At 46.3% G+C, this 72,089-nt stretch overlaps 8 non-coding genes across 8 annotated transcripts; all 8 read left to right on the top strand.

Annotated features, from left to right (window-relative positions):
- The first annotated feature begins 2,413 nt into the window (after positions 1–2,413).
- trnat-ugu (transfer RNA threonine (anticodon UGU)) lies at positions 2,414–2,486 on the top strand. Its single transcript has one exon. It is a non-coding gene; the product is annotated as a tRNA-Thr (tRNA).
- Positions 2,487–10,674: 8,188 nt separating this feature from the next.
- On the top strand, positions 10,675–10,748 carry trnat-ugu (transfer RNA threonine (anticodon UGU)). The gene has a single exon. It is a non-coding gene; the product is annotated as a tRNA-Thr (tRNA).
- Positions 10,749–15,670: 4,922 nt separating this feature from the next.
- trnai-uau (transfer RNA isoleucine (anticodon UAU)) lies at positions 15,671–15,743 on the top strand. Its single transcript has one exon. It is a non-coding gene; the product is annotated as a tRNA-Ile (tRNA).
- Positions 15,744–19,268: 3,525 nt separating this feature from the next.
- On the top strand, positions 19,269–19,341 carry trnat-ugu (transfer RNA threonine (anticodon UGU)). Its single transcript has one exon. It is a non-coding gene; the product is annotated as a tRNA-Thr (tRNA).
- A 16,473-nt stretch (positions 19,342–35,814) lies between these two features.
- Positions 35,815–35,887, top strand: trnat-ugu (transfer RNA threonine (anticodon UGU)). Its single transcript has one exon. It is a non-coding gene; the product is annotated as a tRNA-Thr (tRNA).
- A 3,140-nt stretch (positions 35,888–39,027) lies between these two features.
- On the top strand, positions 39,028–39,100 carry trnat-ugu (transfer RNA threonine (anticodon UGU)). Its single transcript has one exon. It is a non-coding gene; the product is annotated as a tRNA-Thr (tRNA).
- A 25,677-nt stretch (positions 39,101–64,777) lies between these two features.
- trnat-ugu (transfer RNA threonine (anticodon UGU)) lies at positions 64,778–64,850 on the top strand. The gene has a single exon. It is a non-coding gene; the product is annotated as a tRNA-Thr (tRNA).
- A 3,060-nt stretch (positions 64,851–67,910) lies between these two features.
- On the top strand, positions 67,911–67,983 carry trnat-ugu (transfer RNA threonine (anticodon UGU)). The gene has a single exon. It is a non-coding gene; the product is annotated as a tRNA-Thr (tRNA).
- The last annotated feature ends 4,106 nt before the right edge of the window (positions 67,984–72,089 follow it).

The following is a 72,089-nucleotide window of genomic DNA, read 5'->3' on the forward strand; positions in this document are numbered from 1 at the left end:
CTGGAACACTTCTTGCACGTCGGTTAGGATCTTTGACAGTCGCCCAGGTGTGACGTCGTCATCCTTTTTGGCAGCCACAGTCAGTGCTTGTATGGAATGCCAATCCAGCTGTATTTTCTGGATCCATTCACGTCCCAGTAATGGTGGTCCTCCATCTTGCAATACATACAGGTCTAGTTTTGGTGTTTCCTTACCGTTATATATAACGGTCACCCTTATTTTTCCTTTGGGGTAGACTTTTTGCCCTGTGTACGTCTTCAAAATAATTTTTGTGTCTCTCAAGGGTATGTGTGAGAATAGCCGCTCGTAGTCCCTTCGGTTTATGACTGTTAGGGCTGATCCTGTGTCCAATTCCATTTTTACCTGGACACCTGCTATCTTGAGAGTGACCCAAATGGTTCGGTGATCCTCCGTTTTGATCACATTATGTAGTTTCAGACAACTCAGCTCACTGCTTTCAGAGTCTGAACTATTCTCCGTCAACTTATGTACCTTCTTGTACTTATCTTTTGGAGATTTCTTATTGCTGGTTTTCTTTCCCGACCTGCAGACTCATGCTATGTGTCCTACTTTTCCACACTGTCTGCACACTTTGTCTTTGAACCAGTAATCGTTGTGGTCGTGTGTTGTTCTGCCGCAGCGATAGCACTTCTCTGTTCTGTATGACATTTCGTTTGTACCATATTCTTGCGGTCTGCGCTATATCTCTGCAGCGCCCCATGCGGCTGCTTCGTGTTATACTGCCATGCTGAAAGCCATGTCCAGCGTAAGATCCTTTTCTGATAGAAGCCGTTGCTGGATTCCTTCACTTTGAAGCCCACACACAATCTTGTCCCTTAAAGTATCTGCTAGTCCCGTTCCAAACTGGCAGTGTTTCAATAGCTTACGCAGTTCCGTTAAATACTCAGCATTACTTTCATCTTTATGCTGGTTCCTTTTGTGAAACTTAAATCTTTCTGCTATCAGCAGCGATGTGGGGTTTAAGTGGTCCTGTAGGATTGCCACTATGCTTTCAAAATCGTTTTCCACCGGCTTCTCTGGGGTTACTAGGTTTCGCAGTAACCCATACGTTTTTGCACCCATGGAATTCAACAATACCAGTGCTTTCCTGGCATCTGGCACTTCATTCGCCTTGCAGTACACTTCTATGCGTTCTACATCTGTCGCCCAATCTTCAACTTCATTGTCGAACGCTGTGACATTGCCACTCTTCGGCATCCCTGGGTGTGGTTAGACTGGCTAAAAATGGCATCTCCCGCGCTCTCCCTTCTTCTCCGCTGCAGCTCAAATGGCGTCTCCTGCGCTTTTCTTTCTTCCCCCGCAGACGCTGCTCAGCCCTTGAACACCGGCCGCGCTCTGCACGTTTTCCTGCGCGCCTCTCTCGTTGACGCCGCTCGGTCTTCAACCCCGGCTGCGCCCTGTGCGCTTTACCCTCTCTCTTACCCCGTCGACACTGCTCGGCCTTCCCCTGTGCCATCGGTCGGCTCCAGCCGCCGCCGTCCGGGAAGGGTCTGCGCCGTACCTGCTGCCAGCCCATCTCGCTGGAGTCTCCGCCGGATGGTCGATGCCCGTGCCCCTGGAATCGGCCTTCTTCTGCAGAGTTGCAGGTAGGTTCAAATCAACTCATCGCCAATGTTAAATCCGTGAATCTTGATGTATGGTGTCCTTCAACAAATAGACAGAGACTGCAGAGGAACAATCAACAGGTGTTACCTGGATGAGGGTCACTCCAAAAACTAACAGTACAGATCCCTACTCAGGGTTTATATACAGGTGTGGTCACTGCCGGTACTACAGTATACAGGAGCTGTAAAAAGTAGTTCTCCCCTTAAAGGTACATACACTACAACAGGGAGTGGTTGAAGCGAATAGTAGAGATGTGTTTAAGGGGAGGCTGGACAAGGAGATGAGGGAGAAGGGAATCGAGGGTTACGCTGATAGATTTAGATGAGGAAAGACGGGAGGAGGCTCGAGTGGAGCATAAACGCCGGCATGGACTGGTTGGGCCGAATGGCCTCTTTCTGTGCCGTATATCCGATGGAATCCTGTGTAAATGCATCTCAGCTACTCGTCTCAAACCAGGCCCTGTGGGCGCGAGTTCCACATTCTCAGCACTCTCTGGGTCAAGAAGTTTCTCCTGAATTCCTTAGTTTAGCAGCAACTTTGAAAAGGGGGAATGGGAGATACACTTGAAGTAGAAACATTCACAGGGCTACGGGGAAAGAGCAGGGGGGAGTGGGACTAATTGGACAGAATCGTTCAAAGAGCCGGCACAGGCACGGTGGGCCGAATGGCCTCCTTGTGTGCTGTATCATTCTGTGAATGTTCAGGGATGAATCATTGTGAATGTTTGTTTGGGCCCCACCTCCTTGTTAACAATAGTAAGATTAAAATAGGTCATTACAACACAGGTGGCTCCATAGCTCAGGGGTTAGAGCACTGGTCTTGTAAACCAGGGGTCGTGAGTTCAAATCTCACTGGGGCCTATTCAATTTTGGCTTCTCTTTCTAAATTCACCGTCAATTAGCGACACTGTCGACACCACCAACCAGAACGGTTCATTCCACACTTTAAACACATCCCACAGCAGTTTCACTTTCCAGCCCCAGTTTGTGACCAAGCAGATTCAATCATGGCTTTCAAAAGGGAATTGGATAAGCACCTGAAGGATCAATATTGTCAGGGCTACGGGGAAAGGGCGGGGGAGTGGGACTAGCTGAAGTGCTCTTGCAGAGAGCCGGCACGGGCTCGACGGGCCGAATGGCCTCCTTCTGTGCTGTAACCATTCTTCGATTCCATGATATCAAATCTCAGACCCACCAATATATCCTGATATTTCACATTTCCTGCCTAGATTGATTCCTGGGATGAGAGGGCTGTCCTATGAGGAGAGATAGTGTAGAATGGGCCGATACTCTCTGGAGTTTAGAAGAATGAGAGGTGATCTCATTGAAACATACAAGATTCTGAGGGGGATTGACAGGGTCGATGCTGAGAGGTTGTTTCCCCCTGGCTGGAGAGTCTAGAACCAGGGGTCACAGTCTCAGGATAAGGGGTCGGCCATTTAAGACTGAGATGAGGAGGAATTTCTTCACTCAGAGGGTTGTGAATCTTTGGAATTCTCTGCCCCAGAGGGCTGTGGATGCTGAGTCTTTGAGAATATTCAAGGCTGAGATCGATAGAATTTTGGACTCATGGGGAATTAAGGGATATGGAGATCGGGCGGGAAAGTGGAGTTGAGGTCGATGATCAGCCATGATCTTATTGAATGGCGGAGCAGGCTCGAGGGGCCGCGTGGCCGACTCCTGCTCCTCTTTCTTATGTTCTTAAAGAAATTATTATTATTACTAAAAAAACAGGACTAGCAAAATTAATGTGACTAAAAGTCGACAAATCCCAAGGACCGGATGACCTACACCTTAGGGTTTTGAAAGAGGTGGCCATTGGAATAGTGGACGCACTGGTTGTCATCTTCCAAAATTCTATAGATTCTGGAATGGTTCCTGCAGATTGGAGGATAGCAAATGTAACCCCGCTATTTAAGAAAGGAGGGAGAGAGAAAACGGGGAACTACAGACCTGTTAGCCTCACATCAGCAGTTGGGAAAATGCTGGAATCTATTACAAAAGATGCAATAACTAGGCACTTAGAAACTACCAGTAAGATTGGGCAGAGTCCATATGGATTTATGAAAGGGAAATCCTGTTTGACAAACCTGTTGGAGCTCTTTGAGAATGCAACTAATGGAGTAGTCAAAGGGGAACCGGTAGATGTGGTGCATCTGGATTTTCAGAAGGCCTTCGATAAGGTCCTACACAAGAGGTTAGTGAACAAAATTAGGGCACATGGAATTGGGGGTAATATACAAGCATGGATTGAGAATTGGTTAACAGACAGAAAACAAAGAGTAGGGATAAACGAGTCTTTTTCAGGATGGCAGGCTGTGACTCGTTGGGTACCGCAAGGGTCGGCGCTTGGGCCCCACTTATTCACAATCTATATCAATGATTTGGATGAGGGGACTAAATGTAGCATTTCAAAATTTGCTGATGACACAAAGCTAGGTGGCAGTGTCAGTTGCGAAGAGGATGTGAAGAGGCTTCAAGGGGATCTCGACAGGATCAGTGAGTGGGCGAGAACATGGCAGATGGATTATAATGCGGATAAATGTGAAGGGAGGGGGGAGGAGCGGGAGAGGGAGGGGTGAGAGAGGGAGGGAGTGGGGGAGGGGTGAGAGAGGGAGGGAGTGGGGGAGGGATGGGAGAGGGAGGGATGGGGGGTAGGGGTGGGGGAGGGGTGGGAGGGGGAGGGAAGGGGAGGGAGAGAGAGGGAGGGTCGAGAGAGGGAGGGGGCGGGGTGAGAGAGGGAGAGGGCGAGATGGGAGGGGCGGAAGAGGGAGGGAGGGGGGAGAGGGTGGGAAGGGCGAAATGGGGAGGGGCGGGTGTATTGATTTCTTTGTGGGTTCAATGATGAGACATTTATGAAAGAGAATGTCTTTTAATCTAAAGCTTGTTCAACTCCTTTAACAGCATTTACAGGAGACATCATGCTAGTGATCCATCTGAAACGAAACCAAAACTAAACTGCTTGTCTCTGTCACATGCCCTCTGCTGGTCAGGCATAAGTAATCAATTCATGCAAATATGCTGGTAAGGCATCATAATCAAACAGGCAAATACCATCACTATTTGCTGATATCATTACATCTCCCTTTCTTAAAACAAAAGTATTTTACTTTTAACTAACAACATGTTTTCTTTGTATTAATCTGCATTTTAACTGTAACACTTGATGAACTTACATTATCATTATCATGATCAAGGTTTTTTAACCTTGCTTTGTGTGTTCACATGAAATATGTAAATACACTAGAACTTGAAGAAAGAATAAGATAACATTACTTCCTTCTATAACAATAGTCCTTAAATTTGCTCAGTGAGTCTCTCAGGAGGCTTCACGCGTCTTGAGGATTCTCTGATTGATTGTCCTTGAATCTGAGTTGTTGCCTCAGATGATTGGTTCTCAGCTGTGTGATCAGGTTGTTCAACAGTATCAGTCTTTTGACTTGCTGTGGCTGGTCCCATGAGAAGATCTCGATGATTTCTTCTCAGAACAGCACCCTCATCTGTCTGAATGGTGTATGATCTTGGTTGAACTTCACTCAGGACAGTTCCCTTCTGAGTCCATGTATTTGTTTTGTCTTTGAACCTTACTTGGTCACCAGTGTGGAGTTCAGGTAGGTTTTGTGTTCCCCTGTCATAGTAGTACTTTTGCTTATCTTTCTGTTGCTCTTTGAACTTCCTCACTTTCTCCCCCTCTTTTGTTTTCAGGAGGTTCTCCGGGATGGGTAGGTTTGACCTTAGCCGACGTCCCATAAGGAGTTGGGCTGGTGACATACCACACTCGAGCGGCGTTGTGCGGTATACAAGCATGCTCTGGTAGAAGTCAGTTCCACTGTCTTTTGCCTTATACATCAGTCTTTTCACTGTCTGGACCGATTTTTCCACTAGTCCATTGGACTGTGGATAGTGAGGACTTGACGTTGTGTGGACAAAGTCCCACTCTTTGGCAAAGTGTCGGAAACTTGCATTGTAAAACTGGGGTCCGTTGTCTGTGAAGACCTCGCTTGCCACGCCATGTCTGGAGAATATGGCTTTCATACATCTTATCACAGCATCTGCAGTGGTGGTGTACAGTCTACAAACCTCTGGATACAGGGAGTAATAGTCTGTGACTACAAGATAGTCCTTCCCTTGACATACGAATAGGTCAGCGCCTACCTTCTGGTAAGGTCTGTCTGGTGCTGGGTGTGGCTTTAGTGGTTCTACCGGATTGCTTGCTCGATATTTCAGGCATATTGTGCAGTTTGACACCTCATTTATCACATCTTGGTTGATTCGTGGCCAGTACATCACCTCTCGTGCTCTTTTCTTACACTTTTCGATTCCCAGATGTCCTCCATGGATCCTTTTTAGCATCTCTTTTCTCAGACTCTTTGGGATAACGATTTTACTTCCTTTGTAGATGATGTCTTCGACCACTGATAGTTCCGCCCTGCAGTTCCAGTACTCTGCCATGTCTGGTGAGCAGTCTTGCTTCATGTTGGGCCATCCATCCAAGATGCTTTTCCTCAGTTGTCTCATTGTTTCATCTTTGTTTGTCTCAGTCTTTATGAGCTCCATTTTTGCATCTGCTATGGGCAGTGCACTTGTGATCATGTCCACGTAGGCATTCACTTTTTCATCCATTTTGGTGTTTGCGGGCTCACTTGGGTCAACAGCTCTGGACAACGTGTCTGCTGTATACATCAGCTTACCCGGTGTGTACGCAACATTCAGTGTATAGCGTTGCAGCCTGATCATCATTCTTTGTATTCTAAGCGGACAGCTATTTAGTGGCTTTTGGAACAATGCAATCAAGGACTTATGGTCAGTCTCTACACTGATTGCTTGTCCTGCCACAAACTGGTGAAATCGTTCACAGGCGTATGTGATGCTGAGCAGCTCCTTTTCTATTTGAGCATATCGCGTCTCCGCGTCTGTCATTGAGCGCGATGCATATGCAATAGGTTGCCAGTAGTCATATTTTTGCAGAAGAACGGCACCGAGCCCACTCTGTGATGCATCTGATGATATCTTGATGGGTCTCGCTGGGTCATAAAACCTCAGAACTGGTTCCTCTGTGAGCAGTTTCTTTAGATCGCTCCATGACTTCTCATGCTCATGATTCCATTCCCATTCTATGTTCTTTTCAGTTAGTCTTCTCAGTGGCGCCATCTTTTCTGAGTGGTTGGATATGAATTTACCCATGTAGTTGATCATTCCATTAAACCTCTGCACGTCCTTTTTGCATTGTGGCTTTGGCATATTCTCAATGGCGGACACCTTTCTGGGATCTGGTCTGATGCCCTCACTGCTAAGGATATCTCCCACGAATGTTAGTTCTGTCACCCCGAGCTGGCATTTCTCTCTATTCAGCTTCAGGTTTGTTTTCCTTGTTGTTTCCAGCACTTTTTTCAGTCTCTCGTCATGCTCAGTTCTCGTGGTTCCCCATGCTATGATGTCATCCATTGATGTATCAACTCCCTCCAGGTGCGCATAGATCATATGGATAGTTTTGTGATACACTTCAGGAGCTGAGGCAATGCCAAATGGTAACCTTAGGAATCTGTATCTGCCAAATGGACTGTTGAACGTGCACAGTCTTGAACTTGCTTCGTCCAATTTCATCTGCCAAAATCCTGATGATGCATCTAACTTGCTGAAATACTTTGCATTTGCAAACTGTGCCATGATTTCCTCACGTGTAGGAAGCTTGAAGTGCTCTCTCTTTATTGCTCTGTTTAGATCTCTTGGATCCAGGCAAATTCTGAGCTTTCCATTCTTTTTGTCCACTACGACGAGGGAACTCACCCACTCAGTTGGCTCATCTATCTTCTGAATCACGTTCAGGTTTTCCACCCTGTCCAACTCTGCCTTCAGTTGCTTTTGAAGAGCAAACGGGACTTTTCTGCATGGATGTATGACCGTTGGCATACTTTTATCTACTCTGATCATGTGTTCTCCTGGCAGGCAGCCTAGACCCTTAAATAGGTCGTTGTACTCTTTCATGAGTTCATCATAGACTGTCTCTCCTTCGCTTTCCGCAACGAGGACTCTCTTTACCAGGTTCAGTCTCTCACAGGCTTTTAAACCTAGTATGGCTTGCACATCCTTTGGCACCATGATTAATGCTAGCGTGTGCTCTCTGTCCTTGTGTGTCACTTTGACAATGCATCTTCCTTTCACTGGTATATCAGTACCTGAGTATCCTGTCACTTTCACTTTTATTCCATGTATCTTTGGTCTGGGTCTAATTTTCTTAAAATCAGTCTCTGATATCACATTAACTTGTGCTCCAGTATCCAATTAATATGGAATGTGTATGTCATTCACTTTTAGTGTTAACATCCAGTCTCTTTTTTCTTCTTTGTTTTCAGACACAACATCTACATAGAACTCCTCTATCTCGTTTTCATCTACTGCATGGACCTTGCTTTGTTGCACTTGGTTCTTGCAGCAACGGGCATAATGGTTGTTTTTGTTGCAACTATTGCATGTTTTACCATATGCTGGACACTTTTTTGGTGGATGCTGTGTATCGCATCGACTACATGACTTTCGATTGTCTCTTTCGTTTTTGTTCGCTGGCCTCGCCTCTTTTTTTACATTGGCGCTGTTTTTGTTAAACGGTTTGTGTCCGTTCATTCTCACTGCATCCACGTTGCAGCTATTGTCACTGAACAGCTCCTTTGCCTGCAACTTCACAGTCTCTGTAGCCCGACACAGTGCTATGGCTTTTCCCAGGTCTAGATCTTGCTCTCTTAGCAGTCTTTCCCTTAGACCATTATCCGGAATACCACACACCAGTCTGTCTTTTATCAGCGAGTCTGTCAGTCCCCCAAATTCACATGTTTTGCTTCGGTTTCTCAGTTCAGTCACATACTGATCAATAGTCTCACCCGTTTTCTGTACACATGTGAAAAATCTGTGCCTCTCAAACGTCACGTTACGTTTAGGTATGCAGTAGGCCTCAAACTGTTCCATTATTTTATCTAGCTTCATTTTGTCTCCATCAGCAGCCAATGTGAAGTTATTATACACCTCCAGCGCTTCATCACCCACGACATGTAAGAACACTGACGATTTCTTTTTATCACTTTTCTCGTCAGCTCCGATTGCCGCTAAATACAACCCCACACATTGTTTGAACCTCCTCCAATTTTCAGCCACATTACCTGTCAACTGATGCTTCGCCGGTGGGTGTAAACCTTCCATTTTTCACTTCGTTAGCTATTCTCCAATGGCAAGTAACGATGTTCTCTTTTGGCTTGCTAATATGTGGAGAGCTGATTTCACTTCAGATTTTTCCTCTTCATCTCTTTCAATCACTTCTGACACCACGTATTGATTTCTTTGTGGGTTCAATGACGAGACATTTATGAAAGAGAATGTCTTTTAATCTAAAGCTTGTTCAACTCTTTTAACAGCATTTACAGGATACATTATGCTAGTGATCCATCTAAAACGAAACCAAAACTAAACTGCTTGTCTCTGTCATATGCCCTCTGCTGGTCAGGCATAAGTAATCAATACATACAAATATGCTGGTAAGGCATCATAATCAAACAGGCAAATACCATCACTATTTGCTGATATCATTACAGTGGGAGATGGAGGGAGGGGGTGAGAGTGGGTGGGGGGTGGGAGGGGGAGTGGCGGGGAGGGGAGAGGCGGGAGAGTGAGGGGAGGGGGAAAGGCGGGAGAGGGAGGGCAACGGAAAGGGGTGGGAGAGAGAGGGAAGGGGAGGAGGGGGAGGGAGGGGGAGGGAAGGGAAATTTCTAAATTTGCAGATGACACCAAATTGCGGCGAGAGATAGTCAATAATGAGGAGGACTGCAACAAGTTACAGGAGGACATTAATTAACTTGCAGAATGGGCATATAATTGACAAATGAAGTTCAACACAGATAAATGTGAGGTGTTACATTTTGGTAGGAAGAATAGGGAGATCACTTATCACTTGGAGGGTGTGAGTCTAGGTGAGGTAGCGGAACAAAGGGATCTCGGAGCACAAATACACAAATCACTAAATGTTGCGACACAGGTTAGCAAGGCCACAAAAAAAGAAAACCAAGCACTAGGGTTTATTTCTAGAGGGATAGAATTGAAAAGTAGGGAAGTTATCGAAACATCGAACCTTGGTTAGACCACACTTGGAGCACTGCGTACAGTTCTGGTCGCCATATTATAAAAAGGGTATAGAGACACTGGAGAGGGTGCAGAGAAGATTTACAAGGATGATACCAGAAATGCGAGGGTGTACATATCAGGAAAGGATGAACAGGCTGGGTCTCTTTTCTCTTGAAATAAGAAGGCTGAGGGGTGACCTAATAGAGGTCTTTAAAATGATGAAAGGTTTTGATAGAGTGGATACAGAGAGAGTGTTTCCACTTGTGGGGAAGAGCATAACTAGAGGCCATCAATATAAGATAGTCACCAAGAAATCCAATAGGGAATTCAGGAGAAGCTTCTTTACCCAGAGAGTGGTGAGAATGTGGAACTCGCTGCCACAGGGAGTGTTTGAAGCGAATAGTATCGATGTATTTAAGGGGAGGCTGGACAAGGAGATGAGGGAGAAGGGAATCGAGGGTTACGCTGATAGATTTAGATGAGGAAAGACGGGAGGAGGTTCGAGTGGAGCATAAACGCCGTCGTGGACTGGTTGGGCCAAATGGCCTCTTTCTGTGCCGTATATCCGATGGAATCCTGTGTAAATGCATCTCAGCTACTCGTCTCAAACCAGGCCCTGTGGGAGCGAGTTCCACATTCTCACCACTCTCTGGGTCAAGAAGTTTCTCCTGAATTCCTGAGTTTAGCAGCAACTTTGAAAAGGGGGAATGGGAGATACACTTGAAGTGGAAACATTCGCAGGGCTACGGGGAAAGAGCAGGGGGAGTGGGACTAATTGGACAGAATCTTTCAAAGAGCTGGCACAGGCACGGTGGGCCGAATGGCCTCCTTGTGTGCTGTATCATTCTGTGATTGTTCAGGGATGAATCATTGTGAATGGTTGTTTGGGCCCCACCTCCTTGTTAACAATAGTAAGATTAAAATAGGTAATTAAAGTACAGGTGGCTCCATAGCTCAGGGGTTAGAGCACTGGTCTTGTAAACTCAGGGGTCGTGAGTTCAAATCTCACTGGGGCCCACTCAATTTTGACTTCTGTTTCTAAACTCACCATCAAGCAGCAACACCACCAACCAGACCGGTTCACTCTGCACTTTAAACACAGCCCACAGCAGTTTCACTTACCAGCCCCAGTTTGTGACCAAGCAGATTCAATCGCGGCTTTCAAAAGAAAATTGGATAAGCACCTGAAGGATCAATATTGTCAGGGCTACGGGGAAAGGGCGGGGGAGTGGGACTAGCTGAAGTGCTCTTGCAGAGAGCCGGCACAGGCTCGACGGGCCGAATGGCCTCCTTCTGTGCTGTAACCATTCTTCGATTCCATGATATCAAATCTCAGACCCACCAATATATCCTGATATTTCACATTTCCTGCCTAGATTGATTCCTGGGATGAGAAGGGCTGTCCTACGAGGAGAGATTGAGTAGAATGGGCCGATACTCTCTGGAGTTTAGAAGAATGAGAGGTGATCTCATTGAAACATACAAGATTCTGAGGGGGGGATTGACAGGGTAGATGCTGAGAGGTTGTTTCCCCCTGGCTGGAGAGTCTAGAACCAGGGGTCACAGTCTCAGGATAAGGGGTCGGCCATTTAAGACCGAGATGAGGAGGAATTTCTTCACTCAGAGGGTTGTGAATCTTTGGAATTCTCTGCCCCAGAGGGCTGTGGATGCTGAGTCTTTGAGAATATTCAAGGCTGAGATCGATAGAATTTTGGACTCATGGGGAATTAAGGGATATGGAGATCGGGCGGGAAAGTGGAGTTGAGGTCGCTGATCAGTTTAGCCTAACATCTGTGGTAGGTAAAATATTGGAGTCCATTATTAAGGAGACAGTAACAGGACATTTGGATAATCATAATTTAATAGGACAAAGTCAGCATGGTTTTATGAAGGGGAAGTCATGTTTGACAAATTTGCTGGAGTTCTTTGAGGAAGTAACATACAGGGTGGATAAAGGGGAACCAGTGGACGTAGTATATTTAGACTTCCAAAAGGCATTTGACAAGATGCCACACAAAAGATTATTGCTTAAGATAAAAAATCACGGGATTGGGGGTAATATTCTGGCATGGATAGAGGATTGGCTATCTAACAGAAGGCAGAGAGTTGGGATAAATGGTTCATTCTCAGACTGGCAATCAGTAACTAGTGGTGTTCCGCAGGGGTCAGTGCTGGGTCCCCAACTCTTTACAATCTATATTAACGATTTGGAAGAGGGGACCGAGTGTAACATATCAAAGTTTGCAGATGATACTAAGATGGGAGGGAAAGTAGTGAGTGAGGAGGACATAAAAAACCTGCAAGGGGACATAGACAGGCTAAGTAAGTGGGCAGAGATTTGGCAGATGGAATACAATACTGGAAAGTGTGAGGTTATGCACTTTGGCAGGAAAAATCGTAGAGCAAGTTATTATCTTAATGGCAAGAAACTGGAAAGTACTGAAGTACAAAGGGATCTGGGGGTCCTGGTGCACGAAACTCAAAAGGTTAGTATGCAGGTGCAGCAAGTGATTAAGAAGGCCAATGGAATGTTGGCTTTCATTGCTAGGGGGATAGAATATAAAAATAGGGAGGTATTGCTTCAGTTGTACAAGGTATTGGTGAGACCGCACCTGGAATACTGCATACAGTTTTGGTGTCCATACTTAAGAAAAGACATACTTGCTCTCGAGTCAGTACAAAGAAGGTTCACTCGGTTAATCCCGGGGATGAGGGGATGGACATATCAGGAGAGGTTGAGTAGATTGGGACTCTACTCATTGGAATTCAGAAGAATGAGAGGCGATCTTATTGAAACATATAATATTGTGAAGGGGTTGGATCGGGTGGATGCGGGGAGGATGTTCCCGATGATGGGTGAAACTAGAACTAGAGGGCATAGTCTTAGAATAAGGGGCTGCTCTTTCAAAACTGAGATGAGGAGGAACTACTTCACTCAGAGGGTGGTAGGTCCATGGAATATGCTGCCCCAAAAAGCTGTAGAAGCTACATCATTACATAAATTTAAAACAGAAATAGACAGTTTCCTAGTAGAAAAGGGAATTAAGGGTTACGGGGAGCGGGCAGGAACTTGGACATGAGTCTAGGTTCGGATCGGTCATGGCCCTGTGGGTAACGGAGCGGGCCCAGGGGCCGTGTAGCCTGATCCTGCTCCTATTTCGTGTGTCTAATTCTGTTAGATTCAGGAGATGGTTCTGTGATAGTGGATTGGCGGTTAGGATCAGATCAGCCATGATCTTATTGAATGGCGGAGCAGGCTCGAGGGGCCGATTGGCCTACTCCTGCTCCTATTTCTTATATTCTTAAAGAAATTATTATTATTGCTAATAAAACAGTACCAGCAAAATTAATGGGGCTAAAAGTCGACAAATCCCAAGGGCCGGATGACCTACATCCTAGGGTTTTGAAAGAGGTGGCCATTGGAATAGTGGGTGCATTGGTTGTCATCCTCCAAAATTCTTTAGGTTCTGGAATGGATCCTGCAGATTGGAGGACAGCAAATGTAACCCCGCTATTTAAGAAAGGGGGGAGATAGAAAATGGGGAACTACAGACCTGTTAGCCTCACATCAGTAGTTGGGAAAATGCTGGAATCTATTATAAAGGATGCAATAACTGGGCACTTAGAAACTAATAGTAAGATTGGGCAGAGTCCACATGGATTTATGAAAGGGAAATCCTGTTTAACAAACCTATTGGAGTTCTTTGAGGATGTAACTAGTGGAGTAGACAAAGGGGAACCGGTAGATGTGGTGTATCTGTATTTTCAGAAGGCCTTCGATAAGGCCCCACACAAGAGGTTGGTGAACAAAATTAGGGCACATGGAATTGGGGGTAATATACTAGCATGGATTGAGAATTGTTTAACAGACAGAAAACAAAGAGTAGGGATAAACGAGTCTTTTTCAGGATGGCAGGCTGTGACTTGTGAGGTACCACAAGGATCGGTGCTTGGGCCCCAGCTATTCACAATCTATATCAATGATTTGTATGAGGGGACTAAATGTAACATTTCCAAATTTGATGATGACACAAAGCTAGGTGGCAGTGTCAGTTGTGAAGAGGATGTGAAGAGGCTTCAAGGGGATCTCGTGAGTGGGCGAGAACATGGCAGATGAAATATAATGTGGATAAATATGAAGGGAAGGGGGATGGGCGGGAGAGGGAGGGGCGGGAGGGGGAGGGGTGGGAGAGGGGTGGTAGAGGGAGGGGTAATATCTGTTTATACACTGTATGGATAGATCTGTATTTATGTGTTCAACCATGAATGTTTTTCGATGCTTTGGCAAAATAAGATGTACCTTATCATGCCAATAAAGCGATTTGAATTGAATTGAATTGAGAGAGGGAGGGAGTGGGGGAGGGATGGGAGAGGGAGAGGCGGGAGGGGGAGGGGTGGGAGAGGGGTGGTAGAGGGAGGGGAGGGGTGGCGGGGGAGGGAAGGGGAGGGAGAGAGAGGGAGGGGGCGGGGTGAGAGAGGGAAAGGGCGAGATGGGGAAGGGCGGGAGAGGGAGGGAGTGAGAGTGGGTGGGGGTTGGGAAGGGGAGTGGCGGGAGAGTGAGGGGAGGGGGGAGAGGCGGGTGAGGGAGGGCAAGGGAGAGGGGAGGGAGAGAGAGGGAGGGGAGGAGGGGGAGGGGCGGGAAATTTCTAAATTTGCGGATGACACCAAATTGCGGAGAGAGATCGTCAATACTGAGGAGGACTGCAACAAGTTACAGGAGGACATTAATTAACTTGCAGAATGGGCATACAATTGACAAATGAAGTTCAACACCGATAAATGTGAGGTATTACATTTCGGTAGGAAGAATAGGGAGGTCACTTATCACTTGGAGGGTGCGAGTCTGGGTGGGGTAGAGGAACAAAGGGATCTCGGAGTACAAATACACAAATCACTAAAAGTTGTGACGCAGGTTAGCAAGGCCACAAAAAAGCAAACCAAGCACTAGGGTTTATTTCTAGAGGGATAGAATTGAAAAGCAGGGAAGTTATCGAAACATCGAACCTTGATTAGACCACACTTGGAGTACAGCGTACAGTTCTGGTCACCATATTATAAAAAGGATATAGAGGCACTGGAGAGGGTGCAGAGAAGATTTACAAGGATGATACCAGAAATGCGAGGGTGTACATATCAGGAAAGGATGAACAGGCTGGGTCTCTTTTCTCTTGAAATAAGAAGGCTGAGGGGTGACCTAATAGAGGTCTTTAAAATGATGAAAGGTTTTGATAGAGTGGATACAGAGAGAGTGTTTCCACTTGTGGGGAAGAGCATAACTAGAGGCCATCAATATAAGATCGTCACCAAGAAATCCAATAGGGAATTCAGGAGAAACTTCTTTACCCAGAGAGTGGTGAGAATGTGGAACTCGCTACCACAGGGAGTGGTTGAAGCGAATAGTATCGATACATTTAAGGGGAGGCTGGACAAGGAGATGAGGGAGAAGGGAATCGAGGGTTACGCTGATAGATTTAGATGAGGAAAGACGGGAGGAGGCTCGAGTGGAGCATAAACGCCGGCATGGAATGGTTGGGCCGAATGGCCTCTTTCTGTGCCGTATATCCGATGGAATCCTGTGTAAATGCATCTCAGCTACTCGTCTCAAACCAGGCCCTGTGGGAGCGAGTTCCACATTCTCACCACTCTCTGGGTCAAGAAGTTTCTCCTGAATTCCTTAGTTTGGCAGCAACTTTGAAAAAGGGGAATGGGAGATACGCTTGAAGTGGAAACATTCGCAGGGCTACGGGGAAAGAGCAGGGGGGAGTGGGACTAATTGGACAGAATCTTTCAAAGAGCCGGCACAGGCACGGTGGGCAATGGCCTCCTTGTGTGCTGTCTCATTCTGTGAATGTTCAGGGATGAACCATTGTGAATGTTTGTTTGGGCCCCACCTCCTTGTTAACAATAGTAAGAATAAAATAGGTAATTAAAGCACAGGTGGCTCCATAGCTCAGGGGTTAGAGCACTGGTCTTATAAACCAGGGGTTGTGAGTTCAAATCTGGCTGGAGCCTATTCAATTTTGACTTCTGTTTCTAAATTCACCGTCAATTAGCGACGCTGTCGACACCACCAACCAAAACGGTTCACTCCGCACTTTAAATACATCCCTCAGCAGTTTCACTTACCAGCCCCAGTTTGTGACCAAGCAGATTCAATCATGGCTTTCAAAAGGGAATTGGATAAGCACCTGAAGGATCAATATTGTCAGGGCTACGGGGAAAGGGCGGGGGAGTGGGACTAGCTGAAGTGCTCTGGCAGAGAGCTGGCACGGGCTCGACGGGCCGAATGGCCTCCTTCTGTGCTGTAACCATTCTTCGATTCCATGATATCAAATCTCAGACCCACCAATATATCCTGATATTTCACATTTCCTGCCTAGATTGATTCCTGGGATGAGAGGGCTGTCCTATGATGAGAGATTGTGTAGAATGGGCCGATACTCTCTGGAGTTTAGAAGAATGAGAGGTGATCTCATTGAAACATAAGATTCTGAGGGGGATTGACAGGGTAGATGCTGAGAGCTGTTTCCCCCTGGCTGGAGAGTCTAGAACCAGGGGTCACAGTCTCAGGATAAGGGGTCGGCCATTTAAGACCGAGATGAGGAGGAATTTCTTCACTCAGAGGGTTGTGAATCTTTGGAATTCTCTGCCCCAGAGGGCTGTGGATGCTGAGTCTTTGAGAATATTCAAGGCTGAGATCGATAGATTTTTTGGACTCATGGGGAATTAAGGGATATGGAGATCAGGCGGGAAAGTGGAGTTGAGGTCGATGATCAGACCATGATCTTATTGAATGGCGGAGCAGGCTCGAGGGGCCGAGTGGCCGACTCCTGCTCCTATTTCTTATGTTCTTAAAGAAATTATTATTATTACTGAAAAAAACAGTACTAGCAAAATTAATGGGACCTAAAAGTCGACAAATCCCAAGGACCGGATGACCTACATCCTAGGGTTTTGAAAGAGGTGGCCATTGGAATAGTGGACGCACTGGTTGTCATCTTCCAAAATTCTATAGATTCTGGAACGGTTCCTGCAGATTGGAGGACAGCAAATGTAACCCCGCTATTTAAGAAAGGAGGGAGAGAGAAAACGGGGAACTACAGACCTGTTAGCCTCACATCAGTAGTTGGGAAAATGCTGGAATCTATTATAAAGGATGCAATAACTGGGCACTTAGAAACTAATAGTAAGATTGGGCCGAGTCAACATGGATTTATGAAAGGGAAGTCCTGTTTGACAAATCTATTGAAGTTCTTTGAGGATGTAACTAGTGGAGTAGACAAAGGGGAACCGGTAGATGTGGTGTATCTGGATTTTCAGAGGCCTTCGATAAGGTCCCACACAAGAGTTTGGTGAACAAAATTAGGGCACATGGAATTGGAGGTAATATACTAGCATGGATTGAGAATTGGTTAACAGACAGAAAACAAAGAGTAGGGATAAACGAGTCTTTTTCAGGATTGCAGGCTGTGACAGTGGGGTACCGCAAGGGTTGGTGCTTGGGCCCCAGCTATTCACAATCTATATCAATGATTTGGATGAGGGGACTAAATGTAACATTTCCAAATTTGCTGATGATACAAAGCTAGGTGGTAGTGTCAGTTGTGAAGAGGATGTGAAGAGGCTTCAAGGGAATCTCGACAGGCTCAGTGAGTGGGCGAGAACATGGCAGATGGAATATAGTGTGGATAAATGTGAAGGGAAGGGGGAGGGGCGGGAGACGGAGGGGTGAGAGAGGGAGGGAGTGGGGGAGGGAGGGCAAGGGAGAGGAGTGGGAGAGAGAGGGAGGGGCGGGAGGGGGAGGGGTGGGAGAGGGGTGGTAGTTGGAGGGGGAGGGGTGGGAGCGGGAGGGAAGGGGAGGGAGAGAGAGAGAGGGAGGGGCTGGTTGAGAGAGGGAGAGGGCGAGGGGCTTGAGAGGGAGGGAGGGGGTGAGAGAGGGAGAGGGCGAGATGGGGAGGGGCGGGAGAGGGAGGGAGGTGGGTGAGAGTGGATGGGGGGCTGGGGGGGAGTGCGGGAGGGGAGTGGAGGGAGGGGAGGGGGAGAGGTGGGAGAGGGAGGGCGAGGGTGAGGGGCGGGAGAGGGAGGGAGGGGGTGAGAGTGGGTGGGGGGTGTGAGGAGGAGTGGGGGGGAGGGGAGAGGCCGGAGATTGAGGGGAGGGTGAGAGGCGGGAGAGGGAGGGCAGGGGAGAGGGGTGGGAGCGAGAGGGAAGGGGTGGATGTGGAGGGGGTGGGGCGGGAAATTTCTAAATTTGCGGATGACACCAAATTGCGGCGAGAGATAATCAATACTGAGGAGGACTGCAACAAGTTACAGGAGGACATTAATTAACTTGCAGAACGGGCATATAATTGACAAATGAAGTTCAACACAGATAAATGTGAGGTATTACATTTTGGTAGGAAGAATAGGGAGGTCACTTATCACTTGGAGGGTGCGAGTCTGGGTGGGGTAGAGGAACAAAGGGATCTCGGAGTACAAATACACAAATCACTAAAAGTTGCGACACAGGTTAGCAAGGCCACAAAAAAGCAAACCAAGCACTAGGGTTTATTTCTAGAGGGATAGAATTGAAAAGTAGGGAAGTTATCGAAACATCGAACCTGGGTTAGACCACACTTGGAGTACTGCGTACAGTTCTGGTCGCCATATTAAAGAAAGGATATAGAGGCACTGGAGAGGGTGCAGAGAAGATTTACAAGGATGATACCAGAAATGCGAGGGTATACATATCAGGAAAGGATGAACAGGCTGGGTCTCTTTTCTCTTGAAATAAGAAGGCTGAGGGGTGACCTAATAGAGGTCTTTAAAATGATGAAAGGTTTTGATAGAGTGGATACAGAGAGAGTGTTTCCACTTGTGGGGAAGAGCATAACTAGAGGCCATCACTATAAGATCGTCACCAAGAAATCCAATAGGGAATTCAGGAGAAACTTCTTTACCCAGAGAGTGGTGAGAATGTGGAACTCGCTGCCACAGGGAGTGGTTGAAGCAAACAGTATCGATGCATTTAAGGGGAGGCTGGACAAGGAGATGAGGGAGAAGGGAATCGAGGGTTACACTGATAGATTTAGATGAGGAAAGACGGGAAGAGGCTCGAGTGGAGCATAAACGCCGGCGTGGACTGGTTGGGCCGAATGGCCTCTTTCTGTGCCGTATATCTGATGGAATCCTGTGTAAATGCATCCCAGCTACTCGTCTCAAACCAGGCCCTGTGGGAGCGAGTTCCACATTCTCACCACTCTCTGGGTCAAGAAGTTTCTCCTGAATTCCTTAGTTTAGCAGCAACTTTGAAAAGGGGGAATGGGAGATACACTTGAAGTGGAAACATTCGCAGGGCTACAGGGAAAGAGCAGGGGGGAGTGGGACTAATTGGGCAGAATCTTTCAAAGAGCCGGCACAGGCACGGTGGGCCGAATGGCCTCCTTGTGTGCTGTATCATTCTGTGAATGTTCAGGGATGAAACATTGTGAATGTTTGTTTGGGCCCCACCTCCTTGTTAACAATAGTAAGATTAAAATAGGTAATTAAAGCACAGGTGGCTCCATAGCTCAGGGGTTAGAGCACTGGTCTTGTAAACCAGGGGTCGTGAGTTCAAATCTCACTGGGGCTTACTCAATTTTGACTTCTCTTTCTAATTTCACCGTCAATTAGCGACACCATCAACCAGACCGGTTCACTCTGCACTTTAAACACAGCCCTCAGCAGTTTCACTTTCCAGCCCCAGTTTGTGACCAAGCAGATTCAATCGTGGCTTTCAAAAGGGAATTGGATAAGCACCTGAAGGATTAGGTAGCATAATGGTTAGCACTGTTGCCTCACAGCACCAGGGACCCGGGTTCGAATCCGGCCTCGGGTGACTCTCTGCGTGGAGTTTGCACATTCTCCCCGTGTTTGCGTGGGTTTCCTCCGGATGCTCCAGTTTCCTCCCACAGTCCAAAGATGTGCGGGTTAGGTTGATTGGCTATGATAAATTGACCCTTATTGTTGGGGGATTAAATACGTGGGGATAGGGTGGGATATGTGTTGGTGCAGGCTCGATGGGCCAAAATGGCCTCTATCTGCACTGTGGGGTTTCTGTGATTCTGTGAATATTGTCAGGGCTACGGGGAGAGGGCGGGGGAGTGGGACTAGCTGAAGTGCTCTTGCAGAGAGCTGGCATGGGCTCAACGGGCCGAATGGCCTCCTTCGATTCCATGAAATCAAATCTCAGACCCACCAATATATCCTGATATTTCACATTTCCTGCTTAGATTGATTCCTGGGATGAGAGTGCTGTCCTATGAGGAGAGATTGTGTAGAATGGGCCGATACTCTCTGGGGTTTCGAAGAATGAGAGGTGATCTCATTGAAACATACAAGATTCTGAGGGGGATTGACAGGGTAGATGCTGAGAGGCTGTTTCCCCCTGGCTGGAGAGTCTAGAACTAGGGGTCACAGTCTCAGGATAAGGGGTCGGCCATTTAAGACCGAGATGAAGAGGAATTTCTTCACTCAGAGGGTTGTGAATCTTTGGAATTCTCTGCCCCAGAGGGCTGTGAATGCTGAGTCTTTGAGAATATTCAAGGCTGCGATCGATAGAATTTTGGACTCATGGGGAATTAAGGGATATGGAGATCAGGCGGGAAAGTGGAGTTGAGGTCGATGATCAGCCATGATCGCATTGAATGGCGGAGCAGGCTCGAGGGGCCGAGTGACCGACTCCTGCTCCTCTTTGTTATGTTCTTAAAGAAATTATTATTATTACTAAAAAAACAGTACTAGCAAAATTAATGGGACTAAAAGTCGACAAATCCCAAGGACCGGATGACCTACATCTTAGGGTTTTGAAAGAGGTGGCCATTGGAATAGTGGACGCACTGGTTGTCATCTTCCAAAATTCTATAGATTCTGGAACGGTTCCTGCAGATTGGAGGACAGCAAATGTAACCCCGCTATTTAAGAAAGGAGGGAGAGAGAAAACGGGGAACTACAGACCTGTTAGCCTCACATCAGTAGTTGGGAAAATGCTGGAATCTATTATAAAGGATGCAATAACTGGGCACTTAGAAACTAATAGTAAGATTGGGCAGAGTCAACATGGATTTATGAAAGGGAAATCCTGTTTAACAAACCTATTGGCGTTCTTTGAGGATGTTGTAATGATCAATAACATGTCATTCTATAGTGGACACTAGGTGGAGCCGTAGAGCTGTGTAGAGCTGTATATATATATATATAAGACTACACTACCCAGCTGTATGAATATATTAAGACTACATTACCCATGAGGCACTAGGCTACCCACAAGGCAGCAGTCAAGATGGAAGCCTCTACAGATACTGTACCTAGTCCACATGTGCTCAATAACTAACTAGCAAAAGCTAGCTGTGTTCATAATAAGAATGTCTATTTATTAATGAACATAAGATGGTACCAGGGTGGTGAAGATCTGCTGAAAATTGTGAAAAGCGACATGGAGAATTTGAAGCCACCAGAGCATTTGAAACTCACAGGAAACATCGACTACAATTGGCAGACTCTTAAACAACAATTTGAACTCTACATTGCAGCCATCGGATTTGGTATGAAGCCAGACGCAAGGAAGATAGCGTTGCTGCTTACGGTTGCAGGTGTTAAGTCCGTGAATGATTGAGACACGGACTAGCAGGAGAGAACAAACAAGTCTTTACTGGTGAAAGGCATAAACGAAACTAACCAACAGAGGCTCTCTAGCGCCTTTTATACAGGGGTGGTCACTGCCGGTATTGCAGTCTGAGACCAGTTATTCTCTTAAAGGTACATACACAACAATTACTCCCCTTTTAGATAAACAGTACATAACATTCATTTAACACTAATGATAATGAATTACAATCACAATTACTGTTGCTAGATACATTGGTTAAGTTTAAGCAATTATAAGTTCAGTCTTTGAGGAGGCTTCCTGATTCTGTCTGGATAACGCCTCTTTGGAGTATCAGGTTCTTCTGGCAATGTTGAGTCGGAATCAATGTCATTGTTTGGTTCATCTGCTTCCAATATTACCGGTTCTGCGGTAGCTGCAATTGGAACGTCGATTTCATTACCAGGTGTATCAGATCGTGGTGTGGAGTTGACGTTTTCCAGTGACTCTAGAATCTGGTCAGCATGGCGTCTTACAATGCTCTCCCCAACGTCCACGGTATACATGAGAGGTCCTTGTCGTGTACAAATCGTTCCTGGCTGCCATTTCTCAGTGCGGTAGTCCCGGGCCAAAACTGGTTGACCTATCTTAAAACTCCTGGTCGGCCTTTCATTCATATTCTGAAACTGCCTGTTCTCCACATCTCTTCAGACGTTTGGCTTAACCAAATCCAAGCGGCATCGTAGTCTTCGATTGAAGAACATCATGGCTGGAGTTTGGTTGGTAACCGCATGTGTCGCATTCCAGTAGGCAAACAAGAAGTTGTCCACCTTGTGTTGTAGGGGTATATCTTCATTACACATTGCCTTGATAGCCTTCTTGAATGTTTGGACAAACCTCTCGGCCAATCCATTAGTGGCTGGATGATATGGGGCAGATGTGTAATGCTTAACACCATTGTTCTTTAAGAACCTCCGGAACTCTTCAGACACAAACTGTGGTCCATTGCAAATCTGTTCAGGCAGCCCATTCCTGGCGAATATGGTTCGTAAAACTGCGATAGTTTTTTCCGTGGTGGTTGAGGACATTTTTATTACCTCTGGCCACTTTGAATGTGCATCCACCGCAATTAAAAACATCGAGTCCATGAAGGGACCAGCAAAATCAATGTGCACCCTTTGCCATGGAGATGAGGGCCACTCCCATGGATGCAGAGGAGCTTGTGGTGGGGCGTTTTGGACCTTCTAGCATCCTGCACAGCTCTTGGTCATCTCTTAGGTTTCTCTATCGATTCCCGGCCACCACACAAATGCTCTGGCTAAGCTCTTCATTTTTACCCCACCCAGATGACCCTCATGAAGCTCATTGAGCACTCTATCCGTCAACTTAGGTGGAATTACTACTTTGGATCCACACATCAAGGTTCCTCTGCACACTGACAGCTGTTCTCTTCTTGGCGAAAATGCTGGCAGCAGTGGTTCGCCATGTGCTGGCCATCCCTTCACCGTTAAATCATAGACACGTGATAGTGTCGGGTCATTCCGTGTTTCGTTTTCTATGTTTGCATTCGTCACAGGGAGACATTCGACTATGGTCGAGTGGAATAACTCCATTGGATCCACTGCAAGGTCTTCTTCCACCATCGGCAACGGTAGACGTGACAATCCATCAGCATTTCCATGCTGTTTAGTTCCCCTGTACTCGATGTCATATTGGTGTGCCCCTAGGAAAAGGGACCATCTCTGCAGCCGTTGTGCTGTCATTATCGGTACGCCCTTCTGAGGGTTGAAAATGGAGACAAGAGGTTGATGATCGGTTAGTAGAGTACATTTTTGACCGTGCAGATAGTGATTGAACTTCTTCACCCCCCACACTAGGCTGAGGGCCTCTCTGTCAATCTGGGCGTAGTTACGCTCGGCAGAAGTTAACGAGCGTGACGCAAAAGCTATCGGCCTCTCCAAACCATCAAGGAATTTATGTGACAGTACCGCCCCAATGCCGTAGGGAGACGCATCACACGCCAGCCTGATTGGCAGTGCTGGGTTGTAGTGAGCCAATACTTCCTTCGAAGTGATTAATTCCTTACTCTTCTGAAAAGCACGTTTACAATCATCGCGCCATTTCCATGCTACCCCCGTTCATAGCAGGGCGTTCAGTGGATGCAGAATTGTCGACAAATTCGGCAAAAACTTATGATAGTAATTCACCAACCCGAGGAATGACCTCAGTTGCGACACATTTTCAGGCGCTGGGGCCTTAACAACCGCTTCAATTTTGTCAGGGGACTTATGTAACCCCTCTTCATCAATCACGTGGCCACAATACGATATCTGTTTCTTTAAAAATTCGCACTTGGGGCGGTTGGCTCGCAGCCCATGTTCCCGTAGTCTAGTGAGCACCTGTTCTAGGTTGTTAAGGTGTTCACTGTCATCTTCACCTGTTACAAGGATGTCGTCCAAGTAACACTGAATCCCTGGAATCCCTTGCAGGACTTGTTCCATCGCTCTTTGCCATATCGCCGGAGCCGATGCTACTCCGAATACCAATCGATGATATTGGTAAAGACCTTTGTGAGTGTTTATCGTGAGATACTTCCTGGAGGACTCTTCAACCTTCATCTGCAAATATGCTTGTGCTAGGTCAATTTTTGTAAAACGCTTCCCTCCAGACAGTGAGGCGAAGATGTCTTCTATCCTTGGAAGAGGATATTGTACTGTGTGAAGGACAGGGTTCACCGTCACCTTGAAATCCCCACAGGTGCGAATCTTCCTTGGCTCTCCGGACTTATTGCTTAACGTTTTTTTCATGACAGGAACGATGGGTGTCGCCCACTCGCTCCAGTCGACCTTAGACAACACGCCCGCCTTCTCCAGATTCTCCAGCTCTGCCTCGACGGCTGGATGAATTGCATATGGTACCGGTCTCGCTTTGAAAAACTTGGGAACTGCATTCTCTTCTATTTTTAATGAGGCGGTTACGCCTTTAAGCGTGCCCAGTTCTAGTTGAAATACCTCTTTGGCGTTAGCTAAGATTGTTGACAATCGTCCAGGAGTGGCGTCTTCATCTTTTTTACCGTCCACCGTCATTGCATGAATGGAATGCCAATCTAAGTTTATCTTCCTGATCCATTCCCGTCCCAATAACGGTGGTCCACCATTTGGCAGTATGTAGAGATACAATTTCCGTATTTTCTTGCCATTGTATTCGACAGGCACCCTTATTTTTCCTCTGGGGTATACTTTTTGCCCCGTATACGTCGTCAAGACGATGGATGTCTCTCTCAAGGGTATGTGTGAAAATAGCCGCTCATAGTCTCGTCGATTCATGATGGTTAGCGCTGATACTGTATCCAATTCCATTTTAACTTGGGACCCTGCTATCGTGAGGGTGACCCAAATGGTTCAGTGATCCTCTTTTGTGATTACATTGTGAAGTTTGAGACAGCTTAATCTCCTGTTCTCGGATTCACTATCGCTCATCTGGTCTTCGGAACTACTGTCCGTCATCTTTTGTACTTTCTTGTACGGTTCCTTAGTAGCCTTTTTGTTGTCGCTGGTCTCCTTCCCAGACCTACAAACTCGTGCAATGTGTCCAATCTACCCGCATTGTCTGCATATTTTGTCTTTGGACCAGCAGTCCTTCTGGTCATGGTTAGTTCTGCCGCAGCGATAACATTTTGCAAATCCCCGTGTCATTTCGTGGGTGCCGTATTCCTGAGGTTTTTGTTGAATTTCTGCAGCTCCCCTGGCTGCTGCTTCATACGATACTGCCATGCTGAAAGCCTTATCTAGCGTCAGCTCTTTTTCTGCGAGTAACTTCTTCTGTGTTCCTTCACTCAGGAGTCCACAGACAAATTTGTCCCGTAGGGTATCTGCCAGTCCTGCTCCAAACTGGCAGTGCTTTGATAGCTTGCGTAGTTCTGTAAGATACTCAGCATTGCTCTCATCTTTGTGCTGAGTTCTCCTGTGGAATTTAAATCTTTCTGCTATCAACAGCGGTGCAGGGTTTAAGTGCTCCTGTAGAACAGCAACAATTTCGTTAAAACTCTTCGCCTTCGGTTTGGCTGGAGTAATCAGATCCCGCAATAGGCCGTACATTCTAGCACCCATTACGTTTAGCAATATTGATGCCTTTTTCCCCTCCGCTATTTCATTTGCCTTGAAATATACCTCGACTCTTTCCACATACGTGGTCCAGTCCTCTAATGTATTATCAAAAGCAGTGATACAGCCAGTCTTCGGCATCTTGCAAATCTAAAATGGCTTTGCCTTCTTCGCTGATTTAACAAAATGGCGCCTCCCGCGCTTTTCCTTCTTCCCCACTGTTGTTAGCGCTGCTTTCCAGGGTTTCTTGCGCGTATTCTTTTTCTTTTATTATTTTCCCGTCGTGGAGCGGACCCTCTGGAACACTTCCCTCCCTCTTCTGAGGTCCGAACGCTGCCCAGCTTCGAAACACCGGCCGCGCCCTGTATGCTCCACCCTCTCTCTCTCTCTCCTTGCTTCCCGACTCGCTGCCCGGCCCCGTTGCAGCCCAGGAAGGATCAGAGCACTACCTGCCACCAGCCCGATTAGCTGGGAAACCACGGACCGAGGAACCCAGCCTGGCTCTGGAACGTCGCTCCTGCAAAGCCTTGAACCCGATGATTGACGGTCGACGCCCGTTCCTCGAGTTTCAATGAACTCTTTTTTTTTTCTTCCGACCTTCAACGTCGTCGGAGCTGCTGCTTAGTTGCAGGTAAGTTCTTTCTAACTCGTCGCCAGTGTTATGTCCGTGAATGATTGAGACACGGACTAGCAGGAGAGAACAAACAAGTCTTTACTGGTGGAAGGCATAAACAAAACTAAAGGGGAGGGGGTGTTGCAATATTAATTAAGGAGTCAATTACTGCTGTAAGGAGGGATGATATATTAGCGGGTTCCTCTAATGAGGCCATATGGGTAGAACTTAAAAACAAAAAGGGGGCAAGCACTTTGCTGGGAGTGTACTATAGGCCCCCAAGCAGTCAGGGGGAGATAGAGGAACAGATATGTAGGCAAATCTCAGAGAAGTGCGAAAATAATAGGGTAATAATAGTGGGGGATTTCAACTTCCCCAACATAAATTGGGACAGGCAGAGTGTGAAAGGCTTAGAGGGTGCAGAATTCTTAAAGTGCATCCAGGAGAGCTTTTTGAGACAACATGTAGAAAGTCCTACAAGAGAGGGGGCGGTACTGGACCTAATTCTAGGGAATGTAGCCGGGCAAGTGGTGGAAGTGTCAGTAGGAGAGCATTTTGGCGACAGTGACCATAATTCGGTGAGATTTAAGGTGGTCATGGATAAAGACAAAGACGGCCTGGAAATAAGGGTTCTAAATTGGGGGAAGGCTGATTTTAATATGATAAGGCAGGATCTGGCCAAAGTGGACTGGGAGTAGCTACTTATAGGAAAATCCACATCAAAGCAGTGGGAGACTTTCAGAAGGGAAATAGAGAGAGTACAACGCCAACATGTTCCTGTAAAGGTCAAGGGTGGGACCAACAAGCAAAGGGAACCTTGGATGACAAGGGATATACAAAAATGCATTAGGAAAAAAAGGGGGGCTTTTGGCAGTTACAAAAGACTAAAGACGGAAGAAGCCCTAGAGGAGTATAAAAAGTGCAGGGGCATACTTAAAAAAGAAATTAGGAGGGCGAGGAGGGGCCATGAAATAACACTGGCGAGCAAAATAAAAGAAAATCCTAAGATGTTTTATAAGTATATTAAGGGCAAGAGGATAACCAGGGAAAGGGTAGGGCCCATTAGGGACCAAAGTGGCAATCTGTGTGTAGAGCCAGATGATGTAGGCGGGGTTTTAAATGAATTTTTTGCATCTGTGTTCACTATGGAGAAAGACGATGTAGACATAGAAATCGGGCAAGGGGACTGTGATATACTTGAACATATTAGCATCGAGAGGGAGGAGGTACTAGCGGTTTTAGCAGGCCAAAAAGTGGATAAATCCCCAGGCCCGGACGAGATGTATCCCAGGCTGCTGTGGGAGGCAAAGGAGGAGATTGCAGGGGCTCTGACACAAATTTTCAGAACCTCTCTGGCCACAGGGGATGTACCAGAGGACTGGAGAACAGCTAACGTAGTACCATTATTCAAGAAGGGTAGCAGGGATAAACCAGGGAATTACAGGCCAGTGAGCCTAACATCAGTGGTAGGGAAATTATTGGAAAAAATTCTGAGGGACAAAATTAGTCTCCACTTGGAGAGGCAAGGATTAATCGGGGATAGTCAGCATGGCTTTGTCAAGGGTAAATCATGTCTGACCAATCTGATTGAATTTTTTGAGGGGGTGACTAGGTGTGTGGATGAGGGAAATGCTGTGGATGTGGTATACATGGACTTCAGTAAAGCTTTTGACAAAGTCCCGCATAGGAGACTGGTCAAGAAGGTAAGAGCCCATGGGATCCAGGGTGCCTTGGCGCGTTGGATCCTAAACTGGCTGAGTGGCAGGAGGCAGAGGGTGATGGTCGAAGGTTGCTTTTGTGACTGGAAGCCTGTGTCCAGTGGGGTACCTCAGGGATCGGTGCTGGGTCCCTTGCTGTTTGTGATCTACATAAATGATTTGGATGAGAATGTAAAAGGTATGATCAGTAAGTTCGCAGATGACACGAAAATTGGTGAGGTGGTAAATTGCGAGGAGGAAAGCCTCAGGCTACAGGACGATATAAACGGGTTGGTCAGATGGGCGGAAAAGTGGCAAATGGAATTTAACCCTGAAAAGTGCGAGGTGATGCATTTTGGACGGACAAATAAGGCAAGGGAATACACAATGAGTGGTAGGACCCTAGGAAGTACAGAGGGTCAGAGGGACCTTGGTGTACATGTAAATAGATCCCTGAAGGCAGCGGAACAGGTAGATAAGGTGGTTAAAAAGGCATATGGGATACTTGCCTTCATTAGCCGAGGCATAGAATATAAGAGCAGGGAGGTTATGACGGAGCTGTACAAAACGCTGGTAAGGCCACAGCTGGAGTACTGTGTGCAGTTCTGGTCGCCTCACTATAGGAAGGATGTGATTGCTTTGGAGAGGGTGCAGAGAAGATTCACCAGGATGTTACCTGGGATGGAGCACCTCAGCTATGAAGAAAGACTAAACAGGCTGGGGTTGTTTTCCTTGGAGCAAAGAAGGCTGAGAGGGGACCTGATTGAGGTGTACAAAATGATGAGGGGCATAGATAGGGTAGATAAAGAGGAACCTTTCCCCTTAGTAGGGGGGTCAATAACAAGGGGCCATAGATTCAAGGTAAGGGGCAGGAGGTTTAGAGGGGATTTGAGGAGGAACTTTTTCACCCAGAGGGTGGTTGGAGTCTGGAACTCACTGCCTGAAAGGGTGGTAGAGGCAGGAACCCTCACAACATTCAAGAAGCATTTGGATGAGCACTTGAAATGCCATTGCATACAAGGCTATGGACCAAATGCTGGAAAATGGGATTAGATTGGACAGGGCTTGATGGACGGCGCAGACACGATGGGCCGAAGGGCCTCTTTCTGTGCTGTATAACTCTATGACTCTATGACTAACCAACAGAGGCTCTCTAGCGCCTTTTATACAGGGGTGGTCACTGCCGGTATTGCAGTCTGAGACCAGTTATTCTCTTAAAGGTACATACACAACAGCAGGCCCACAGGCGATAGAGATATTTAATACATTTGTATTTAATCCAGTGGAGAACAGAGAAAAATTAGAAGATGTGCTAAAAAAATATGATGCACATTGCTCTCCCAAAAAGAATGAGACCTATGAAAGATACATCTTCTGTTCTCGGACACAGCAGCAAAATGAGACTTTTGATAGCTTTATAACTGATCTGAAACTGAAAGCACAGACATGTAATTTCTCTGAGCTCAAAGCATCCATGATTCGTGACCAGATTGTGTTTGGTATTCATGATAAAAAAGTCAGGGAACGTCTGTTGAGAGAAACTGAACTAAATTTGGAAAATGCAGTGAAAATATGCCAAGCCAGCGAGCTAGCTCGAAAGCACGCGAAGACTTTCAGTGAAATCAATAATGATGCGATTGTAACGAGTGATAATGCTGCTGTCGGTGCTGTGTCCTATAAGGGGAAGAAACATGGGCAGAACAGAAATGAAAAGCAATCGGAGGATGAAATTTCAAATTGTAAACACTGTGGTTACAAACACCAGTTAAGACAATGCCCAGCGTTTGGAAAAATGTGCACAAAGTGTAATGGAAAGAATGACTTTGCCAAACAATGCTTTTCAAAAGTACAAACTAAGAAAGGGCAACGAGTTAATGTAATTGAGGACACTGATTTAAGTGAGATGTTTTTTGTAGGAATGGTGTCATGTGACAATATCAAAAAGGATACAGAAAATGTGCAGCCCTCAGAAATGGACAATGCTGAACATAAAGTTAATGCAGTAAAAGAGGACAAATGGATGACCCCACTGCAGGTAAATGGAGCATTAGTTACCTTGAAACTAGACACTGGGGCAAAAGCAAACTTAATCAGTATGAGTGACATTAACAATATGAAAGAAAAGCCCAAAATACAGAAAAAGTCAGTACTACTTGTAAGAGCCATAAAAGCTTAAGAAAATACTTTAAAATAGTGGTTAAATGGCATAATACAGTTAATTTACCTGACCGACTTATTGTATTAAGAAACCCCCTATTTTCTTGCTCCAGTAGTATAGTCCGAGACACCCCCTTCATTCTTGCCACAATGGAACAGTCCCTAAGCCACACATGGGTGCAGCCATTTTACAGTTTAAACTGCACGTGGTTGAAGGAGGCAGAAGCTGTGAGGTTTGGAGCAGTACAGTTTTTGACCGTGTTCGTTTATACATGTTTGCTTTGTAATTGCGTTTGTTAAGTGTTATAGTAAACAGTTTAAAAGACAAAGCTATGTTTGGGAACGTTTTATTTCGACACGCGTCTACTCGTTGTTAAAAACCCCACAGCTCAGTGGCTGCCTGTTTGGAAACTAAGAAGCGCCACTACACTACTGAAGGACTATAATGGACAGAAAATAGATAGCTTAGATGTATGCAGAATTAAAGTGACAGTCAAAGACAAAGTGCATCATCTCATGTTTCCTGTTGTGGCTGAAAGGCTTGATTCACTACTGGGTGACAAAGCTTGTGAGGACTTAAACTGGTCAAAAGAGTCTACCGTATAAAATGTGCCATAAGCAGACCAGATGACTCGGTGGATTCTGTCGTGAATAATTTCCAGGATGTGTTCAAAGGATTTGGAGTTCTACCATTCACTTACAAGATCCAGCTAAAGCAGGATGCTCAGCCAGTGGTACATGCTCCACGAAGAGTTCCAGCACCCCTGCGTGACCGGCTCAAGAATGAACTGGACAGAATGGCCACACTAGGAGTCATCAGGAAAGTCGAAGAGCCAACAGACTGGGTTAACTCCATGGTGTGTGTAAAGAAAAAGAACAATGATCTAAGAATATGCATGGATCCAAAGGACTTAAATGCAAACATAAAACGTGAACACTACCAGATTCCCAAGCGAGAAGAAATCACTAGTGAAATGTCAGGTGCCAGATATTTTACAAAGCTCGATGCCTCACAAGGATTTTGGCAACTAAAACTGGATGAAGAGAGCACCAAATACTGTACCTTCAACACACCATTTGGCAGATATTGTTTCCTCAGAATGCCTTTCGGGATAATATCTGCATCTGAAATCTTTCATAGAGCGATGGAACACATAATTGAAGGTATGGAACACATAATTGAAGGTCTGGAAGGAGTTCGGGTCTATGTTGGTGACATCATCATCTGGGGCTCCACACTGAAAGAACACAATGAGAGACTGACTAAAGTGCTACAGAGCATACGCTGGAATGGACTGAAGCTCAACAACCCAAGTGTCAGTTTGGCATCCAGGAAGTCACTTTCCTAGGAGATAATCTATCTGGTAAAGGAATAGAGCCAGATATGGAAAAAGTAAACGCCATACTCAAAATGCCCCGACCCACTGACAAAATAGGAGTGCTACGCATCATGGGGACGATAAACTTCATTGGAAAGTTCATCCCTAACTTGTCAGCCAAGACAGCCTGTCTGCGAGACCTGCTACATAAAACAAATGAGTTCGCATGGACAGAAAGACATGAACAAGAGTGGATGAACCTCAAAACAGTGCTGACAACCACACCTGTACTCACCTTCTTTGACACAACCAAAAGAATCAAAGTGTCAATGGATGCATCAAAAGATGGCCTAGGTGCGGTCTTGCTACAAGCAGAGGGTGAAGATTGGAAGCCTGTTGCCTATGCCTCCAGGTCTATTACTGATACTGAGTGTCGATACGCCCAGATTGAAAAGGAATGTCTAGGCTTGGTATTTGGACTAGAAAAGTTTCATGGCTACATATATGGACTTCCCACCTTCACAGTTGAGACAGACCACAGCCCTCTGGTTGCCATCATAAAAAAAATCCTGAATGAGAAGTCTCCAAGGATTCAACGACTCATGATGAAGCTGCAAAGATATGACTTTGAACTGATCTACACATCAGGCAAATACATAGTGTTAGCAGATGCACTATCCCAAGCACCCACAATGAGTCATGTGAGCTCTACTGAAGAAGACGTGGATGTTCATGTGAGTATGGTCACTGCTGCGCTGCCCGTGTCAGACACAAAATCAAAGCAAATAGCAGAAGAAACAGTAAAAGATACAGTATTACAAACAGTAATAGAGAACATTCACCATGGTTGGCCAAAAGGTTCCTGTCCAAAATATTTTCACATAAGGTCAGAATTGAGTGTCGCAAGTGGAGTATTACTAAAATAGAACAGAATAGTCATTCCACAGGCTCTACGTCAAGACATGCTCAAAAGGATTCATGAGGGACACCTCGGAATTGAAAAATGCAAAAGGAGAGCAAGAGACACTGTTTATTGGCCTGGCATAAATAAGGAGACACTGTTTATTGGCCTGGCATAAATAAGGACATTGAGAACATGATAGGCAAATGTGAGACATGTCAGAAACACCAAAACAAACAAGCAAAGGAACCAATGATAGTAGCTGACATACCAATAGCAGCATGGCAAAAGGTTGGTATGGACCTTTTTCATTTAAATGGTAAAGACTATCTAATAGTGATTGACCACTATTCTAACTATCCTGAGATGGCGCTGCTCTCAAGCACCACAGCAAGCAGTGTCATAATGCATGTGAAATCCATCTTCGCCAGACATGGAATTCCCAGGATTGCCGTTAGCGACAATGGTCCGTGCTTCAACTGTAAGGAGTGGCAACAGTTTGCAGCACATTATGACTTTCAGCACATCACATCCAGTCCTTTGTATGCTCAGTCAAATGGTAAGGCAGAGAAAGGTGTTCAAGTTCTCAAGCAGCTACTGAAGAAAGCGACAGAAAGCAAGTCTGATCCTTATCTCGCCCTGCTGAGCTACCGAGCCTCTCCTTTAGACTGTGGTTCTTCACCTGCTGAACTACTAATGGGTCGCAAGTTGCGCACCACGCTACCCTGCTGTGCAAAAGAACAGCAAAGTGAGGAACTGAGACAGAGACTTCAACTGTTAAAGCTGAAACAGAAATCATACTATGACAAGTCATCCAAAACTCTAAAACCATTGACAAGGGATGATGTTGTCAGGATTGAGGATCCAGATGCATGGAACAGGAAAGCTACAGTTCTTGAGGAAGTAGGACCAAGGTCATACACTGTTAGAACTGAGGAAGGTCAGATTCTCAGGAGGAACCGCCGTTCCCTCCTAAAAACACAAGAGACTATTCAAGACCAGATTGATGACAATGCCGCAACTGCATCTTGTCATTCACCGCCAGAACAATCTCATGAAGAAACATCAGACTTACCCGTGTTGAGAAGATCCACACATGAAGTAAAAGAGCCTGATAGACTTAATCTTTGAGTACAATGTAAAGCTTTGAAAATGTGTTGACTGTTTTGAAAATGTTTATGTTTATAGAGCACTAACAAAGTGTTACTGATATTATCTTTATTGTTTTCTTGAAAGTTGATTGATATTGATTTTGTTAAACCTCAAAGAAAGGGGGATGTAATGATCAATAACATGTCATTCTATAGTGGACACTAGGTGGAGCCATAGAGCTGTGTAGAGCAGTATATAAGACTACACTACCCAGCTGTATATATATATCAAGAGTACAATACCCATGAGGCACTAGGCTACCCATAAGGCAACAGTCAAGATGGAAGCCTCTACAGATACTGTACCAGTCCACATGTGCTCAATAAAGTAACTAGCAAAAGCTAGCTGTGTTCATAATAAGAATGTCTATTTATTAATGAACATAAGACATGTAACTAGTGGAGTAGTCAAAGGGGAACAGGTAGATGTGGTGTATCTGGATTTTCAGAAGGCCTTCGATAAGGTCCCACACAAGAGGTTGGTGAACAAGATTAGGGCCCATGGGATTGGAGGTAATATACTAGCATGGATTGTGAATTGGTTAACAGACAGAAAACAAAGAGCAGGGATAAACGGGTCTTTTTCAGGATGGCAGACTGTGACTAGTGGGGTACCGCAAGGATCGGTGCTTGGGCCCCAGCTGTTCACAATCTATATCAATGATTTGGATGAGGGGACTAAATGTAACATTTCAAAATTTGCGGATGATACAAAGCTAGGTGGCAGTGTCAGTTGTGAAGAGGATGTGAAGAGGCTTCAAGGGGATCTCGACAGGCTCAGTGAGTGGGCGAGAACATGGCAGATGGATTATAATATGGATAAATGTGAAGGGAAGGGGGAGGGGCGGCAGAGGGAGGGGTGAGAGAGGGAGGGGGAGGGATGAGAGAGGGAGGGGGAGGGCCGGGAGGAGGAGTGGCGGGAGGGGAGAGGCGGAAGAGTGAGGGGAGGGGCAGAGGCGGGAGAGGGAGGGTCGAGGGAGGGAGGGGGCGGGGTGAGAGAGGGAGAGGGTGAGATGGGGAGGGGCGGGAGAGGGAGGGAGGGGTGAGAGAGGGAGAGGGCGAGATGGGGAGGGGCGGGAGAGGGAGGGAGGGGTTGAGAGTGGGTGGGGGGTGGGAGGAGGAGTGGCGGGGAGGAGAGAGGCTGGAGAGTGAGGGGAGGGGGAGAGGCGGGAGAGGGAGGGCAAGGGAGAGGGGAGGGAGAGAGAGGGAAGGGGAGGATGTGGAGGGGGAGGGACAGGAAATTTCTAAATTTGCGGATGACACCAAATTGCGGAGAGACATATTCAATACTGAGGAGGACTGCAACAAGTTACAGGAGGACATTAATTAACTTGCAGAATGGGCATATAATTGACAAATGAAGTTCAACACAGATAAATGTGAGGTGTTACATTTTGGTAGGAAGAATAGGGAGGTCACTTATCACTTGGAGGTTGCGAGTCTAGGTGGGGTAGAGGAACAAAAGGATCTCGGAGAACAAATACACAAATCACTAAAAGTTGCGACGCAGGTTAGCAAGGCCACAAAAAAAGCAAACCAAGCACTAGGGTTTATTTCTAGAGGGATAGAATTGAAAAGTAGGGAAGTTATTGAAACATCGAACCTTGGTTAGACCACACTTGGAGTACTGCGTACAGTTCTGGTCGCCATATTAAAGAAAGGACATACAGGCACTGGAGAGGGTACAGAGAAGATTTACAAGGATGATACCAGAAATGCGAGGGTGTACATATCAGGAAAGGATGAACAGGCTGGGTCTCTTTTCTCTTGAAATAAGAAGGCTGAGGGGTGACCTAATAGAGGTCTTTAAAATGATGAAAGGTTTTGATAGAGTGGATACAGAGAGAGTGTTTCCACTTGTGGGGAAGAGCATAACTAGAGGCCATCAATATAAGATCGTCACCAAGAAATCCAATAGGGAATTCAGGAGAAACTTCTTTACCCAGAGAGTGGTGAGAATGTGGAACTCGCTGCCACAGGGAGTGGTTGAAGCGAATAGTATCGATGTATTTAAGGGGAGGCTGGACAAGGAGATGAGGGAGAAGGGAATCGAGGGTTACACTGATAGATTTAGATGAGGAAAGACGGGAGGAGGCTCGAGTGGAGCATAAACGCCGGCATGGACTGGTTGGGCCGAATGGCCTCTTTCTGTGCCGTATATCTGATGGAATCCTGTGTAAATGCATCTCAGCTACTCGTCTCAAACCAGGCCCTGTGGGAGCGAGTTCCACATTCTCACCACTCTCTGGGTCAAGAAGTTTCTCCTGAATTCCTGAGTTTAGCAGCAACTTTGAAAAGGCGGAATGGGAGATACACTTGAAGTGGAAACATTCGCAGGGCTACGGGGAAAGAGCTGGGGGGAGTGGGACTAATTGGGCAGAATCTTTCCAAGAGCCGGCACAGGCACGGTGGGCCGAATGGCCTCCTTGTGTGCTGTCTCATTCTGTGAATGTTCAGGGATGAACCATTGTGAAGGTTTGTTTGGGCCCCACCTCCTTGTTAACAATAGTAAGATTAAAATAGATAATTAAAGCCCAGGTGGCTCCATAGCTCAGGGGTTAGAGCACTGGTCTTGTAAACCAGGGGTCGTGAGTTCAAATCTCACTGGGGCCTACTCAATTTTGACTTCTGTTTCTAAATTCACCGTCAATTAGCAACACCATGAACCAGACCGGTTTACTCCGCACTTTAAACACAGCCCTCAGCTGTTTCACTTACCAGCCCCAGTTTGTGACCAAGCAGATTCAATCGTGGCTTTCCAAAGAGAATTGGATAAGCACCTGAAGGATCAATATTGTCAGGGCGACGGGGAAAGGGCGGGGGAGTGGGACTAGCTGAAGTGCTCTTGCAGAGAGCTGGCATGGGCTCGATGGGCCGAATGGCCTCCTTCTGTGCTGTAACCATTCTTCGATTCCATGATATCAAATCTCAGACCCACCAATCTATCCTGATATTTCACATTTCCTGCCTAGATTGATTCCTGGGATGAGAGGGTTGTCCTATGAGGAGAGATTGTGTAGAATGGGCCGATACTCTCTGGAGTTTAGAAGAATGAGAGGTGATCTCATTGAAACATACAAGATTCTGAGGGGGATTGACAGGGTCGATGCTGAGAGGCTGTTTTCCCCTGGCTGGAGAGTCTAGAACCAGGGGTCACAGTCTCAGGATAAGGGGTCGGCCATTTAAGACTGAGATGAGGAGGAATTTCTTCACTCAGAGGGTTGTGAATCTTTGGAATTCTCTGCCCCAGAGGGCTGTGGATGCTGAGTCTTTGAGAATATTCAAGGCTGAGATCGCTAGAATTTTGGACTCATGGGGAAATAAGGGATATGGAGATCGGGCGGGAAAGTGGAGTTGAGGTCGATGATCAGCCATGATCTTATTGAATGGCGGAGCAGGCTCGAGCGGCCGAGTGGCCGACTCCTGCTCCTCTTTATTATGTTCTTAAAGAAATTATTATTATTACTAAAAAAACAGTACTAGCAAAATTAATGGGACTAAAAGTCGACAAATCCCAAGGACCGGATGACCTACATCTTAGGGTTTTGAAAGAGGTGGCCATTGGGATAGTGGACGCATTGGTTGTCATCTTCCAAAATTCTATAGATTCCGGAACGGTTCCTGCAGATTGGAGGACAGCAAATGTAACCCCGCTATTTAAGAAAGGAGGGAGAGAGAAAACGGGGAACTACAGACCTGTTAGCCTCACATCAGTAGTTGGGAAAATGCTGGAATCTATTATAAAGGCTGCAATAACTGGGCACTTAGAAACTAATAGTAAGATTGGGCACAGTCAACATGGATTTATGAAAGGGAAATCCTGTTTGACAAACCTATTGGCGTTCTTTGAGGATGTAACTAGTGGAGTAGTCAAAGGGGAACAGGTAGATGTGGTGTATCTGGATTTTCAGAAGGCCTTCGATAAGGTCCCACACAAGAGGTTGGTGAACAAAATTAGGGCCCATGGAATTGGGATGAATATACTAGCATGGATTGAGAATTGGTTAACAGACAGAAAACAAAGAGTAGGGATAAACGGGTCTTTTTCTGGATGGCAGGATGTGACTACTGGGGTACCGCAAGGATCGGTGCTTGGGCCCCAGCTATTCACAATCTATATCAATGATTTGGATGAGGGGACTAAATGTAATATTTCCAAATTTGCTGATGATACAAAGCTAGGTGGCAGTGTCAGTTGTGAAGAGGATGTGAAGAGGCTTCAAGGGGATCTCGACAGGATCAGTGAGTGGGCGAGAACATGGCAGCTGGATTATAATGTGGATAAATGTGAAGGGAAGGGGGTGGGGCGGGAGAGGGGCGGGGCGGGAGGGCAAGGGAGAGGAGTGGGAGAGAGAGGGAAGGGGAGGGGGGGAGAGTGAGGGTGAGGGAGGGGGAGGGAAGGGGAGGAGGGGGAGGGAGGGGTGAGAGAGGGAGGCAGTGAGGGAGGGGGGAAATTTCTAAATTTGCAGATGACACCAAATTGCGGAGAGAGATAGTCAATACTGAGGAGGACTGCAACAAGTTACAGGAGGACATTAATTCACTTGCAGAACGGGCATATAATTGACAAATGAAGTTCAACACAGATAAATGTGAGGTATTACATTTTGGTAGGAAGAATAGGGAGGTCACTTATCACTTGGAGGGTGCGAGTCTGGGTGGGGTAGAGGAACAAAGGGATCTCGGAGTACAAATACACAAATCACTAAAAGTTGTGACGCAGGTTATCAAGGCCATAAAAAAAGCAAACCAAGCACCAGGTTTTATTTCTAGAGGGATAGAATTGAAAAGTAGGGAAGTTATCGAAACTTCGAACCTTGGTTAGACCACACTTGGAGTACTGCGTACAGTTCTGGTCGCCATATTATAGAAAGGATATCGAGGCACTGGAGAGGGTGCAGAGAAGATTTACAAGGATGATACAAGAAATGCGAGGGTATACATATCAGGAAAGGATGAACAGGCTGGGTCTCTTTTCTCTTGAAATAAGAAGGCTGAGGGGTGACCTAATAGAGGTCTTTAAAATGATGAAAGGTTTTGATAGAGTGGATACAGAGAGAGTGTTTCCACTTGTGGGGAAGAGCAGAACTAGAGGCCATCAATATAAGATCATCACCAAGAAATCCAATAGGGAATTCAGGAGAAACTTCTTTACCCAGAGAGTGGTGAGAATGTGGAACTCGCTGCCACAGGGAGTGGTTGAAGCGAATAGTATCGATGTATTTAAGGGGAGGCTGGACAAGGAGATGAGGGAGAAGGGAATCGAGGGTTACGCTGATAGATTTAGATGAGGAAAGACGGGAGGAGGCTCAAGTGGAGCATAAACGCCGGTGTGGACTGGTTGGGCCGAATGGCCTCTTTCTGTGCCGTATATCCGATGGAATCCTGTGTAAATGCATCTCAGCTACTCGTCTCAAACCAGGCCCTGTGGGAGCGAGTTCCACATTCTCACCACTCTCTGGGTCAAGAAGTTTCTCCTGAATTCCTTAGTTTAGCAGCAACTTTGAAAAGGGGGAATGGGAGATACACTTGAAGTGGAAACATTCGCAGGGCTACGGGGAAAGAGCAGGGGGGAGTGGGACTAATTGGACAGAATCTTTCAAAGAGCCGGCACAGGCACGATGGGCCGAATGGCCTCCTTGTGTGCTGGATCATTCTGGGAATGTTCAGGGATGAACCATTGTGAATGTTTGTTTGGGCCCCACCTCCTTGGTAACAATAGTAAGATTAAAATAGGTCATTAAGACACAGGTGGCTCCATAGCTCAGGGGTTACCGCACTGGTCTTGTAAACCAGGGGTCGTGAGTTCAAATCTCACTGGGGCCTACTCAATTTTGACTTCTGTTTCTAAATTCACCATCAATCAGCAACACCACCAACCAGACCGGTTCACTCCACAATTTAAACACAGCCCTCAGCAGTTTCACTTTCCAGCCCCAGTTTGTGACCAAGCAGATTCAATCGTGGCTTTCAAAAGGGAATTGGATAAGCACCTGATGGATCAATATTGTCAGGGCTACGGGGAAAGGGCGGGGGAGTGGGACTAGCTGAAGTGCTCTTGCAGAGAGCCGGCACGGGCTCGACGGGCTGAATGGCCTCCTTCTGTGCTGTAACCATTCTTCGATTCCATGATATCAAATCTCAGACCCACCAATATATCCTGATATTTCACATTTCCTGCCTAGATTGATTCCTGGGATGAGGGGGCTGTCCTATGATGAGAGATTGTGTCGAATTGGCCGATACTCTCTGGAGTTTAGAAGAATGAGAGGTGATCTCATTGAAACATACAAGATTCTGAGGGGGATTGACAGGGTAGATGCTGAGAGGTTGTTTCCCCTGGCTGGAGAGTCTAGAACCAGGGGTCACAGTCTCAGGATAAGGGGTCGGCCATTTAAGACCGAGATGAGGAGGAATTTCTTCACTCAGAGGGTTGTGAATCTTTGGAATTCTCTGCCCCAGAGGGCTGTGGATGCTGAGTCTTTGAGAATATTCAAGGCTGAGATCGCTAGAATTTTGGACTCATGGGGAATTAAGGGATATGGAGATCGGGCGGGAAAGTGGAGTTGAGGTCGATGATCAGCCATGATCTTATTGAATGGCGGAGCAGGCTCGAGCGGCCGAGTGGCCGACTCCTGCTCCTATTTCTTATGTTCTTAAAGAAATTATTATTATTACTAAAAAAACAGTACTAGCAAAATTAATGGGACTAAAAGTCAACAAAACCCAAGGACCGGATGACCTACATCTTAGAGTTTTGAAAGAGGTGGCCATTGGAATAGTGGACGCACTGGTTGTCATCTTCCAAAATTCTATAGATTCTGGAACGGTTCCTGCAGATTGGAGGACAGCAAATGTAACCCCGCTATTTAAGAAAGGAGGGAGAGAGAAAACGGGGAACTACAGACCTGTTAGCCTCACATCATAGTTGGGAAAATGCTGGAATCTATTATAAAGGATGCAATAACTGGGCACTTAGAAACTAATAGTAAGATTGGACAGTCAACATGGATTTATGAAAGGGAAATCCTGTTTGACAAACCTATTAGAGTTTTTTGAGGATGTAACTAGTCGAGTAGACAAAGGGGAGCAATAGATGTGGTGTATCTGGATTTTCAGAAGGCCTTCGATAAGGTCCCACACAAGAGGTTGGTGAACAAAATTAGGGCACATGGAATTGGGATGAATATACTAGCATGAATTGAGAATTGGTTAACAGACAGAAAACAAAGAGTAGGGATAAACGAGTCTTTTTCAGGATGGCAGGCTGTGACTAGTGGGGTACCGCAAGGATCGGTGCTTGGGCCCCAGCTATTCACAATCTATATCAATGATTTGGATGAGGGGACTAAATGTAATATTTCCAAATTTGCTGATGATACAAAGCTAGGTGGCAGTGTCAGTTGTGAAGAGGATATGAAGAGGCTTCAAGGGGATCTCGACAGGCTCAGTGAGTGGGCGAGAACATGGCAGATGGATTATAAAGTGGATAAATGTGAAGGGAAGGGGGAGGGGCGGGAGAGGGAGGCAAGGGAGAGGAGTGGGAGAGAGAGGGAAGGGGAGGGGGGAGAGGGAGGGGGATGGACGGGAAATTTCTAAATTTGCGGATGACGCCAAATTGCGGCGAGAGATAGTCAATACTGAGGAGGACTGCAACAAGTTACAGGAGGACATTAATTAACTTGCAGAATGGGCATATAATTGACAAATGAAGTTCAACACAGATAAATGTGAGGTATTACATTTTGGTTGGAAGAATAGGGAGGTCACTTATCACTTGGAGGGTGCGAGTCTGGGTGGGGTAGAGGAACAAAGGGATCTCGGAGTACAAATACACAAATCACTGAAAGTTGAGACACAGGTTAGCAAGGCCACAAAAAAGCAAACCAAGCACTAGGGTTTATTTCTAGAGGGATAGAATTGAAAAGTAGGGAAGTTATGCTAAACCTGTATCGAACCTTGGTTAGACCACACTTGGAGTACTGCGTACAGTTCTGGTCACCATATTAAAGAAAGGACATAGAGGCACTGGAGAGGGTGCAGAGAAGATTTACAAGGATGATACCAGAAATGCGAGGGTATACATATCAGGAAAGGATGAACAGACTGGGTCTCTTTTCTCTTGAAATAAGAAGGCTGAGGGGTGACCTAATAGAGGTCTTTAAAATGATGAAAGGTTTTGATAGAGTGGATACAGAGAGAATGTTTCCACTTGTGGGGAAGAGCATAACTAGAGGCCATCAATATAAGATCGTCACCAAGAAATCCAATAGGGAATTCAGGAGAAACTCCTTTACCCAGAGAGTGGTGAGAATGTGGAACTCGCTGCCACAGGGAGTGGTTGAAGCGAATAGTATCGATGCATTTAAGGGGAGGCTGGACAAGGAGATGAGGGAGAAGGGAATCGAGGGTTACACTGATAGATTTAGATGAGGAAAGACGGGAGGAGGCTCGAGTGGAGCATAAACGCTGGCGTGGACTGGTTGGGCCGAATGCCCTCTTTCTGTGCCGTATATCTGATGGAATCCTGTGTAAATGCATCTCAGCTACTCGTCTCAAACCAGGCCCTGTGGGAGCGAGTTCCACATTCTCACCACTCTCTGGGTCAAGAAGTTTCTCCTGAATTCCTGAGTTTAGCAGCAACTTTGAAAAGGGGGAATGGGAGATACACTTGAAGTGGAAACATTCGCAGGGCTACGGGGAAAGAGCAGGGGGGAGTGGGACTAATTGGACAGAATCTTTCAAAGAGCCGGCACAGGCACGGTGGGCCGAATGGCCTCCTTGTGTGTTGTATCATTCTGTGAATGTTCAGGGATGAACCATTGTGAATGTTTGTTTGGGCCCCACCTCCTTGTTAACAATAGTAAGATTAAAATAGGCAATTAAAGCACAGGTGGCTCCATAGCTCAGGGGTTAGAGCACTGGTCTAGTAAACCAGGGGTCGTGTGTTCAAATCTCAGTGGGGCCTACTCAATTTTGACTTCTGTTTCTAAATTCACCATCAATCAGCAACACCACCAACCAGACCGGTTCACTCCGCACTTTAAACACAGCCCACAGCAGTTTCACTTTCCAGCCCCAGTTTGTGACCAAGCAGATTCAATTGTGGCTTTCAAAAGGGAATTGGATAAGCACCTGAAGGATCAGGTGGCATAATGGTTAGCACTGTTGCCTCACAGCACCAGGGACCCGGGTTCGAATCCGGCCTCGGGTGACTGTCTGCATGGAGTTTGCACATTCTCCCCGTGTTTGTGTGGGTTTCCTCCGGATGCTCCGGTTTCCTCCCACAGTCCAAAGATGTGCGGGTTAGGTTGATTGGCTATGATAAATTGACCCTTAGTGTTGGGGGATTAAATACGTTGGGATATGTGTTGGTGCAGGCTCGATGGGCCAAAATTGCCTCTATCTGCACTGTGGGGTTTCTGTGAATATTGTCAGGGGTGGGGGAGTGGAACTAGCTGAAGTGCTCTTGCAGAGAGCTGGCATGGGCTCAACGGGCCGAATGGCCTCCTTCTGTGCTGTAACCATTCTTCGATTCCATGATATCAAATCTCAGACCCCCTGATATTTCACATTTCCTGCTTAGATTAATCCCTGGGATGAGAGGGCTGTCCTATGATGAGAGATTGAGTAGAATGGGCTGATACTCTCTGGGGTTTAGAAGAATGAAAGGTGATCTCATTGAAACATACAAGATCCTGAGGGGGATTGACAGGGTAGATGCTGAGAGGCTGTTTCCCCCTGGCTGGAGAGTCTAGAACTAGGGGTCACAGTCTCAGGATAAGGCGTCGGCCATTAAGACCGAGATGAGGAGGAATTTCTTCACTCAGAGGGTTGTGAATCTTTGGAATTCTCTACCCCAGAGGGCTGTGAATGCTGAGTCTTTGAGAATATTCAAGGCTGAGATCGCTAGGATTTTTGGACTCATGGGGAATCGAGGGATATGGAGATCGGGCGGGAAAGTGGAGTTGAGGTCGATGATCAACCATGATCTTATTGAATGGCGGAGCAGGCTCGAGGGGCCGAGTGGCCGACTCCTGCTCCTCTTTCTTATGTTCTTAAAGAAATTATTATTATTACTAAAAAAACAGTACTTGCAAAATTAATGGGACTAAATTCGACAAATCCCAAGGACTGGATGACCTACATCTTAGGGTTTTGAAAGAGGTGGCCATTGTGATAGTGGACGCACTGGTTGTCATCTTCCAAAATTCTATAGATTCTGGAACGGTTCCTGCAGATTGGAGGACAGCAAATGTAACCCCGCTATTTAAGAAAGGAGGGAGAGAGAAAACGGGGAACTACAGACCTGTTAGCCTCACATCAGTAGTTGGGAAAATGCTGGAACCTATTACAAAGGATGCAATAACCGGGCACTTAGAAACTAATAGTAAGATTGGTAGAGTCAACATGGATTTATGAAAGGGAAATCCTGTTAAACAAACCTATTGGCGTTCTTTGAGGATGTAACTAGTGGAGTCGTCAAAGGGGAACAGGTAGATGTGGTGTGTTAAGTCCGTGAATGATTTAGACACGGACTAGCAGGAATGAAAACATTCACATGTTTACTGGTGGAAGTCCATAACGAATCTAAACAACAGAGGCTCTCTAGCGCCTTTTATACAGGGGTGGTCGCTGCCGGTACTGCAGTCTGAGACCAGTTATTCTCTTAAAGGTACATACACAACAATTCCTCCCCTTTTAGATAAACAGTACATAACATTCATTTAACAACTAACGATAACGAATTACAATCACAATTACTGTTGCTAGATACATTGGTTAAGTTTAAGCAATTATAAGTTCAGTCTTTGAGGAGGCTTCCTAATTCTGTCTGGATAACGCCTCTTTGGAGTATCAGGTTCTTCTGGCAATGTTGAGTTGGAATCAATGTCGTTGTTTGGTTCATCTGCTTCCAATATTAACGGATCTGCGGTAGCTGCAATTCGAACGTCGATTTCATTACCAGGTGTACCAGATCGTGGTGTGGAGTTGACGTTTTCCAGTGACTCTAGAATCTGGTCAGCATGGCGTCTTACAATGCTCTCCCCAACGTCCACGGCATACATGAGAGGTCCTTGTCGTGTACAAATCGTTCCTGGCTGCCATTTCTCAGTGCGGTAGTCCCGGGCCAAAACTGGTTGACCTATCTTAAAACTCCTGGTCGGCCTTTCATTCATATTCTGATACTGCCTGTTCTCCACATCTCTTCAGACGTTTGGCTTAACCAAATCCAAGCGGCATCGTAGTCTTCGATTGAAGAACATCATGGCTGGAGTTTGGTTGGTAACCGCATGTGTCGCATTCCGGTAGGCAAACAAGAAGTTGTCCACCTTGTGTTGTAGGGGTATATCTTCATTACACATTGCCTTGATAGCCTTCTTGAATGTTTGGACAAACCTCTCGGCCAATCCATTAGTGGCTGGATGATATGGGGCAGATGTGTAATGCTTAACACCATTGTTCTTTAAGAACCTCCGGAACTCTTCAGACACAAACTGTGGTCCATTGTCAGAGCAAATCTGTTCAGGCAGCCCATTGCTGGCGAATATGGTTCATAAAACTGCGATAGTTTTTTCTGTGGTGGTTGAGGACATTTTTATTACCTCTGGCCACTTTGAATGTGCATCCACCGCAATTAAAAACATCGAGTCCATGAAGGGACCAGCAAAATCAATGTGCACCCTTTGCCATGGAGATGAGGGCCACTCCCATGGATGCAGAGGAGCTTGTGGTGGGGCGTTTTGGACCTTCTGGCATCCTGCACAGCTCTTGGTCATCTCTTCGATTTCTCTATCGATTCCCGGCCACCACACAAACGCTCTGGCTAAGCTCTTCATTTTTACCCCACCCAGATGACCCTCATGAAGCTCATTGAGCACTCTATTCGTCAACTTAGGTGGAATTACTACTCTGGATCCACACATCAAGGTTCCTCTGCACACTGACAGCTGTTCTCTTCTTGACGAAAATGCTGGCAGCAGTGGTTCGTCATGTGCTGGCCATCCCTTCACCGTTAAATCATAGACCCGTGATAGGGTCATTCCATGTTTCCTTTTCTATGTTTGCATTCGTCACAGGGAGACATTCGACTATGGTCGAGTGGAATAACTCCATTGGATCCACTGCAAGGTCTTCTTCTTCCACCATCGGCAACGGTAGACGTGACAATCCATCAGCATTTCCATGCTGTTTAGTTCCCCTGTACTCGATGTCATATTGGTGTGCCCCTAGGAAAAGGGACCATCTCTGCAGCCGTTGTGCTGTCATTATCGGTACGCCCTTCTGAGGGTTGAAAATGGAGACAAGAGGTTGATGATCGGTTAGTAGAGTAAATTTTTGACCGTGCAGATAGTGATTGAACTTCTTCACCCCCCACACTAGGCTGAGGGCCTCTCTGTCAATCTGGGCGTAGTTACGCTCGGCAGAAGTTAACGAGCGTGACGCAAAAGCTATCGGCCTCTCCAAACCATCAAGGAATTTATGTGACAGTACCGCCCCAATGCCGTAGGGAGACGCATCACACGCCAGTCTGATTGGCAGTGCTGGGTTGTAGTGAGCCAATACTTCCTTCGAAGTGAATAATTCCTTACTCTTCTGAAAAGCACGTTTACAATCATCGCTCCATTTCCATGCTACCCCCGTTCATAGCAGGGCGTTCAGTGGGTGCAGAATTGTCGACAAATTCGGCAAAAACTTATGATAGTAATTCACCAACCCGAGGAATGACCTCAGTTGCGACACATTTTCAGGCGCTGGGGCCTTAACAACCGCTTCAATTTTGTCAGGGGACTTATGTAACCCCTCTTCATCAATCACGTGGCCACAATACGATATCTGTTTCTTAAAAAATTCGCACTTGGGGCGGTTGGCTCGCAGCCCATGTTCCCGTAGTCTAGTGAGCACCTGTTCTCGGTTGTTAAGGTGTTCACTGTCATCTTCACCTGTTAGAAGGATGTCGTCCAAGTAACACTGAATCCCCGGAATCCCTTGCAGGACTTGTTCCATCGCTCTTTGCCATATTGCCGGAGCCGATGCTACTCCGAATACCAATCGATGACATTGGTAAAGACCTTTGTGAGTGTTTATCGTGAGATACTTCCTGGAGGACTCTTCAACCTCCATCTGCAAATATGCTTGTGCTAGGTCAATTTTTGTAAAACGCTTCCCTCCAGACAGTGAGGCGAAGATGTCTTCTATCCTTGGAAGAGGATATTGTACTGTGTGAAGGACAGGGTTCACCGTCACCTTGAAATCCCCACAGATGCGAATCTTCCTTGGCTCTCCGGACTTATTGCTTAACGTTTTTTTCATGACAGGAATGATGGGTGTCGCCCACTCGCTCCAGTCGACCTTAGACAACACGCCCGCCTTCTCCAGATTCTCCAGCTCTGCCTCGACGGCTGGATGAATTGCATATGGTACCGGTCTCGCTTTGAAAAACTTGGGAACTGCATTCTCTTCTATTTTTAACGAGGCGGTTACGCCTTTAAGCGTGCCCAGTTCTAGTTGAAATACCTCTTTGGCGTTAGCTAAGATTGTTGACAATCGTCCAGGAGTGACGTCTTCATCTTTTTTACCGTCCACCGTCATTGCATGAATGGACTGCCAATCTAAGTTTATCTTCCTGATCCATTCCCGTCCCAATAACGGTGGTCCACCATTTGGCAGTATGTAGAGATACAATTTCCGTATTTTCTTGCCATTGTATTCGACAGGCACCCTTATTTTTCCTCTGGGGTATACTTTTTGCCCCGTATACGTCGTCAAGACGATGGATGTCTCTCTCAAGGGTATGTGTGAAAATAGCCGCTCATAGTCTCGTCGATTCATGACGGTTAGCGCTGATCCTGTATCCAATTCCATTTTAACTTGGGACCCTGCTATCGTGAGGGTGACCCAAATGGTTCGGTGATCCTCTTTTGTGATTACATTGTGAAGTTTGAGACAGCTTAATCTCCTGTTCTCGGATTCACTATCGCTCATCTGGTCTTCGGAACTACTGTCCGTCATCTTTTGTACTTTCTTGTACGGTTCCTTAGTAGCCTTTTTGTTGTCGCTGGTCTCCTTCCCAGACCTACAAACTCGTGCAATGTGTCCAATCTTCCCGCATTGTCTGCATATTTTGTCTTTGGACCAGCAGTCCTTCTGGTCATGGTTAGTTCTGCCGCAGCGATAACATTTTGCAAATCCCCGTGTCATTTCGTGGGTGCCGTATTCCTGTGGTTTTTGTTGAATTTCTGCAGCTCCCCTGGCTGCTGCTTCATACGATACTGCCATGCTGAAAGCCTTATCTAGCGTCAGCTCTTTTTCTGCGAGTAACTTCTTCTGTGTTCCTTCACTCAGGAGTCCACAGACAAATTTGTCCCGTAGGGTATCTGCCAGTCCTGCTCCGAACTGGCAGTGCTTTGATAGCTTGCGTAGTTCCGTAAGATACTCAGCATTGCTCTCATCTTTGTGCTGAGTTCTCCTGTGGAATTTAAATCTTTCTGCTATCAACAGCGGTGCAGGGTTTAAGTGCTCCTGTAGAACAGCAACAATTTCGTTAAAACTCTTCGCCTTCGGTTTGGCTGGAGTAATCAGATCCCGCAATAGGCCGTACATTCTAGCGCCCATTACGTTTAGCAATATTGATGCCTTTTTCCCCTCCGCTATTTCATTTGCCTCGAAATATACCTCGACTCTTTCCACATACGTGGTCCAGTCCTCCAACGTATTATCAAAAGCAATGATACAGCCAGTCTTCGGCATCTTGCAAATCTAAAATGGCGCCTCCCGCGCTTTGCCTTCTTCGCTGATTTAACAAAATGGCGCCTCCCGCGCTTTTCCTTCTTCCCCGCTGTTGTTAGCGCTGCTTTCCACGGTTTCTTGCGCGTATTCTTTTTCTTTTATTATTTTCCCGTCGTGAAGCGGACCCTCTGGAACACTTCCCTCCCTCTTCTGAGGTCTGAACGCTGCCCAGCTTCGAAACACCGGCCGCGCCCTGTATGCTCCACCCTCTCTCTCTCTCCTTGCTTCCCGACTTGCTGCCCGGCCCCGTTGCAGCCCAGGAAGGATCAGAGCACTACCTGCCACCAGCCCGATTAGCTGGGAAACCACGGACCGAGGAACCCAGCCTGGCTCTGGAAAGTCGCTCCTGCAAAGCCTTGAACCCGATGATTGACGGTCGACGCCCGTTCCTCGAGTTTCAATGGACTCTTTTTTTTTTTCATCCGACCTTCAACGTCGTCGGAGCTGCTGCTGAGTTGCAGGTAAGTTCTTTCTACCTCGTCGCCAGTGTTAAGTCCGTGAATGATTGAGACACGGACTAGCAGGAGAGAAACAAACAAGTCTTTACTGGTGAAAGGCATAAACGAAACTAAAGGGGAGGGGGTGTTGCAATATTAATTAAGGAGTCGATTACTGCTGTAAGGAGGGATGATATATTAGCGGGTTCCTCTAATGAGGCCATATGGGTAGAACTTAAAAACAAAAAGGGGGCAAGCACTTTGCTGGGAGTGTACTATAGGCCCCCAAGCAGTCAGGGGGAGATAGAGGAACAGATATGTAGGCAAATCTCAGAAAAGTGCGAAAATAATAGGGTAATAATAGTGGGGGATTTCAACTTCCCCAATATTAATTGGGATAGTCAGAGTGTGAAAGGCTTAGAGGGTGCAGAATTCTTAAAGTGCATCCAGGAGAGCTTTTTGAGCCAACATGTAGAAAGCCCTACAAGAGAGGGGGCGGTACTGGACCTAATTCTAGGGAATGTAACCGGGCAAGTGGTGGAAGTGTCAGTAGGAGAGCATTTTGGCGACAGTGACCATAATTCAGTGAGATTTAAGGTGGTCATGGAAAAAGACAAAGACGGCCCGGAAATAAGGGTTCTAAATTGGGGGAAGGCCGATTTTAATATGATAAGGCAGGATCTGGCCAAAGTGGACTGGGAGTAGCTACTTATAGGAAAATCCACATCAAAGCAGTGGGAGACTTTCAGAAGGGAAATAGAGAGAGTACAACGCCAACATGTTCCCGTAAAGGTCAAGGGTGGGACCAACAAGCAAAGGGAACCTTGGATGACAAGGGATATACAAAAATGCATTAGGAAAAAAAGGGGGGCTTTTGGCAGTTACAAAAGACTAAAGACGGAGGAAGCCCTAGAGGAGTATAAAAAGTGCAGGGGCATACTTAAAAAAGAAATTAGGAGGGCGAGGAGGGGCCATGAAATAACACTGGCGAGCAATATAAAGGAAAATCCTAATATGTTTGAAAAGTATATTAAGGGCAAGAGGATAACCAGGGAAAGGGTAGGGCCCATTAGGGACCAAAGTGGCAATCTGTGTGTAGAGCCAGATGATGTAGGCGGGGTTTTAAATGAATTTTTTGTATCTGTGTTCACTATGGAGAAAGACGATGTAGACATAGAAATCGGGCAAGGGGACTGTGATATACTTGAACATATTAGCATCGAGAGGGAGGAGGTACTAGCGGTTTTAGCAGGCCAAAAAGTGGATAAATCCCCAGGCCCGGACGAGATGTATCCCAGGCTGCTGTGTGAGGCAAAGGAGGAGATTGCAGGGGCTCTGACACAAATTTTCAGAACCTCTCTGGCCACAGGGGATGTACCAGAGGACTGGAGAACAGCTAACGTAGTACCATTATTCAAGAAGGGTAGCAGGGATAAACCAGGGAATTACAGGCCAGTGAGCCTAACATCTGTGGTAGGGAAATTATTGGAAAAAATTCTGAGGGACAAAATTAGTCTCCACTTGGAGAGGCAAGGATTAATCGGGGATAGTCAGCATGGCTTTGTCAAGGGTAAATCATGTCTGACCAATCTGATTGAATTTTTTGAGGGGGTGACTAGGTGTGTGGATGAGGGAAATGCTGTGGATGTGGCTTACATGGACTTCAGTAAAGCTTTTGACAAAGTCCCGCATAGGAGACTGGTCAAGAAGGTAAGAGCCCATGGGATCCAGGGTGCCTTGGCGCGTTGGATGCTAAACTGGCTGAGTGGCAGGAGGCAGAGGGTGATGGTCGAAGGTTGCTTTTGTGACTGGAAGCCTGTGTCCAGTGGGGTACCTCAGGGATCGGTGCTGGGTCCCTTGCTGTTTGTGATCTACATAAATGATTTGGATGAGAATGTAAAAGGTATGATCAGTAAGTTCGCAGATGACATGAAAATTGGTGGGGTGGTAAATTGCGAGGAGGAAAGCCTCAGCCTACAGGACGATATAAACGGGTTGGTCAGATGGGCGGAAAAGTGGCAAATGGAATTTAACCCTGAAAAGTGCGAGGTGATGCATTTTGGACGGACAAATAAGGCAAGGGAATACACAATGAGTGGTAGGACCCTTGGTGTACATGTAAATAGATCCCTGAAGGCAGCGGAACAGGTAGATAAGGTGGTTAAAAAGGCATATGGGATACTTGCCTTCATTAGCCGAGGCATAGAATATAAGAGCAGGGAGGTTATGATGGAGCTGTACAAAACGCTGGTAAGGCCACAGCTGGAGTATTGTGTGCAGTTCTGGTCGCCTCACTATAGGAAGGATGTGATTGCTTTGGAGAGGGTGCAGAGAAGATTCACCAGGATGTTACCTGGGATGGAGCGCCTCAGCTATGAAGAAAGACTAAACAGGCTGGGGTTGTTTTCCTTGGAGCAAAGAAGGCTGAGAGGGGACCTGATTGAGGTGTACAAAATGATGAGGGGCATAGATAGGGTAGATAAAGAGGAACTTTTCCCCTTAGTAGGGGGGTCAATAACAAGGGGCCATAGATTCAAGGTAAGGGGCAGGAGGTTTAGAGGGGATTTGAGGAGGAACTTTTTCACCCAGAGGGTGGTTGGAGTCTGGAACTCACTGCCTGAAAGGGTGGTAGAGGCAGGAACCCTCACAACATTCAAGAAGCATTTGGATGAGCACTTGAAATGCCATTGCATACAAGGCTATGGACCAAATGCTGGAAAATGGGATTAGATTGGACAGGGCTTGATGGACGGCGCAGACACGATGGGCCGAAGGGCCTCTTTCTGTGCTGTATAACTCTATGACTCTATGACTAACCAACAGAGGCTCTCTAGCGCCTTTTATACAGGGGTGGTCACTGCCGGTATTGCAGTCTGAGACCAGTTATTCTCTTAAAGGTACATACACAACAGCAGGCCCACAGGCGATAGAGGTATTTAATACATTTGTATTTAATCCAGTGGAGAACAGAGAAAAATTAGAAGATGTGCTAAAAAAATTTGATGCACATTGCTCTCCCAAAAAGAATGAGACCTATGAAAGATACATCTTCTGTTCTCGGACACAGCAGCAAAATGAAACTTTTGATAGCTTTATAACTGATCTGAAACTGAAAGCACAGACATGTAATTTCTCTGAGCTCAAAGCATCCATGATTCGTGACCAGATTGTGTTTGGTATTCATGATAAAAAAGTCAGGGAACGTCTGTTGAGAGAAACTGAACTAAATTTGGAAAATGCAGTGAAAATATGCCAAGCCAGCGAGCTAGCTCGAAAGCACGCGAAGACTTTCAGTGAAATCAATAATGATGCGATTGTAACGAGTGATAATGCTGCTGTCGGTGCTGTGTCCTATAAGGGGAAGAAACATGGGCAGAACAGAAATGAAAAGCAATCGGAGGATGAAATTTTTAATTGTAAACACTGTGGTTACAAACACCAGTTAAGACAATGCCCAGCGTTTGGAAAAATGTGCACAAAGTGTAATGGAAAGAATGACTTTGCCAAACAATGCTTTTCAAAAGTACAAACTAAGAAAGGGCAACGAGTTAATGTAATTGAGGACACTGATTTAAGTGAGATGTTTTTTGTAGGAATGGTGTCATGTGACAATATCAAAAAGGATACAGAAAATGTGCAGCCCTCAGAAATGGACAATGCTGAACATAAAGTTAATGCAGTAAAAGAGGACAAATGGATGATCCCACTGCAGGTAGATGGAGCATTAGTTACCTTGAAACTAGACACTCGGGCAAAAGCAAACTTAATCAGTATGAGTGACATTAACAATATGAAAGTAAAGCCCAAAATACAGAAAAAGTCAGTACTACTTGTAAGAGCCATAAAAGCTTAAGAAAATACTTTAAAATAGTGGTTAAATGGCATAATACAGTTAATTTACCTGACCGACTTATTGTATTAAGAAACCCCCTATGTTCTTGCTCCAGTAGCATAGTCCGAGACACCCCCTTCATTCTTGCCACAATGGAACAGTCCCTAAGCCACACATGGGTGCAGCCATTTTACAGTTTAAACTGCACGTGGTTGAAGGAGGCAGAAGCTGTGAGGTTTGGAGCAGTACAGTTTTTGACCGTGTTCGTTTATACATGTTTGCTTTGTAATTGCGTTTGTTAAGTGTTATAGTAAACAGTTTAAAGGACAAAGCTACGTTTGGGAACGTTTTATTTCGACACGCGTCTACTCGTTGTTAAAAACCCCACAGCTCAGTGGCTGCCTGTTTGGAAACTAAGAAACGCCAGTACATTAGTCAAAAACTTGCTCCCTAAGAAGGAAGGGACGGAATCGTCGGCGAACGTATACCCGAATGGTCACGGAGCCAGACGACAATATAAGAAAGCGAAGGTACAGTGACTGCTACTTGCTTTGTTCATTCTATTGAGAAGCTAAATAAGAGCTGCGGGTAAAATGGCCGAGGCCTTACGGAGCCAGGAGCTTCCATCAGCCAGAAAGATTGCTGGCCAAAAGAGGGAAATAAAGCTCACCCCAAAGGCAATGGAAGAGAGGTTACATAGAAGCATAGGTGCAAGGAAGGCTAAATTAGCTCAGGTAACTGGAAAAATGAAGATAATTGATCGTCTCATGGAAGATAATGCTAATATTAAGAAAGCTGAAGACATGATGTATTACGATTTCTCCAAGCTGCATTAAGAATTTAATGTACTCAATGAAGATGTATTAGCACTTCTGCCTGAAGAAGAGGGAAACGCTGATCAGCACAACTGGTTTGATCTTAAATCAACCAGCATTAAGGACTATATCAAGGCCACGGAACAGTGGATGTTAAAGATTCGTCAAGACGCTGATACAGCAGAGAAAGATAAAGTTGACGATGAAGTCGGACCAGACGATAGCATTTCAGAGACTTCCGCCAGACCGAGCAAAAATCGAAAAGAAGGTAGCTCTGTTTCTGGACGCAGGTCAGTCGCTTCTACCACAACCTCGTCGCGACGCATGAGAGCGGAGGCCGAACGGGCGGCGTTGATGGCGCGTGCAGCATCTTTAGCGGAGAAGCAAGCTCTTGAACGGGAAGAGGCCCAACTGCAGGTCCAAGAGGCCCAGCTGCAGGCCCAACGGGCCCAGGTGCAGGCAAAGAAAGAACAGCTGGAGATAAAAACAGCTATCGAGGTCTCAGACGCCAGGTTGAGTGCGTACGAAGATTATGAAGGCTCACGGGATGGCGGGAGCAACTGCCAGTCAATGTCGTCACATAGAGTTGGATCCAGGGCACCTTCAAGAGTTACAACAGAGCCCGAAGGCAATCCCCTGGCATTACAGCGTGGAAGAGTAGCCTCTCCACTAACAGGAGCACGTGATGCTACCCCAGACGTCAGACGGTCTAGACTAGACCCTGCTGATGACCACCAGAGGTCTGAAGACACAGGGAGAAGCCTATACTGAGTGATGCAACGTCAGAACAAAATTACAGAGATGCTTGTAAAACAACAGAATCTGTTTCGACTCCCTCAAAGAGACATACCAGTGTTCCAAGGCGACCCACTCAAGTATAAGCCCTTCATCAGATCCTTTGAACAAGCCATTGACTCCAAAACAGAGAGCAGCAGTGATAAGTTGTACTACCTGGGACAGTACACCAGTGGTAAGCCACAAGACCTGGTCAGAAGCTGTGAACACATGAGACCGGACCGGGGATACATAGAAGCCAGGAAGTTGCTGCAGGAGCACTATGGTAACGAGCTGAAGATAGCCACTGCATATATTGAAAAGGCTACCAAGTGGCCACAGATCAGATCGGAAGACGGAGAGGCATTGAACGCATATGTTCTTTTCCTCATAGGATGCCGCAACACCATGGAGGATGTTGAATTCATGGAAGAGATGGACAATCCTACGACTATGAGAATCATCATCTCTAAGCTTCCTTACAGGATGAGAGAACAATGGAGAAGAACAGCCTTTGAGATAATGGAGAGACGGAAAAGTAGAGCCAGGTTTGCAGACTTAGTGAACTTCATAGACAAACAGGCTAAAATTGCTCGGGACCCATTGTTTGGAAACATCCAAGATGTCAGCCCGACCACCGATGGAAGAGTGAAAGCCAAGCCCGTTGAATCAAAGACTCTCAGGAAAGGTGGTTCCAGGGGAAGCAGCTTTGCAACTATCGTCACCCAGGCCGAGGAAGAAAGGCCCCAGAACTCATCTCCCAAAAAGAGCAGCACAGTGACGTCTGCTAATGCCTTTCAGAAGCCATGCTTATTCTGCCAGAAGAATCATACATTGGATTTCTGCAGCGACATCAAAGCACAGCCACATAAGGACAGAATCGAATTCCTGAAGTGCAACGGCCTATGCTTTGGATGTCTCTCTCAGGGGCACCTGAGTAGAAACTGTAAGCAAAGAACAACATGCAGAGAGTGCACTCGGAAACATCCCAGTCTGCTGCATATCCATAAAGAAGAACAAGTCTCTAAGAAGAGTGAAGAAAACAATACCGACGAGAAGGTTGTTTCAAGTGCTCTGGTGTCGCTAGAACCAGAGACTTGTGGACTCACTGGGGCCGGTGACAGTGACTGTATTCTTGCCATCGTACCAGTAAAGATCAAGTCTAAGAGGAGCGAGAAGCTTGTGGAGACTTACGCCTTCATGGATCCAGGTAGCTCAGCAACGTTCTGCACAGAATCACTCATGCGACAGCTGAACGTTAGAGGCAGAAGAACAGAAATCCTATTACGCACCATGGGTCATGAGAAGTCAATGCAAAGTTATATCCTGTCAGACCTAGAAGTGTGTGGACTTGAAGAGAAGGACTTCATAGACCTGCCTAATGTTTTCACACAGAGGGAGATTCCTGTTAGAATAGGGAACCTAGCCCTGCAGAAGGATGTGGATAGATGGCCTTACCTAGAAAAGGTGCGTCTCCCGTACATTGAAGCAGAAATTGGCCTATTAATTGGAACCAATGCCTACAAAACTATGGAGCCATGGCAGGTGATAAACAGCAAGGATGACGGACCCTACGCCGTCAGGACAGCCCTTGGATGGGTAGTCAATGGACCGGTAAGGAGAGATGATGGCCACAAGTCGAACAAGGAGGAACGACAAAACATCACAGTTAATCGCATCTCTATCGCAAGCATTGAAGAGCTGTTGATACAGCAGTTCAACGCAGACTTCTCAGAACGCAGCTGTGAGGAAAAGACAGAGATGTCACAAGAAGACCATCAGTTCATGGGTTTGATGACAAGGTCTACACAGTTCATTGATGGCCACTATCACATTGGTTTTCCACTGAGAAGACAGACCGCGAAGATGCCGAACAATCGCTGCATAGCAGAGCAACGCGCCATCAGTCTAAAGAGAAAGCTGAACAAGAACCCCGACTTTCACGAAGGCTACAAAGACTTCATGAGAAACATCATAGCGAAAGGCTATGCTGTAAAGGTGCCCGAGGAACAGTTGAACAGAGACGATGGAAGGGTCTGGTACATTCCTCATCACGGGGTGTATCACCCAAAGAAGAAAAAGATCCGTGTAGTGTTTGACTGCGCCGCCTCATTCAGAGGAACTTCACTGAATGACCAGCTGCTTCAAGGTCCTGATCTTACTAATACCCTCATTGGCGTCTTGACTAGGTTTAGACAAGAGCTCGTTGCCATGATGGCAGACATAGAATCAATGTTCTACCAAGTTAGAATCCCTGATGAAGATGCTGATCTTCTGCGCTTCCTTTGGTGGCCAGATGGCGACATTAGTCAAGCGATGGTGGAATGTAGAATGGCCGTACACTTGCTCGGAGCCACATCATCTCCCAGCTGTGCAAGCTACGCTCTCAGAAAAACTGCAGAAGATGGCAAAGGCAAAGCACCATCAGAGGCTGTGGAGACAATCTTCAGAAACTTTTATGTCGGCGACTGTCTGAAGTCCGTGTCAACAGAAGACGATGCCATCGCACTGTCAAGAGACCTTAGAACTCTGTGTTCGAATGGAGGATTCCATCTGACTAAGTGGATAAGCAACAGCAGAGCAGTTCTAGCTTCTATCCCAGAAAAGGAAAGAGCCACTGAAGTCAAAGATCTGGACCTGAGCCACGATGTCCTTCCTATCGAGAGAGCTCTTGGTGTACAATGGTGCATCGAGTCAGACACGTTCAACTTCAGGATAATGGTGAACGAAAGACCATCCACAAGACGAGGGATTCTCTCTGTGGTCAGTTCCATCTACGACCCTCTTGGATTCCTGGCACCACTCATTCTGCCGGTGAAGCTGATGCTACGAGAGCTGTGTAGAGACAAGAGAGGATGGGATGAAGATATCCCAGAAGGTCAAGCTCAGAGATGGCACAGATGGTTGACAGATTTGCAACAACTTTCTAGCTTCAACGTCAGTAGATGCATCAAGCCCGCGAGTTTTGGAGTTACAAAGACGGCTCAACTATATCATTTCTCGGACGCCAGTGAGGACGGCTATGGCACGGCTACTTACCTCTTGCTGACAAATCAACAGGGCCAGAAACATTGTGCCTTCCTCATGGGGAAATCCAGGGTGGCTCCGCTGAAGCAGGTCACCATCCCGAGACTGGAATTGACGGCAGCGGTTGTTGCAGTTAAAGTTGACCAGGTGATGCGGAAAGAGTTACAGCTCCCATTAGAAGAATCTGTCTTCTGGACGGATAGCACGACGGTGCTGAAGTATATAGAGAATGAGAAGATACGCTTCAAGACCTTCGTAGCAAACAGAATCTCATCCATTAGAGAAGCTGCACAACCATCTCAATGGAGGTACGTAAACACCTCATTAAACCCAGCAGATCAAGCCTCACGAGGATTGAAGGCTGAAAACTTCATGAGGAGTGAAACTTGGATACAAGGCCCAAGTTATCTGCTGGAAACAGAGAGATCATGGCCAGAAAGACCAGATATGCCAAGTCAGATTGCTGAAGACGACGTCGAAGTCAAGAGATCAGTCACAGTAAATCTCATAAATACGAAAGAGAACTTTGACACAGTGAACAAGCTTGTTAACCATTTCTCAGGATGGCACCAGTTGAGGAAAGCAGTTGCATGGTTTCTAAGGTTGAAAGAGTTGCTGCTACACCTGAGCGGTAAGAGAAAAGAGTACCGAGCCACTATCAGTCAGTCTGAAAGTAACCCTGATAAGCAGAGAATGCTTCTACAGCAGTATACGCATCATCACAAGACCACATTGGGCAAGAATTCATTGATCGTGGAGGATTTGGCCAAGGCTGAGAAGGAGATAGTTCGCTTCAGTCAAAGACAAAGATACTGGATTCCAGGAGCTAATTCCGTAATAAGAAAAATACTCTCTGAATGCATTGTTTGCAGACGGTTACACGCTAGAGCTGGGGAGCAGAAAATGGCAGACCTGCCTGAAGACCGTTTGTTACCAGACAAGCCCCCATTTACAAACGTAGGGGTGGACTATTTCGGGCCTTTCGAGGTAAAGCGAGGACGGAGCCTTGTCAAGAAATATGGTGTGCTTTTCACTTGTTTGACCATCAGAGCTGTTCATATTGAGGTGGCACACACGCTTGACACTGATTCCTGTATTAACGCCTTGCGGCGCTTTGTCTGTAGAAGAGGACAGGTGTCCATTATGCGTTCTGATAATGGCACTAATTTCGTCGGAGCGGAGAGAGAACTACGGGAAGCTATTGAAGGTTGGAATCAGCTTAAAATACAGGAAGTCATGATGCAAACGGGAATTAAGTGGATCTTCAATCCTCCGGCTGCATCCCACCACGGAGGTGTCTGGGAAAGACAGATACGCACCGTAAGAAAACTACTCAGTTCTGTACTGAAGCAGCAAGCGCTTGATGACGAGGGACTCCAAACCGTTCTGTGCGAGGTCGAAGCCATCATTAATGACCGACCGATAACTAAGACATCAGATGATCCCAATGACCTCGAAGCCCTGATTCCGAACCACCTGTTGTTGTTGAAAACACAGCCAGCCATGCCCCCGGGAGTCTTCAAAAAGGAAGATCTGTATGCCCGTCGGAAGTGGAGGCAAGTTCAGTATATGTCAGACCTTTTCTGGACCAGATGGACAAGAGAATACTTACCTCTGCTACAGGAGTGTCAAAAATGGTCCAAAATAAAAAGGAACTTCATCGTCGGAGACATTGTCTTAATTGTGGATGATTCAGCCCCTAGAAATTCTTGGTTGATGGGAAAAATAATTAAGACCATGCCAGACTCCAGAGGCGTCGTTCGTCGCGTTTGTTTGCAATCCAAGACCAGTACCCTGGAAAGACCGATCACAAAGCTCTGCCTGCTACAAGAAGCAGCGTGAAAGGCTCCCGAACGAAAAAAGTGGACACTTATATTGTAAATATGTTGAACTCATTAGTTTATGACTCTTAATGTTTGAGTAATTGATATGCTTCATGTGCCTAGTCAATTAGGGGCCGGAATGTAAGAGCCATATAAGCTTAAGAAAATACTTTAAAATAGTGGTTAAATGGCATAATACAGTTAATTTACCTGACCGACTTATTGTATTAAGAAACCCCCTATGTTCTTGCTCCAGTAGTATAGTCCGAGACACCCCCTTCATTCTTGCCACAATGGAACAGTCCCTAAGCCACACATGGGTGCAGCCATTTTACAGTTTAAACTGCACGTGGTTGAAGGAGGCAGAAGCTGTGAGGTTTGGAGCAGTACAGTTTTTGACCGTGTTCGTTTATACATGTTTGCTTTGTAATTGCGTTTGTTAAGTGTTATAGTAAACAGTTTAAAAGACAAAGCTACGTTTGGGAACGTTTTATTTCGACACGCGTCTACTCGTTGTTAAAAACCCCACAGCTCAGTGGCTGCCTGTTTGGAAACTAAGAAGCGCCACTACACTACTGAAGGACTATAATGGACAGAAAATAGATAGCTTAGATGTATGCAGAATTAAAGTGACAGTCAAAGACAAAGTGCATCATCTCATGTTTCCTGTTGTGGCCTAAAGGCTTGATTCACTACTGGGTGACAAAGCTTGTGAGGACTTAAACTGGTCAAAAGAGTCTACCGTATAAAATGTGCCATAAGCAGACCAGATGACTCGGTGGATTCTGTCGTGAATAATTTCCAGGATGTGTTCAAAGGATTTGGAGTTCTACCATTCACTTACAAGATCCAGCTAAAGCAGGATGCTCAGCCAGTGGTACATGCTCCACGAAGAGTTCCAGCACCCCTGCGTGACCGGCTCAAGAATGAACTGGACAGAATGGCCACACTAGGAGTCATCAGGAAAGTCGAAGAGCCAACAGACTGGGTTAACTCCATGGTGTGTGTAAAGAAAAAGAACAATGATCTAAGAATATGCATGGATCCAAAGGACTTAAATGCAAACATAAAACGTGAACACTACCAGATTCCCAAGCGAGAAGAAATCACTAGTGAAATGTCAGGTGCCAGATATTTTACAAAGCTCGATGCCTCACAAGGATTTTGGCAACTAAAACTGGATGAAGAGAGCACCAAATACTGTACCTTCAACACACCATTTGGCAGATATTGTTTCCTCAGAATGCCTTTCGGGATAATATCTGCATCTGAAATCTTTCATAGAGCGATGGAACACATAATTGAAGGTCTGGAAGGAGTTCGGGTCTATGTTGGTGACATCATCATCTGGGGCTCCACACTGAAAGAACACAATGAGAGACTGACTAAAGTGCTACAGAGCATACGCTGGAATGGACTGAAGCTCAACAAAGCCAAGTGTCAATTTGGCGTCCAGGAAGTCACTTTCCTAGGAGATAATCTATCTGGTAAAGGAATAGAGCCAGATATGGAAAAAGTAAACGCCATACTCAAAATGCCCCGACCCACTGACAAAATAGGAGTGCTACGCATCATGGGGACGATAAACTTCATTGGAAAGTTCATCCCTAACTTGTCAGCCAAGACAGCCTGTCTGCGAGACCTGCTACATAAAACAAATGAGTTTGCATGGACAGAAAGACATGAACAAGAGTGGATGAACCTCAAAACAGTGCTGACAACCACACCTGTACTCACCTTCTTTGACACAACCAAAAGAATCAAAGTGTCAATGGATGCATCAAAAGATGGCCTAGGTGCGGTCTTGCTACAAGCAGAGGGTGAAGATTGGAAGCCTGTTGCCTATGCCTCCAGGTCTATTACTGATACTGAGTGTCGATACGCCCAGATTGAAAAGGAATGTCTAGGCTTGGTATTTGGACTAGAAAAGTTTCATGGCTACATATATGGACTTCCCACCTTCACAGTTGAGACAGACCACAGCCCTCTGGTTGCCATCATAAAAAAAATCCTGAATGAGAAGTCTCCAAGGATTCAACGACTCATGATGAAGCTGCAATGATATGACTTTGAACTGATCTACACACCAGGCAAACACATAGTGTTAGCAGATGCACTATCCCGAGCACCCACAATGAGTCATGTGAGCTCTACTGAAGAAGACGTGGATGTTCATGTGAGTATGGTCACTGCTGCGCTGCCCGTGTCAGACACAAAATCAAAGCAAATAGCAGAAGAAACAGTAAAAGATACAGTATTACAAACAGTAATAGAGAACATTCATCATGGTTGGCCAAAAGGTTCCTGTCCAAAATATTTTCACATAAGGTCAGAATTGAGTGTCGCAAGTGGAGTATTACTAAAATAGAACAGAATAGTCATTCCACAGGCTCTACGTCAAGACATGCTCAAAAGGATTCATGAGGGACACCTCGGAATTGAAAAATGCAAAAGGAGAGCAAGAGACACTGTTTATTGGCCTGGCATAAATAAGGACATTGAGAACATGATAGGCAAATGTGAGACATGTCAGAAACACCAAAACAAACAAGCAAAGGAACCAATGATAGTAGCTGACATACCAATAGCAGCATGGCAAAAGGTTGGTATGGACCTTTTTCATTTAAATGGTAAAGACTATCTAATAGTGATTGACCACTATTCTAACTATCCTGAGATGGCGCTGCTCTCAAGCACCACAGCAAGCAGTGTCATAATGCATGTGAAATCCATCTTCGCCAGACATGGAATTCCCAGGATTGCCGTTAGCGACAATGGTCCGTGCTTCAACTGTAAGGAGTGGCAACAGTTTGCAGCACATTATGACTTTCAGCACATCACATCCAGTCCTTTGTATGCTCGGTCAAATGGTAAGGCAGAGAAAGGTGTTCAAGTTCTCAAGCAGCTACTGAAGAAAGCGACAGAAAGCAAGTCTGATCCTTATCTCGCCCTGCTGAGCTACCGAGCCTCTCCTTTAGACTGTGGTTCTTCACCTGCTGAACTACTAATGGGTCGCAAGTTGCGCACCACGCTACCCTGCTGTGCAAAAGAACAGCAAAGTGAGGAACTGAGACAGAGACTTCAACTGTTAAAGCTGAAACAGAAATCATACTATGACAAGTCATCCAAAACTCTAAAACCATTGACAAGGGATGATGTTGTCAGGATTGAGGATCCAGATGCATGGAACAGGAAAGCTACAGTTCTTGAGGAAGTAGGACCAAGGTCATACACTGTTAGAACTGAGGAAGGTCAGATTCTCAGGAGGAACCGCCGTTCCCTCCTAAAAACACAAGAGACTATTCAAGACCAGATTGATGACAATGCCGCAACTGCATCTTGTCATTCACCGCCAGAACAATCTCATGAAGACACATCAGACTTACCCGTGTTGAGAAGATCCACACGTGAAGTAAAAGAGCCTGATAGACTTAATCTTTGAGTACAATGTAAAGCTTTGAAAATGTGTTGACTGTTTTGAAAATGTTTATGTTTATAGAGCACTAACAAAGTGTTACTGATATTATCTTTATTGTTTTCTTGAAAGTTGATTGATATTGATTTTGTTAAACCTCAAAGAAAGGGGGATGTAATGATCAATAACATGTAATTCTATAGTGGACACTAGGTGGAGCCATAGAGCTGTGTAGAGCAGTATATAAGACTACACTACCCAGCTGTATATATATATTAAGAGTACAATACCCATGAGGCACTAGGCTACCCATAAGGCAACAGTCAAGATGGAAGCCTCTACAGATACTGTACCAGTCCACATGTGCTCAATAAAGTAACTAGCAAAAGCTAGCTGTGTTCATAATAAGAATGTCTATTTATTAATGAACATAAGACATGTAACTAGTGGAGTAGTCAAAGGGGAACAGGTAGATGTGGTGTATCTGGATTTTCAGAAGGCCTTCGATAAGGTCCCACACAAGAGGTTGGTGAACAAGATTAGGGCCCATGGGATTGGAGGTAATATACTAGCATGGATTGTGAATTGGTTAACAGACAGAAAACAAAGAGCAGGGATAAACGGGTCTTTTTCAGGATGGCAGACTGTGACTAGTGGGGTACCGCAAGGATCGGTGCTTGGGCCCCAGCTGTTCACAATCTATATCAATGATTTGGATGAGGGGACTAAATGTAACATTTCAAAATTTGCGGATGATACAAAGCTAGGTGGCAGTGTCAGTTGTGAAGAGGATGTGAAGAGGCTTCAAGGGGATCTCGACAGGCTCAGTGAGTGGGCGAGAACATGGCAGATGGATTATAATATGGATAAATGTGAAGGGAAGGGGGAGGGGCGGCAGAGGGAGGGGTGAGAGAGGGAGGGGGAGGGATGAGAGAGGGAGGGGGAGGGCCGGGAGGAGGAGTGGCAGGAGGGGAGAGGCGGGAGAGTGAGGGGAGGGGCAGAGGCGGGAGAGGGAGGGTCGAGGGAGGGAGGGGGCGGGGTGAGAGAGGGAGAGGGTGAGATGGGGAGGGGCGGGAGAGGGAGGGAGGGGTGAGAGAGGGAGAGGGCGAGATGGGGAGGGGCGGGAGAGGGAGGGAGGGGTTGAGAGTGGGTGGGGGGTGGGAGGAGGAGTGGCGGGGAGGAGAGAGGCTGGAGAGTGAGGGGAGGGGGAGAGGCGGGAGAGGGAGGGCAAGGGAGAGGGGAGGGAGAGAGAGGGAAGGGGAGGATGTGGAGGGGGAGGGACAGGAAATTTCTAAATTTGCGGATGACACCAAATTGCGGAGAGACATATTCAATACTGAGGAGGACTGCAACAAGTTACAGGAGGACATTAATTAACTTGCAGAATGGGCATATAATTGACAAATGAAGTTCAACACAGATAAATGTGAGGTGTTACATTTTGGTAGGAAGAATAGGGAGGTCACTTATCACTTGGAGGTTGCGAGTCTAGGTGGGGTAGAGGAACAAAAGGATCTCGGAGAACAAATACACAAATCACTAAAAGTTGCGACGCAGGTTAGCAAGGCCACAAAAAAAGCAAACCAAGCACTAGGGTTTATTTCTAGAGGGATAGAATTGAAAAGTAGGGAAGTTATTGAAACATCGAACCTTGGTTAGACCACACTTGGAGTACTGCGTACAGTTCTGGTCGCCATATTATAAATAGGATATCGAGGCACTGGAGAGGGTGCAGAGAAGATTTACAAGGATGATACCAGAAATGCGAGGGTATACATATCAGGAAAGGATGAACAGGCTGGGTCTCTTTTCTCTTGAAATAAGAAGGCTGAGGGGTGACCTAATAGAGGTCTTTAAAATGATGAAAGGTTTTGATAGAGTGGATACAGAGAGAATGTTTCCACTTGTGGGGAAGAGCATAACTAGAGGCCATCAATATAAGATCGTCACCAAGAAATCCAATAGGGAATTCAGGAGAAACTTCTTTACCCAGAGAGTGGTGAGAATGTGGAACTCGCTGCCACAGGGAGTGGTTGAAGCGAATAGTATCGATGCATTTAAGGGGAGACTGGACAAGGAGATGAGGGAGAAGGGAATCGAGGGTTACGCTGATAGATTTAGATGAGGAAAGACGGGAGGAGGCTCGAGTGGAGCATAAACGCCGGCGTGGACTGGTTGGGCCGAATGGCCTCTTTCTGTGCCGTATATCCGATGGAATCCTGTGTAAATGCATCTCAGCTACTCGTCTCAAACCAGGCCCTGTGGGAGCGAGTTCCACATTCTCACCACTCTCTGGGTCAAGAAGTTTCTCCTGAATTCCTTAGTTTAGCAGCAACTTTGAAAAGGGGGAATGGGAGATAAACTTGAAGTGGGAACATTCGCAGGGCTACGGGGAAAGAGCAGGGGGGAGTGGGACTAATTGGGCAGAATCTTTCAAAGATTCAAAGGCACAGGCACGGTGGGCCGAATGGCCTCCTTGTTTGCTGTATCATTCTGTGATTGTTCAGGGATGGACCATTGTGAATGTTTGTTTGGGCCCCACCTCCTTGTTAACAATAGTAAGATTAAAATAGGTAATTAAAATGCAGGTGGCTCCATAGCTCAGGGGTTAGAGCACTGGTCTTGTAAACCAGGGGTCGTGAGTTCAAATCTCACTGGGGCCTCCTCAATTTTGACTTCTGTTTCTAAATTCACCATCAATCAGCAACACCACCAACCAGACCGGTTCACTCCGCACTTTAAACACATCCCTCAGCAGTTTCACTTACCAGCCCCAGTTTGGGACCAAACAGATTCAATCGCAGCTTTCAAAAGGGAATTGGATAAGTACCTGAAGGATCAATATTGTCAGGGCTACGGGAAAAGGGTGGGGGAGTGGGACTAGCTGAAGTGCTCTTGCAGAGAGCCGGCACGGGCTCGACGGGCCGAATGGCCTCCTTCTGTGCTGTAACCATTCTTCGATTCCATGATATCAAATCTCAGACCCACCAATATATCCTGATATTTCACATTTCCTGCCTGGATTGATTCCTGGGATGAGAGGGCTGTCCTATGAGGAGAGATTGTGTAGAATGGGCCGATACTCTCTGGAGTTTAGAAGAATGAGAGGTGATCTCATTGAAACATACAAGATTCTGAAGGGGATTGACAGGGTAGATGCTGAGAGACTGTTTCCCCCTGGCTGGAGAGTCTAGAACTAGGGGTCACAGTCTCAGGATAAGGGGTCGGCCATTTAAGACCGAGATGAGGAGGAATTTCTTCACTCAGAGGGTTGTGAATCTTTGGAATTCTCTGCCCCAGAGGGCTGTGGATGCTGAGTCTTTGAGAATATTCAAGGCTGCGATCGATAGAATTTTGGACTCATTGGGAATTAAGGGATATGGAGATCGGGCGGGAAAGTGGAGTTGAGGTCGATGATCAGCCATGATCTTATTGAATGGCGGAGCAGGCTCGAGGGGCCGAGTGGCCGACTCCTGCTCCTCTTTCTTATGTTCTTAAAGAAATTATTATTATTACTAAAAAAACAATACTAGCAAAATTAATGGGACTAAAAGTCGACAAATCCCAAGGACCAGATGACCTACTTCTTAGGGTTTTGAAAGAGGTGGCCATTGGGATAGTGGACGCATTGGTTGTCATCTTCCAAAATTCTATAGATTCTGGAACGGTTCCTGCAGATTGGAGGACAGCAAATGTAACCCCCTCTATTTAAGAAAGGAGGCAGAGAGAAAACGGGGAACTACAGACCTGTTAGCCTCACATCAGTAGTTGGGGAAAATGCTGGAATCTATTATAAAGGATGCAATAACTGGGCACTTAGAAACTAATAGTAAGATTGGGCAGAGTCAGCATGGATTTATGAAAGGGAAATCCTGTTTGACAAACCTATTGGAGTTTTTTGAGGATGTAACTAGTGGAGTAGACAAAGGGGAGCAATAGATGTGGTGTATCTGGATTTTCAGAAGGCCTTCGATAAGGTCCCACACAAGAGGTTGGTGAACAAAATTGGGCACATGGAATTGGAGGTAATATACTAGCATGGATTGAGAATTGGTTAACAGACAGAAAACAAAGAGTAGGGATAAACGGGTCTTTTTCAGGATGGCAGGATGTGACTAGTGTACCGCAAGGATTGGTACTTGGGCCCTAGCTATTCACAATCTATATCGATGATTTGGATGAGGGGACTAAATGTAACATTTCCAAATTTGCTGATGACACAAAGCTAGGTGGCAGTGTCAGTTGTGAAGAGGATGTGAAGAGGCTTCAAGGGGATCTCGACAGGCTCAGTGAGTGGGCGAGAACATGGCAGATGGAATATATTGTGGATAAATGTGAAGGGAAGGGGGAGGGGCGGGAGGGCAAGGGAGAGGAGTGGGAGAGAGAGGGAAGGGGAGGAGGTGGAGGGAGGGGGATGGACGGGAAATTTCTAAATTTGCGGATGACACCAAATTGCGGCGAGAGATAGTCAATAATGAGGAGGACTGCAACAAGTTACAGGAGGACATTAATTAACTTGCAGAATGGGCATATAATTGACAAATGAAGTTCAACACAGATAAATGTGAGGTATTACATTTTGGTAGGAAGAACAGGGAGGTCACTTATCACTTGGAGGGTGCGAGTCTGGGTGGGGTAGAGGAACAAAGGGATCTCGGAGAACAAATACACAAATCACTAAAAGTTGCGACACAGGTTAGCAAGGCCACAAAAAAGCAAACCAAGCACTAGGGTTTATTTCTAGAGGGATAGAATTGAAAAGTAGGGAAGTTATCGAAACTTCGAACCTTGGTTAGACCACACTTGGAGTACTGCGTACAGTTCTGGTCGCCATATTAAAGAAAGGACATACAGGCACTGGAGAGGGTACAGAGAAGATTTACAAGGATGATACCAGAAATGCGAGGGTATACATATCAGGAAAGGATGAACAGGCTGGGTCTCTTTTCTCTTGAAATAAGAAGGCTGAGGGGTGACCTAATAGACGTCTTTAAAATGATGAAAGGTTTTGATAGAGTGGATACAGAGAGAGTGTTTCCACTTGTGGGGAAGAGCATAACTAGAGGACATCAATATAAGATCGTCACCAAGAAATCCAATGGGAATTCAGGAGAAACTTCTTTACCCAGAGAGTGGTGAGAATGTGGAACTCGCTGCCACAGGGAGTGGTTGAGGCGAATAGTATCGATGCATTTAAGGGGAGGCTGGACAAGGAGATGAGGGAGAAGGGAATCGAGGGTTACGCTGATAGATTTAGATGAGGAAAGACGGGAGGAGGCTCGAGTGGAGCATAAACGCCGGCATGGACTGGTCGGGCCGAATGGCCTCTTTCTGTGCCGTATATCCGATGGAATCCTGTGTAAATGCATCTCAGCTACTCGTCTCAAACCAGGCCCTGTGGGAGCGAGTTCCACATTCTCACCACTCTCTGGGTCAAGAAGTTTCTCCTGAATTCCTTAGTTTAGCAGCAACTTTGAAAAGGGGGAATGGGAGATACACTTGAAGTGGAAACATTCGCAGGGCTACGGGGAAAGAGCAGGGGGGAGTGGGACTAATCGGACAGAATCTTTCAAAGAGCCGGCACAGGCACGGTGGGCCGAATGGCCTCCTTGTGTGCTGGATCATTCTGTGAATGTTCAGGGATGAATCATTGTGAAGGTTTGTTTGGGCCCCACCTCCTTGGTAACAATAGTAAGATTAAAATAGGTAATTAAAATACAGGTGGCTCCATAGCTCAGGGGTTAGAGCACTGGTCTTGTAAACCAGGGGTCGTGAGTTCAAATCTCACTGGGGCCTACTCAATTTTGACTTCTGTTTCTAAATTCACTGTCAATTAACGACACTGTCGACACATCAACCAGAACAGTTCACTCCGCACTTTAAACACAGCCCACAGCAGTTTCACTTTCCAGCCCCAGTTTGTGACCAAGCAGATTCAATCGTGGCTTTCAAAAGAGAATTGGATAAGCACCTGAAGGATCAATATTGTCAGGGCGACGGGGAAAGGGCGGGGGAGTGGGACTAGCTGAAGTGCTCTTGCAGAGAGCTGGCACGGGCTCGACGGGCCGAATGGCCTCCTTCTGTGCTGTAACCATTCTTCGATTCCATGATATCAAATCTCAGACCCACCAATATATCCTGATATTTCACATTTCCTGCCTAGATTGATTCCTGGGATGAGGGGGCTGTCCTATGATGAGAGATTGTGTCGAATGGGCCGATACTCTCTGGAGTTTAGAAGAATGAGAGGTGATCTCATTGAAACATACAAGATTCTGAGGGGGATTGACAGGGTAGATGCTGAGAGGTTGTTTCCCCTGGCTGGAGAGTCTAGAACCAGGGGTCACAGTCTCAGGATAAGGGGTCGGCCATTTAAGACCGAGATGAGGAGGAATTTCTTCACTCAGAGGGTTGTGAATCTTTGGAATTCTCTGCCCCAGAGGGCTGTGGATGCTGAGTCTTTGAGAATATTCAAGGCTGAGATCGCTAGAATTTTGGACTCATGGGGAATTAAGGGATATGGAGATCGGGCGGGAAAGTGGAGATGAGTTCGATGATCAGCCATGATCTTATTGAATGGCGGAGCAGGCTCGAGGGGCCGAGTGGCCGACTCCTGCTGCTCTTTCTTATGTTCTTAAAGAAATTATTATTATTACTAAAAAAACAGTACTAGCAAAATTAATGGGACTAAAAGTCGACAAATCCCAAGGACCGGATGACCTACATCCTAGGGTTTTGAAAGAGGTGGCCATTGGGATAGTGGACGCACTGGTTGTCATCTTCCAAAATTCTATAGATTCTGGAACGGTTCCTGCAGATTGGAGGACAGCAAATGTAACCCCGCTATTTAAGAAAGGAGGGAGAGAGAAAACGGGGAACTACAGACCTGTTAGCCTCACATCAGTAGTTGGGAAAATGCTGGAATCTATTATAAAGGATGCAATAACTGGGCACTTAGAAACTAATAGTAAGATTGGGCACAGTCAACATGGATTTATGAAAGGGAAATCCTGTTTGACAAACCTATTGGAGTTCTTTGAGGATGTAACTAGTGGAGTAGTCAAAGGGGAACCGGTAGATGTGGTGTATTTGGATTTTCAGAAGGCCTTCGATAAGGTCCCACACAAGAGGTTGGTGAACAACATTAGGGCCCATGGGATTGGGGGTAATATACTAGCATGGATTGAGAATTGGTTAACAGACAGAAAACAAAGTGTAGGGATAAACGAGACTTTTTCAGGATGGCAGGATGTGACTAGTGGGGTACCCCAATGATCGGTGCTTGGGCCCCAGCTATTCACAATCTATATCAATGATTTGGATGAGGGGACTAAATGTAACATTTCAAAATTTGCTGATGATACAAAGCTAGGTGGCAGTGTCAGTTGTGAAGAGGATGTGAAGAGGCTTCAAGGGGATCTCGACAGGCTCAGTGAGTGGGTGAGAACATGGCAGATGGAATATAATGTGGATAAATGTGAAGGGAAGGGGGAGGGGTGGGAGAGGGAGGGCAAGGGAGAGGAGTGGGAGAGAGAGGGAGGGGCAGGAGGGGGAGGGGTGGGAGAGGGGTGGTAGTTGGAGGGGGAGGGGTGGGAGCAGGAGGGAAGGGAGAGAGAGAGGGGGGCTGGGTGAGAGAGGGAGAGGGCGAGGGGCTTGAGAGGGAGGGAGGGGGTGAGAGAGGGAGAGGGCGAGATGGGGAGGGGCGGGAGAGGGAGGGAGGTGGGTGAGAGTGGATGGGGGGCTGGGGGGGAGTGGCGGGAGGGAAGTAGAGGGAGGGGAGGGGGAGAGGTGGGAGAGGGAGGGCGAGGGTGAGGGGCGGGAGAGGGAGGGAGGGGGTGAGAGTGGGTGGGGGGTGTGAGGAGGAGTGGGGGGAGGGGAGGGGAGAGGCCGGAGATTGAGGGGAGGGTGAGAGGCGGGAGAGGGAGGGCAGGGGAGAGGGGTGGGAGCGAGAGGGAAGGGGAGGATGTGGAGGGGGTGGGGCGGGAAATTTCTAAATTTGCGGATGACACCAAATTGCGGAGAGAGATAATCAATACTGAGGAGGACTGCAACAAGTTACAGGAGGACATTAATTAACTTGCAGAACGGGCATATAATTGACAAATGAAGTTCAACACAGATAAATGTGAGGTGTTACACTTTGGTAGGAAGAATAGGGAGGTCACTTATCACTTGGAGGGTGCGAGTCTGGGTGGGGTAGAGGAACAAAGGGATCTCGGAGTACAAATACACAAATCACTAAAAGTTGCGACGCAGGTTAGCAAGGCCATAAAAAAGCAAACCAAGCACTAGGGTTTATTTCTAGAGGGATAGAATTGAAAAGTAGGAAGTTATACTAAACCTGTATCGAACCTTGGTTAGACCACACTTGGAGAACTACGTACAGTTCTGGTGGCCGTATTATACAAAGGACATCGAGGCACTGGAGAGGGTGCAGAGAAGATTTACAAGGATTGTTAGATCCGTGTAGCTTAATGTTGTTGTCCTTCAATAATCAGACAACAGACTGCAGGGAACGATCAACAGGTGTTTACTGAATGAGGGTTCAAACTGCAACTAACTCTACAGATCACTACTCAGGTTTATATACAGGTGTGGTCACTGCCGGTACTACAGGATACAGGAGCTGTAAAAAGTAGTTCTCCCCCTTAAAGGTACATACATTACAATTCCTCCCCTTTTAGATTAACAGTACCATAACACTCATTTAACAATTAAATATGAAACTAATTACAATTAACACTTTTAACATGCAACATTAACTGAAAATAGTCTATTTATAAATTCAGTCTTTGGGGAGGCTTCCTGATTCTTTCTGGATAGCACCTTTCGCGAGTGTCTCGCTCTTGGTGTGGAGGCGATTCTAACACCCTGTCGTCAGTTGATTCATCAGCTTCCAATGCTATTGTTTCTGAGGTAGATGCGACCTGTACGTCGGGTTCCTCACCAGGTACGTATGGCCGAAAGATGGTGTTGACTCGTTCCTGTGACTCTAGGATCTGGTCAACATGGCGTCTCACAATGTTCTCCCCAACATCCACTGTGTACATTAGTGGCCCCTGCCGTGTGCATATCGTTCCTGGTTGCCATTTCTCTGTTCGGTAGTCGCGGGCCAAGACTGGTTGCCCTACATTGAAGCTCCTTGTCGGTTTCTCATTGATGTGCTGGAATTGCTTATTCTCAACATCTCTTCGTACATTTGGTCTGAGCAAATCCAGACGAGATCTCAACCTTCGGTGAAAAAACATTATGGCCGGGGCCTGTTTGGTGACTGCATGTGTCGCATTTCTGTAGGCTAACAGGAAATTGTCCACCTTATGCTGCTGTGGAATGTCGTCATCGCACATGGCCTTTACTGCTTTTTTAAAGGTTTGTACAAACCTCTCAGCCAATCCATTTGTGGCTGGATGATACGGGGCGGATGTGTAATGCCTTACCCCATTCCTTTTCATAAATCTTCGAAACTCTTCGGACACAAACTGTGGTCCGTTATCAGAGCAAATCTGCTCTGGCAAGCCGTTCCTGGCAAAAATGGTCCGTAGGACTGCAATAGTTTTCTCCGTGGTGGTGGAGGACATTTTGATCACCTCAGGCCATTTCGAGTGCACATCCACGGCTATTAAAAACATTGAGTCCATGAATGGACCAGCAAAATCAATATGCACCCGTTGCCATGGAGATGAGGGCCACTCCCATGGGTGTAGAGGGGCATGTGGTGGTGCATTTTGGACCTTCTGGCATCCTGAGCAGCTCTTTGTCAGGTCCTCGATTTGCTGATCGATCCCCGGCCACCACACATAAGCCCTAGCAAGGCTTTTCATTTTCATCCCTCCCAGATGACATTCGTGAAGCTCATTGAGCACTCTCTCCCTTAACTTGGGAGGAATTACTACTCGGGATCC

The sequence above is a fragment of the Somniosus microcephalus genome, unplaced genomic scaffold (assembly GCF_052327205.1).
Source record: "Somniosus microcephalus isolate GS21.2 unplaced genomic scaffold, FLI_Smic_1.0 unresolved_chr2, whole genome shotgun sequence".
In the NCBI taxonomy this organism is placed as follows: Eukaryota; Metazoa; Chordata; class Chondrichthyes; order Squaliformes; family Somniosidae; genus Somniosus; species Somniosus microcephalus.